Raw genomic sequence first — 72089 nt, 5'->3', positions numbered from 1 at the left:
ATCTGTAAAATTTGAATCATAATTGGATATCATCATAGAAATTATTATGACTGCAATTGAAATATCGTGTAGTAAGGCTTAGGGCCAAAAAAGACTGGCACAGAGTAACTGCTTACTGTACATAAACTAGCACTAACAATAATGAAGATGATAAGAATTTCCTTTATGATGTAACTTTTAACTTTGCATTGCAGTGTTCTGTGTATGTATCTTAATCTTTTGAAAATGAGAACCATAAAAGACAGTACTATTTTATTATATACCAAACACATAGAATAGAATATATTTATTTAACAATAATTAACAAAAAATATTTGTTAAATAAATGAACAAATATGTGCATAAATGAATGAAAATTTTCAGGGAACTTAGAGGTATGGCTGATTAAATTGTATAGTAACTTGCATACTTTGCCCTTTTTATTTCTAATAAAGCATGTAATTTGCCTATGATAGAGAATATTAGAAAATCATTTGCTTTGTTCAAAACACACCTCCCCCCCCACACACACATAGAAAACATATATATTGTTTGGAGGTTGAATGACCACCTCAAATTTGATGATTTACTGGAAGAACACAAAAAATTCTTCCTTCCTTCCTTCCTTCCTTCCTTCCTTCCTTCCTTCCTTCCTTCCTTCCTTCCTTCCTTCCTTCCTTCCTTTCTTCCTTGTTTTCTTAGAATTCCAAACAGCCTCCCTCCCACAGACCATGAGATCATGACCTGAACTGAAATCAAGAGTTGGATGCTTAACTGACTGAGCCACCCATGTGGCCCATGATTCTATATAAAAGTAAATTATACTCATAGCCAAGGTTTATTAAAGCCACAGATACACAACAAAAGCAACAAAACAAATGCAGATTCGATGGAGTCCAGAAAGAAGACACAGGTTTCCAACTTCCTTACCGAAGGCTACACAGAACTTTCTTTTTTTCTAGAAGCTTACTACAAGAATATGTGTGGAATGTCTCTGCCTATAGAAACTTAGTTAAGTCTAAGAATCTGGGGATTTATGAAGGGCAGGTCACATAGCCACATCATATTATACTCCCAGCCATAGCAACAGAAAGTCCCCCAACAACCAAATTACACATCATCAATCTTGAATTTTGTGCAAAGAAAGCCTGAGAAACTGGTACAGCATGGTACATTGTTCTAATTAAATAACAAAATCATCAATCACTAACATTAAGAACCTTCTAAGGGCCACATTCCCAGGTGTTGGCCAAGGGCCAGTCAAGATTCAAAGTTCTCTTGGAGATATGCAAGTAGTGAGCAGTCATACCTACTATTTAACTCTTTCCTAACATGTAAAGAAATAATCTTCATTGCAAGAGCAAAAGGCTTACTATAGAAAATTTGGAAATTATACAAATATTTTACATTTAAAAACACCCTAGTCACAAAACCCAAAGAATGGTTAGTATTTTAAATGTTATTTTTGCAGGCATATATTGCTAGTACAGTTTAATCATATTACCAGTTTTATTAGTATATGAATATGTTTTCCAATGACTGACAAAATAAAAATTTTATTCTTATTGCTTTATTCTTTGGTTTAAATATAATTGCTTAACTTTTTATGTTCAAATTATTACTTTCTTAGTTTTATAAAGGCTGTTGTATCTATGAAATTTTTTTCTATTTGTGGTAATTTCTTCAGCATACCTTCAGAGAAGAGAAAGTTGTTGGCAAAACTTCACACAAATCTGATAAAGTCTGACTTAGACTTTAGGGTTCTGGCTTGGCATAAAGGAATGCGCAAGTCCTGACTCTGTCCTAATAACAAGTAAAACTGTGGTCACAAGATCAGCAGCAATAATAATAAGTGTAAATTCTTGGATGTCACCCTAGAACAAATAAGCAGAAACTCGGGGGTGGAGCCAAGCAATCTGTGTTTTAACAAACCATCTTGGTGATTCCAACACTGGCCGAAGTAAGCAACTTGAGACAGCTCTGGGTTCTCAAATGAACTGCAGATTTTAGAAAAGAAATGAATAGAAAATCTAAAATAAATAATGATTTTTGTAATCATGGCTTAGGATTTCCAGATGGAAGAGAGGAAATGCAACAAAAGGAGAGAGATGAGAGTTGGTTCACATGAAGTTTTGCAAAGGCATTAGGAGCAGTGTTTAGGGCTCTTTTGCTATAGCACCTTGTTTGGAAGGAAGGAAGGGAGGGAGGAAGGAAGGGAGGAAGGAAAGAAAGAAAAGAGAGCAGGACCAGTATTTTATTCACTCTTGCAAGTAAAATACCAAGAGCTAGCTAGATTCTAGGGCTCAAACTGCATTATCAGATGTCTTTTGCTTTCTCTTGTTTATACTTTTCTCTCTTTTGTGTTGGCTTCAATCTCCAGCAGGTTCTTTCTAATGTGTAAAAATGGGCCTCGGTTTTTTTATGCTTTACGTCCTTAAAATTGATCACATCTATGTCAGTGCTCCCAGAGGTCTCCAATTGCTGCTGCACATGACTGGGTTCAACCCTGTAGTAACCACTGCTCTGGAGGATTGAAATTCAAGACTGATCTGAGTTATGTGTCCATTCTTGTATTGGGTGGGGTTGACCATTTGACATATTGCCTCCCCAGGGTGACCTGTTCTGGGACATAAGATAGCCCTGGGGAGATAATGAGCAAAATGCAGTGCTACAGATGGCTGCTTTATAAGAATTGAGCAGATATATTTGTCCCTTTGGAAATTTTGAGGTAAACTAGCATATGAGGCAAATAGACTCAGTCCTAATGCATTCTTGGCATGAAAATTAACTGGGTTTAGTCCCAAAAGCTTAAGCAATAATTTGGAAGCAGTCTGACTCAGCAGCTTTTATAACTTCCTAGGTGGCAGGGCAGGATTCTGAACTATTGGAGAGAATTCAAGTTAGATAAAGACTAAATAGTGTCCATTCAAATTAGTGACAAAAACCATTGGTGACCTTGGCAACAAACGCTACAATGGATTGACAGCAAGGGAGCCAGATGGCAGTGCTTTGAGAAGTGTGAATGATAAATGAGGCAACAGAGACAGGGGGAAGAAAATGCTTTTAAAATGTTACATAGTAAAGCAAAGTTAATGAAAATAGAAGTTTTCTCAACTTACAGAAAATATGATAACAGTCATTATCACTGTGTTGTAGAATTACAAGTAACTATAATTTTGTTCATATTTTTTATACATTCTAAATTTACTACATTGAACATGTATTACTTTATAGTGAGGAAAAAAATAAACAGACTTTTAAAAATAAGCATTTAGGCTAAAACCCTGAAAATGCTGTAAGGCAAAAAAAAATGCATCAAACTCAAAATCCAATTTCCGGCGCACAACCAGATAAGGTGAACATCTGGATTTCCTGAAGCAAATGGAGAGTTGTGTGCTTGGCCCTGTAGCTGCTCAGTAGATCCAATGAATTCACAGAAGAGTTCAGGTTTAGACCCCGGAGCTGTTATGGCAGACTGTACATCTAATTGACAGCTTTTCTGCTCAAAACATCAATAATCATTCATTGTGGGCTCTAGATCCTGAGCAAGACTCTGAGGGCTCATTTCAGCAAGTTATAGCTTTGCAGTAACCTTTGCAGATTTATATAAAGATCTTACAGTGTAAAGGACAAAGTGGGACAGTGTTAGGGGCATGTTCTTACTCACTAAAAACCTAGGTTAAAGCTCTGCCTTAAAAAATACACACAAGCACAGGTGCGCGCACACACACACAGCTATAAAACCAAAACTTTCTATCATTTTCCATGTGTTCTCAGCTAAAATTTACTGAGTCAGCTGCCTATGGAGCCATTAATTTTTAGTTTTCCATTGCATTAAAGTGTAACGCAATGACAAAAATGTAGAGAGCAAATTATTGATATAAAGATATATTGATAGACCTTAAGTTATTCTTGTTATTGTTCTAGTGAAAATAGTTTGAAGATTTACCTTTACTGCTAGATGATGGCTCATATTTGAGGAACTTAGCCCCTTTACTGGGAACAATATCTAGACCTGTATAGTCCCGTGTGATAACCGCCATCTACCTGTGGCTATTTAACTTTAAGTTGAGCTAGATTTCAGTAAAGAAAATTATTCAGCCATTCTAAATACATTATGTGTACTCAATAGCCAGATGTGGCTGGTGGCCACCATACATTTCCGTCATACAAACAGTTTCTTTGAATAAAACTGGCATAGATGTAGACTTCTTGGAAGTTAACGGGTGCCATTTACTCCAGAAGCTGGGTAAGAATGATCAGTTTTGTTTTAAATGATGGCTGTAGCAGAGATGACTAGGTTTCCTCAGATCATCAATATTCATTTATTAACTGATATTAATAATAATCAAGACTTCATTTCTCACCCTTGCTTGAAGTTGATAATACCAAGTGACTAAATTTCAACTGCAGATAAGCAGTCGTGCCTTTTAGTGGTCTGCAGGAACTTTCTGAAGGAGAAAGCTGACACTTGGTCTATACTACTTCATTGAGGACATGAGCTCCATCTTGGACTACTAAGGTGAAGGTCATAGCTAGAAATGATGAGGTGGAAATAAGATACCTGAGATCCTGATGGGCCAGCACTGCCGTATCAACCCAGGGTAGAGTAACTGGAAAAGAACTATAGCTGTACCATGTTTAACCACTGTATTTTAGGTCTTTATAACTCAGGCACAAACCAGAGAATAAAGAATTTTGTGTGGTAGGACACATGGGTTTCCATGATGGTAATCACCTCTGAATCATCGGAGGACCTGGCTTTTCCTGGCAAGTAGTTGTAAGAGATGGAAAACAGGTAACTGCTCTTTATATTGAGAGAGTTGTGCAGATACAGCCAACTCCTGATTCACATTTATTCTTTTGTCTTGTTGACTAATTGAATAATGATTTGGTTAAGAGAAAATGAGTACTTCTAGCTTTATCAGCCTGATTTCTTGTAGCTTCATCTAGCCATACGTGTACCTCTGCCTGATGATATGTAAGAAAAGTGTACTAGTCTTTTAAAAACATTCAGTGTTCCCATATAAAAAGGGAAAGAATCAGCTTGGGCATGTCCTTTGTCTTTTTCCCTTCACTCTTTTTCCTGATAGAATTTGAAAATGGTACCTAAAAGTGGAGCAACCCCCCTACAATACGAAAAAGAAAAATTTGATATTAAGAAGAGCAGAGAAGTTTTGTTTCATGATAGCAGTAAGTCACAAACTATTGAACACAATGAGAAAAATCAGATTTTATTTGGTTAAACCACTATAGAAGTATCTTGATACATGCAAATAAATAAAGTGCTAAATGTTACAAATGCTTTTATAGAAAAGGTTCTAGGTATGGATAGAGACTTTCACCTATAATGCAGGGCCATTTAACTCTTGATTTCTAGGATCGTATGTGAAGAGGGCAAGGACTCATGTAGAAGCAGTAGTGGAATACATCAAACCCATAACCTCATTTCTGGTTTCAACTTAGTAGAAGCTGTAATTCTATTACTGTTCTTCCATGTGGTTATAGTCAGAGTCTCAGCCAAATATCTCCAGTGGGCGATCCATTTCTGTGCTTCAGAGGCCTCCAGTCATCTCCTTATCCAGATCATGATTTAACATTTTGCTTACTTGTGCCCTTGAGCACCCCTGGAAGATTTCACTAGCCAGTGAATGAAATCAGAATTTCCTTTTGTTTCAAATAAAATCCCTCGTATTCATGAACCTCTGTAATGGCCATATCTGGAACAGGCTTATAATAATTTATTGGTTGGTTGAAGTTTCATTCTTTCTGCTGAAGAGAAATGGAAACTCGCTATGACATCTTGAAATTACATAGAAGGGGCTGGGAGTGTGGAAACATCTTTTATGTCATTAAGAGAAAACCAAGGGTGATTATTCTAACATATGAAATGAATTCATAATTATATTTAAAATTATTTATAAAATTATCTTACAAATTTACTTGACATTTGTAATTTAAAATGTTGGGCCGCCTGGGTGGCTCAGTCGGTTAAGCGGCCAACTTCGGCTCAGGTCATGATCTCGCGGTCCGTGAGTTCGAGCCCCACGTCGGGCTCTGTGCTGACAGCTCAGAGCCTGGAGCCTGTTTCAGATTCTGTGTCTCCCTCTCTCTGACCCTCCCCCGTTCATGCTCTGTCTCTGTCTCAAAAATAAATAAACGTTAAAAAAATGTCATATATTCTACCAATACTTCCCATATTACTTAAATTTCCCCTCTCACGTTCATAGATTCAGTTACTCAATATCATTTATCTAGTTAAGTACCTGTTGACAGCTGCTAAAATATATCCGCCCCCAAAGGAAGAATTAACTTCAGTCTCACTTTCTATAGGTTACCCAGATATGCTACAGATTTTTCAACAAGGCTTATCAAAAAGTAATCATTCAGTAAATTTGTGAGAATTTAATGTAGAGGAATAATACTTAGTCATAAAAAGCATAGCTCTAAACCAACATGTTTTATTCCAATTTATTTAATGTACAGATGTTCATCACATATTCAGGACATTGCCATAGCTGTTCTACTTAAAATGTCAATTCTAGGGGGCACCTGGGTGGTTCAGTTGGTTGAACATCTGACTCAGGATTTCAGTTCAGGTCATGATCTTGTGGTTTGTGGAATCGAGCCCCCTGTTAGGGCTCTCTCTCCCTTGCCCTCTGCCTCTTCCCTTGCGTGCGTACTCTCTCTCTCAAAATAAATAAATAAACTTAAAAACATAAAATGTCAGTTCTAGGATCCTGCTATAGACTATGATGAAGTAGCTAATCTCTGCTGAGACTAGTTATAAAAGGCAAAACAAAACAGTTGCTTATAGGTATCAGAGAGCAATTACCATAACCAGGACAAGAGAGACCCAAGTCCAGAAATACAGAAAAACATGATGATTTGAACCCTGTGTTCAAAACAGTTTTTCCTTCCAGCGAATTTTGTATTTGCATTATTTGGCACGGAGACCAAACCAAATTGGGTACTAGTTCTTGTGGCACAGTCCTTGGACTTAGATAAACAAAATCTAGAATACAGGGATACTAAGAAGTTAGAACATGAGGCATAAGTCTCTGAAGAATACAGAGCTGCAGAGGGGTAAGACTTTTATCCTGGTTGCAGTTTCCGCTTGATAAGATAATTTACACTAAACAACACTGCCCTTGGAAAGTTGGGAAACCTAAGGTAATACATGCTGCTTAAAGGATAAATTCTAAGCTTCATGAGTCTTGGGAGATATAAATGTAGGCTTGGGGATTTCTAAGAAGCCTAGAAAACAGTCTAGTCATCAGAATACTTTTGAGACCCTTGATGTCTTAGGCCCTTAGGATGCAAGCCAGTAATGTACCACTGTCCACTGGTTTTCATTATCTCCCTATAAACTTAAACCATTATGAGTGGAAGATAACACCATCCAGAGGTTCTGTACTTACCCATTCACAATTTGTGTAGTCAGTCAAAAATTATCAAACATGATTTGACACATGACCAGTGGACACAATTCTCAGGAAAAGAAAAGAGAGGGCAGAATTCCTTATATAGATTATCAAGATACTGATGTTATGAGATCCAGATTTTAAAAGTAAACACAAATTATTAAAAAAAATAAATATAAAATGATATTCATCAGAGGTATGGAATCAAATTTTTAAAGCTAATATAAATAGTAGTACGCAAAATATTATAATGCAATGTAGATTTTAAAATGTGGGTTGAGCTGCAAATAGGGCCTAGAAGAAAAGAGAGTGAATACATCAGAAAATACATAGTAAGAAAATATAAAGATGGAGGCAAACAGGGTGAGGGAAAAAGAAGAGAAACACAGAGCAGACATGAAAAAATATGTCAAAAACAGTGACATATTCTTACATGTGATAACTAGATTCCTAGAAGGAGAGGAAAGAGTAAGGGGCAGACACAGTATTAGAAACAATAAAAACAAAAAACTAAACACAGTGAAAAAAACCAACCTCCTGAAATAGATCACTCTACATTTTCCTGATTCTCTAAAAACTCACAGAGTATAAATATCAAGAAAGCCACATCTAGAAACATTGTTTTACTCACGGTTTCTACAACAAATTACCACAAACCAAGTGGCCTAAAATAACAGAAACCTTTTGTCTCACAGTTTAGGAGGCAAAAGTCAGAAGTCACTGTGCCAGCAGGGGTGTGCTCTTTCTGGAGGCTGTGGGAAGAGTCCATTTCTCACATCTTCCAGCTTTTGGTGGCTTTCCGGCATTTCTTGGCTTTCCTTGGCCTGTGGCTGTGTCAGTCCAGTCACTGCCTCCATATGCACATTGTCTTTTGTTCTGTGTGTCTCTGTTAAAACAGCCTCTGTCTCTCTCCTGTGATTGCGCTAGGGTCCACCTGGATAATCCAGGATAAACTCTTTTTCTCAAGATCCTTAACATAATCTCCTCACTTGCCAGAGAATATATTTACAGGTTCTGGAGACTCGAAAGTGAATTATATTTTGGATGGTTGGAGCATTTTTCAGCCTACCACACACATAGTAATACTACTACTGAAAGACTTAGGCAAAGAGAAAAATCAGTATCAGCCAGAGGAAGCAAGGCATGTTACCGTAAAAGGAGCAGTGGCAGGGGCACCTGGGTGGCTCAATTGGCTAAGCGGCTGACTTTGGCTCCGGTCATGATCTCACTGTTTGTAAATTCAAGCCCTGCGTTGGGCTCTGTGCTGACAGCTCAGAGCCTGGAGCCTGCTTCGAATTCTGTGTCTCCTTCTCTCTCCTCCCCTTGCCCCCCCCACCTCCGTCTCTCAAAAATAAATAAGTGTTAAAAAAATTTAAGGGGCACCTGGGTGGCTCAGTCGGTTGAGCGTCCAGCTTTGGCTCAGGTCATGATCTCACAGTTTGTGAGTTCGAGCCCCAAGTCAGGCTCTGTGCTGACAGCTGGGAGCCTGGAGCCTGCTTCGGATTCTGTGTCTCCCTCTCTCTCTGCCCCTTCCCCGCTCATGCTCTGTCTCTCTCTGTCAAAAATAAATAAACTTAAAAAAAAAAATTTAAGACAGAAAAAAATGGAGCAGCAGTAAGAGTAATATCCTACTTTTCAACATAAATGATCTGAGTAATAAGACAATAAAATGAAGTTTTTAGCCTACTTAAAAAACAAATACCAAACCAGAATTCTGTAACAAGTGAAAATATCCTTTATGAGTAACAGTAAAGAGTCATGGCTAGACAGTAAAATCTAAGATAGTCATCAGGAAATCAATCCTAAAGAAAATATTTTAAAAAAGTTCTTTAGGCCAAAGTAAAAGTGTATCACATAAAATTGCTGAGCAACAGGAGGTAGTGAAAAGCATAGGAAAGATAAGATATGTGGGTGCACTTAAATACAATTAACTGTTAAATCGTGATGCTGTGTTGGTGGATTAAAAAGTACGTTGTATTAAAGTATATGACAACGATAGCATTATTGGTGAGATGGGGGTAAATAAGTACATGGTATTATGGTTCCTGAGTTACTTGGCTGGAAGAGCCAGGGTTTGTATGAGAGGTGGTAAAAGAAGTAATTGAAGATTCAAGCCAGGGGTTCATCATATAATCCCTTCCATCATGGCTAAAAGTAATGTATAATCAACATGTTAACGGATAATATGTGACAGTAAAAGACAATTTCTTTTTTTTTTTAAAGAAGATTTTTTAATTCACAATCGTGATAAAAAGAAAGAAGTGAACAAATCTCAGAAAGGATAAAAGGGAATAAATACTTACGAGGTAGATTTAAACCCATGACTTACAGTAAATGAAAATGTATTAACTGCTCTCTAGTGTATTTTATTGTTCATTATTATTTACTTTTGATTTTGGCTCAGGTCATGAACACAAGGTTTGTGGGTTTGAGTCCCACATCGGGCTGTCTGCTGACAGCTCAGAGCCTGGAACCTGCTTCGGATTCTGTGTCTCCCTCTTTCTCTGCCCCTCCCCACTTGCTCTCTTTCTCTCTCAAAAATAAATAAATATTAAAATTAAAAAAAAAAACACAACAAAGGGAAAAAATAGGATAATGAAAAGCATTTCAGGATGGAAGGCATCGAACTTCTGGGAAACACCATATTCTCACAGTCTAAGCCAGGCCTCTAGCATCATAGTCAAGGGAAATTACTGAGTGCTGGAATATGAGAGCTTGCGTTCTTTGAGGTATGCCAGAAATTAAGTAATATTTAAAAGATCTGTAAACACATTAGTGATAAATACCAACATTTAAAATGTTCCTCCTTATGTAGAATAATGCTTATGAAGCATGTTTTAAGATGTCTGCTTAGTAATTCTTGTTTCAGGCCTATATATTTCTCTGGCACTTATCTAATCTGTCACTGTGGAACATTGTGACATTTAGTCTGCTCTCTTGATACATGGCCTATTTGATCTGGATTCTCAAGTGCCCTGCCCAAATGGAATTTAGATGGTGTTTTTAATCACCATCCAGTACTGACATTTTATTATGCGATTCCAGTGAACTCTTCCTCCTTCTTTCCGATGAGTGATATATGAGGTTTTCTTATGGCAGAGAATGAAAGACTCTTTATAAATTTCATCTTCAATAGAAGAGTCCTCTGTTAATACATATTTCATAGGCTGTCGCAGGCAGTCTACCTTTCCTTGGCGCTCTCTGCCATTTTCATGTTTGGAACTTACTTTGGTGATCTCCTGTTTCATGATGTCATAATCCAAAATCGGATATACTTGTATTGACTGTCAAACACGTCCTCTCTCTTCTCAAACTATGCCTGCTGGCAGTTTAATGCAATGTGTAGCTTTTTCAGAAAGCTCTTAACAAAGTAAAAATCAGAAAGGAGGAATGACGGAAAGCTGGCATCACATTAAAAAACAAAAACAAAAACATTCCCCCTACTTTGGAGTCTTATGATTATTGATGTGGAAAAGTATGTACTTTCCACATTGAATTTATTTGGTATGAAGAATCACTAATTTCTAAACCATTCACAGTAATTTGCCTATTATTTTATTAATGTCTATATTCATCAGCTATTTATTTTTAAAAATGTTCCCAGTTTTTTCATTAAGATATACCTTCTTGAATTAATTTTCTTTTCCATAGTGGAAATATAATTTTAGAACTAAGCTGTGATTCTCCATCTCTCTTTGAATTAAATATATAGGCTATTATCTACATTTATATAAATTAAAGTACCTTGAAAAATACCAAGGAATATTCAAGAGTTTATGAAGGTGGTCAACTGTTGCATTAAATTCTAATGTAAGTGCAATTCTCTATATAATCATTGAAAATCTGAGTGAAAAGTGAAAAAAAAGCAAATATAAATGGGAGTAGTTAAAACATTGTAGTATATACAGAAGTTAATATTTCATCTCAACTCAATAAATACTTCTTGTGTTCCTACCGATTTTAAAGCTACATGATAAGAGCGGAGTTTGAGATAGAGAAAAGCCTCTACCAAAAACATTGAACCCACTGCTTGCTTTCCATTTCAGTGACAAAAGGATTCAATCTCCAGAACATTTGTCAAAGAAAGCAGATTTTAAAAATTAAAACACAGGATTTTAGGATTGATAATTATCTTTTGTAAATTACTGTACACATTCAAGTCTTTCTGCCATTTTTAATTGGTTTGGTTGCATTTTCAGTATTTATAGCAGTTGACTTATATGTTATGAATAAAAACCTTTTGCCAGTATCTCTATTGCAAACACTTCCTCCATTGTTGTGTCTTGCCTTTACAGTCTTATAATGGTGTGTTTTAATGAACATTCTTGACATTAACGAAGTTCAGTTTATCAATATTCTCCTTTAAAGTTATTCCCTTCCTTAATGAAAATTTGACTATTCCAAGTTCATGAAGACATTTAAGTATATGATTCATCTGGAATTGGTTATTGCTGTTTTTAGAGAACATAAAAGTCATAATTTCTTTTTTTTTGTAATAAAGGTGTTTAATTCATCAATTGTTATTTATGAAAGAAAAAAAAATTCCCTCCATTTTTGGACTATCTTTTTAGGTCCAATGGTCAATTTCATTTAAACTTACATATTTATCACATTGCTTTAATTGTTGACACTTAATGAGAATTGTAATCATATGGTAGTATAAATCCCCAGGTTTGTTTTCTTCAATAGTATTTTCGCTATGGCCCTAAGTAGTTCCATATTCAGTTTAAGTCATACTGTTATCTTTCATACATCTTTAAAATCATTCTGTTAAATTCTTCCAAAATGCCTACTGGAATATTTGGGGGATTTAATTGATCCGATAGGTCGTTTCGTGGGAACAAATGTGCTCCCAGCACATTTCTAGGCAAACACCATCTCTTCACATCTAATCTTAGGCCTTATAAGAGGTGTTATATTCCAGAGAAAACACTAAATGCTGGTATATACGATGGGTCACTTCCTTTGGGACTATGCCAAAATTAAATAAAAATAGACACTGAAAACAAATTAATGATAACATCATTAAAAATGTTCCACTTATTTAGAATAATGCTTATAAGGACCTTTGACTTTTTATGATTTAAAAATTTTTAATCCATGATCATACTGTAGTTCTCCACTTTAAAACAGTTTCTGTCTTTGGGGAGCCTGGGTGGATCAGTCGGTTAAATGTTCGACTTTGGCTCAGGTCATAATCTCACGGTTTGTGAGTTCGAGTCCGCATCGGGCTCTGTGCTGGCAGCTCAGAGCCTGGAACCTGCTTTGGATTCTGTGTCTCCCTCTCTTTCTGCCCCACCCCCACTCACACTCTGTCTCTGTCTCTCTCAAAAATAACTAAACATTAAAAATTTTTTAAAAAAAGTAAGACAGTTTGTATCTTTCTTTTTCTGAGGGATAGCTAGCATTTACTAAAATGCATAAAATTAATCTCATGTGTACATTTCTGTACCCAGTAATCCTCACCAAATTAAGGAATAGAACATCCTTCCAGCATCCTTTAGATTCTCTTATGTACCTTATAGTCTCCGGCTTTTGCCTTAATAAGCCACTCTTCCGATTTCTATAAATATCAGTTAATTATGTGGCTTTGTGAAGATAATTGAATGGAGTTATACAGAATATACTACTTTGTGTTTGGCTTCTTTCACTTCAGCATACCTTTTTTGAAATTCATGGTTTTGTGTGAACTGATACACTAACATCAGTCAATATAATATACAATTAATGAATACGCTAAGTAACTAATATAGTGATATTAATATGATGTTAATTGCATGGATATGTCAAAGTTTATCCATTTGCCTGTGAGTGGACATTTTGGTTATTTTTCCATTTTGAATTATCTGGGTTGAAGTGTGGGTAAAATTACAAGACTGATTCATTTGATGCATAGATTATTTTAATTATTTTAAAAGCAATGTAATCTTCTGTGATATCTCTGTTCCTCCTGGTGATGCTAAGTAGTATTGTCTCAGCTTGTTTTACTTTATTTTAGTGCCTTACTGTTAACTCAAGTAAATTTGAGTGAGTATGTAATATTCTTGATTGTTTCCCCATTCTTTTGTTGTCCCCAAATGCAATGTGTTTTATAGTGAAGAAGAATTTGTGTAACATATGCAGAGACAAAGGGGGGTAATTATTTATGATTAGTGAATACCTATTATGAATTGTTACATAGGTCTGTCTTCTTGTTCTATATTTTACTTCCTGGGCTGGGAAAGGAAACAATTATGAGAATATTATACATTAAAAACTTTCAACCACATGTCTGTGTTCAGTATAATTACATGTTCTTCACATCTCTGCCTACAATGATAATATGGATGATTACCACTGCAGAATAGGGCATGTGCTCAGCATTTGCTTGATTTTCTCATCTTTCTTCAAAATGACTGGTTTTTAAAAATTGTTTTTAAAGTTTTTTTATTTTTGATAGAGTGAACAAGGGAGTGGCAGAGAGAAAGGGGGACAGAGAATCTGAAGCAGGCTCTGCCCTGAGGGCAGAGAGCCCAGTGGGGGTCTCAAGCTCATGAACCATGAGATCATGGCCTAAGCCAAAGTCAGACGCTTAACTGACTGAGCCACCCAGCTACCCCTTTCAATGTGACTGCTTTTAGATATGTTTTCCATTGAAACACATCACACACAGGTGATACAATGTCTTAACTAAATGTTACTAAAATATGGGATTATATGGTTAAAATATGATTATGCCATAGTTCATTTTGTGTCCATTTTTGATATAGTTTAGACTGTTAATTAAAATAAGTTGGATGTCTTACTTTTCTTTTTGTTAGAGATTTATATTATTGCCATCATCTGTATATGAATGGTAAAAATTTACCTGCAAAGCCTAGTGCCTTTTTGTGATAATTTTTAAAACCTTTATTGGAGGATGATTGTTAAGGAATAAAACATTTAAAGTGTACGCTTTGCTAGGTTTTGACATATATATATACACCAGTAAAACTGTCACGGCAGTAAGATACTAAGTATTTTCTCCTGTGCTCTTTTGTAGTCCCTTTTACCTTCTCCTCCCTGGCAAACTACCTCTACAACTGGAGTACTTTCTCCAGCTCTAGATTGAATTGCATTTTCTGGAACTTATGTAATTGGATGAAAACATATGTGCACTTTTCTCTGTGGCATACTTATTTTGAGACTTGATCATGTTATTGCATATTGTTGCAGGACTTATTCCTGACCAGCAGTCCTACAGCATGGATATAAAACAATATACTTGTTCATTCACCTATTGATGGCTATTTGTTGTTCCTGAATTTTGCTTTGCCAAGTTGAATTGGTATAAACATTAGTGTGCAAGTCTTTTTGTGAACATACACTCTCATTACTCTTGGCTAAACACCTAAAAGTGAAATAATTTGATAATGTGGGAAATGTATATTTCACCTTAGGAGAAACCGTCAAACTGGTTTTCTGAATTGACCATTCCCTTTTATAATTCCACCAGAAGGATTGTTCTTTATTGTCACCAACACTTGCTTTGATCAGCCTTTTTAATTTTAGACTTTCTTTTTTAAAAATATTTTTATGTTTATTTATTTTTGGGAGAGAGAGAGAGAGAGAGAGAGAATGCAAGCAGGAGAGGGGCAGAGAGAGAGGGAGACACTGAATTTGAAGCAGGCTCCAGGCTCTGAGCTGTCAGCAAAGAGCCCGACACAGGGCTCAAACCCACCAACTGTGAGATCATTACCAGAGCCGAAGTCAGATGCTTAACCGGCTGAGCCACCCACGCACCCCTTTAATTTTAGACTTTCTGAAGATATATGGTGATACTTCACTGTGTATTATATTTGCATTTCCCCAACTACTAATGTAGTTTAGCATCTTTCCAATTGCCTATTTGCTGTCTCTTTATCATCTTCGCTGAAGTGTAAGTTCAAACATTATGCTCATATTTAATTTTGTGTCTTCTAATTGAGATTTGATCCTTGCTTTTATATTCTGAATACTTTATTAGATATGCAGTTTTCAAATATATTCTCCAAGTCTAATTCCTACATTTTTATTCTTTTAACAATATCTTTCAATGAGTGAATGTTAATTTTGCTCAATTCTGAATTATGAATTTTTAAAATTTTATGGATTTGTACTTTGATATTTATTACTTCCTTTCTCTTTATATTTTGGAATAAATTTGCTCTATTTTCTGTTTTTTTTTTTTTTTTTTTGATTTTGTACAGAGATCATTGATCTGAGAAACTTTTTTGTCTTAATGTAGGGATTTGTTGTTCTACATTTCAACATATGTGCTGCTTTATTGGAATCCTTCAAACTTTGTTTTTCTTTATATTGTGTTTTCATTTTTATTCCGTTCAAAATACATTCTAATTTGTTTTTTTTGTTTTTTTTTTTTTTTTTTTTTTTTTTTTGATTCTTCTTTGACCAGTGAGTTACTTAAAGGCATGTTATTTAATTTCTCAATATTGGGACATTTTCTGTATATTGTCCTATTATTGATTCCTAATTTAATTGCATAGTGGTCAGAGAACATACATTATAATACTTGCATCATTTTATATTTAATGAGACATTTTGACTCCAGATATATTCTATCTTGGTAATTGTTCTGAATGTACTTGAAAATAGACTGAATTTTGTTTTGGATAAACTGTTCTAAACAATTTAATTAGGTCAAGCTGGTTAATAGTGTTGTTAAAGTCTTCTATATCCTTAGTGATTTTTCTGTGTACTTTTTCTATCAATTATTGGGGAGAGTAGCATTCAAATCTTGTGGATTTGTTTATTTCTTCTAGCAGCTATATCATTTTTCTTATAATTTGATATTCTATAGTTATGTTCATGAATGTCTAGGATTATTGAGTTGTCTTGAGAATATGACCACTTGGACGTTATGAAAAGATTCTCTTTATCTTTGTTAATAATTCCTTATCTGAAATATACTTTTTATGCTACGAATATAACCATTGCAGCTTTGACTTCATTAGTCAACATGGTCACATTTTCTCTTCCTTTTATTTTTAACCTAGTGAAGTCTCTCTATTTAAAATTGGTATTCTTTAGTTAGCATGCAGTCTAATCTTGAATTGTTATCCAATAAGACAATCCCTCCCTTTAATTGGGTATGTTAAGAATATTTATATTTAAGGACATTATTGATACCAATTGTGTCCCCTTTTCTCTTCATCTTCTTTCTTTTGGATTAATTTTTTTTTCTGAGTCCACCTTTTCTGATGTTTTAAGCCTGTTAGCAATAAATCTTTGTATTGTGTTGGTTGATTGAAGAATAGTCATCCATCCATACACATACATTCCTTTTAGGGTCCTTCACTGTATTTTGTTTTTCTCTATTTATTATGGACATATATCTATATCTATACATCTATATCTAAATATCTGTATCTGCATCTATTTATCTATCTTAGATGATGATAGACACTTTCCTATACTCAGAAAAATTATTTGTATTGTAACATGAAGATTTTTGCTGTGCATAAAATTTTAGTTTTTTTTTTTTTTTCTTTTACAAGCTTGTTTATTGTGTGAATATATTTTGGACCTATTTATATGCTATAATTTATTATGCTTCACTAAAAACTTGTTTATTCATTTTTTATTGATGGAAAATATACATTATATTAATAGATCATAGCTATCATTTCTTTTATTGTTGAGATTTTTTGTTTTACCAAAATTGTCATAATTAACAAAAAATATTTCTACAGTGTATATTCTAATATTTACCTCCTTATGAATACATGGTACACTCTTTCTAGGCTAAGTGGGCCCAAAGTGAAATTGCTACTCTTTTGATATGCTAAAATTTGGTTTTCCAAATCCATATACAATAATTTTTATCCAATTTACACTTCATTCAATAGTTTATTGAAGTTCCTATATTTATACATCTCTTGAATAATTGGTATTGTCAGACATAAATGTATTCTCTGGTTAATGTAAAATAGTATCACATAGTGTGTCTTAACTTGCAGTTCCTTTGATCATAGTTTTCGTTTTTTTCACTTTGGTTTTGATTTGTAGTTTTTACATACATTATAAATACTAATCTTTTCATATGTACCTGAACTTAAAATATTGTCAATTTTATGGGATAGCTCTCTTTGATTTTGTTGTCTGACATAATAGGCCTTTTATTTATTTTTTAAATGTAGTTAAATATTCTAACCCTTTCAAATGTAGACTGTACATTTTGTATTCAAAATAAGCTGCCATAAACTGGGGTCATCATGATATTCATGTATTTTCTTCCATACTTTAAAAAATGTTTGCTTTTTATATATAGATCCTTAATCCAATTGATGTGTGTTAATACAGAACTTTTTTAAGGCATACTCCTGATGGTAATACCAGGGTTTTCAATAATATGAAAGGAGGCTTTACGTTAATTCCTCAAGTTGGAGGAAAGCTTGGGAATTTCTACAAAAGTCATTTAGTTTCACCTTTTCTTAGGATATATTTCCTTCTAACTGAGTCCTAGATATAAATAGGTTTCTATGCTACTTTGTTAACACACTTGTTTTATTTAGTCATTTCGTTAAGGGTCCCTACTGTATTTCTCCAGTCAGAATGATCCTGTATAAATAAATATTTAATTCCTAGATACTGGAGGCAGTATTTGAAGCAACATGCATAGTGTCTGTGATTTCACTCATGAGTTTCTCCATGGACTTTATGGTCATTCTTTGAGTCTAAACCCCAGGAATTCTAGGTTCATTTATTTTGAGCTCAACAGTATGTTGAAAAGTATATTATTTAAGGTTTTTTGTGAAGCTGTATGTATAGGTTTGTATTTTCTCTCATAAGACATATTGATGGATATAATGCTTCCTTTAGCCCTGAATTGTTTTCAGTTTTCTAATATACATTATTTAAACTTTATTTTTATTATCGATTTCAAATTATATTGTACCACAATTAAAAATTGTCTTCTCTGTGGCGTTTATCCTTATGGATTTCTTAATGATTCCTTTGTGATCACTTTTGTGATAAATGTTTATGAATGTTACATGTGACCTCAAAAGGGAACATTAGTTTTAAGTTATTTGAGTTATTCAGTTGTTTATAGACTTATTAAAATATATGTGCTTGGCATGTCTATTTCTGTAAAAATTTGTGTACAAATGCTCTAATCTGATGATGATTTCCCATTTTTGTGAGGTTCATAATGTCTTTTGTGAATATAGTATATATATTATATATATATATGTATTTGCTTCATGTATTCCGAGTCAGGTTTGCAATATTTATACAATATAATTGATTGCTGTAATTTCTTAGTGGGTCGTTTCTTTTAATTCATTAACTTCATATTAATATCATTAATAATTAATTGACAATTATTTTGTTATTAAACTCCAATTAGTTGAAAAGTAAGTAATCGTTTAATCGTCAAAATGATTATGAAATCCATCTTATTAATTACTAAATTCCTTTAATCTCTGCTAATGGACTCCATATTAAAACACAGTGATCTAATATTTAGTGTTTCTATGTGGGATTTGTATTTTGCATGGTATCATTTTTCATTGCCCTTATGTTCAGCCTTTCCGTGGCATCCTGTTTCAGATGGGCATTCCAGCTACTGCTACACTTTAAAAAGATGCACAGTTGAACCTGAAGTTGGGTGACAGTTAGTACATCTGTTGACCCTATTTACATTAATACAAATTATTGATAGAGGTATGTTTACTATCCAGTTTTTAACATCCTGATTTCTCTGTGGTAGTTACTATTGACTGACTAAACCAAAACCCATACCTAACCCTCTTTTTCCCTTGAAAGCAATCAATTACTGTCATCTACTACTTTTTTAAACTGGTGGATGCACGCGGGCCCAGGCATCTGAGAAGGAGAAGCAAATGTAGCCATTGGCACCATTCCCCTTTGCTCTTAATCCTGTTAAGGGCAAAGAGCCAGAAGCTGTGCTGACCCTCTCACAGCCGCACTCTATGTGTGCTGATACACAGCTGCCTGCTGAGGGAGATGGGGGAGGGGGACGGTGCGGGGGGGGGGGGGGTGTCAACTACTGAATAGCTGAACCAGTGTGAGCACATTCTGTCCCCCGTCCTGCATTTTCATTTTCTTTCAACATCGTGTTTTAATCACCCTACACTCTTTAAATTTAAGCTTAATTAAAACTTGAATTATACTTTTACATTTAAGCCTAATAAAACTTAAATTACACTTTTTTCTGGGCTCTGTTCCTTCACAGTGTTTCCTTTCTTACTGACTAGTTGAAAACTAGTCCTTCACAGTGTTTCCTCTCTTACTGACTAGTTGACCAGCATCAACTTGTCCTGCAGGCCAGAAACCAGGGATCATTTGTGGTTACCCACTCTCACTCTCGCCCCATACATATTTGCTACGGACTTTAGTTCATTGTATATTCAATTCTTGAATTCACCTCTGCATTCTGCCCTTTGAAACTGTAAAAGTTTTCTGGTTTACCCTCCACCTTCCAGGCCCCTTTATATACATCTGATATTGCTATGAGGAAACTTGTTAAAATTCTACAGTAATTATGCCAGTCCTGTTATTAAAATTATTATGTGGGCCCCAAGATTTCAATATGATTTTCACACTCCTTGTCTTAAACACACAATTTCTCAATAGGCCATCTCTGTTGAACTCCTCCTTTGTAAGCCTACCTTCACTCCACATGCTGACCCCTCTTTAGTCAGTGGAGAATTAATTATCTTCTCTGAATGTTGAACAATTTAACACTGTTGCATCTAAATGTAGAATATTATTTCAAAAATAATACTATCTTTTCTTATACTCTTAAAAGGGAAGAAAACTAACTCAATCTTTCCCAAAACTCAGCATCATTGTAAATTTCTACAAGCCTTCCTAGAAACTCTCTTCATAGTTCTTAGATGCTCCTGTGCACACCTTAAACTAATTGAAACTGTTATCATTGGGTGATATTTCTGTCATTTATTCTGACTGGACATTTATCATAGTGCAGTCTTAAAATATTCTTTTAAATCATCTCTTGGCTACACCTTTGAAGAAACTACTCAGTACTCTGAATCTTCTGATCACCTTTTCAGATATTCTCAAGCCACTTTTTGAGAATCTTGTTGAAATGTTTTCATACTTCCTCAGTAAATCACCCCAACCAGATTATTACAAGTACAAGTTGTTCTTTCTCTTGGTTCAGTTTACAGCAAGCAAATACTCATATAGTATGATTTCATGACACATAAGCTGTTTGTCCACATCTGGGGTACTTCCTTGTTCATAGCTAGTTTTCGGGGTGTCAAGTTTGGGATTCACTATGAGTGAATCTCTTGGCTTCCTAATATCTGGAAGTTAAATGGCATTTTGAAAAAAAAAGAAATCTTACTTAAATATAACACAAATTGTGAACCATTTGAACTGTTTTTTTTCCTCTAATATGGTACTAAATGTATATTTGCATTTTAAGACATTCATAGCTTCTAGGCCTGTCTAAAAGCAAGTTGATGATTCCTCTATTCATGTGTAATAAGATAAGGGTTTGATTGAGCTCCATGCAAGTATGTGTGCTCCTTGTTGCCTTTCCATATTGCAGAGAGAAAATGCTAGCACCTTCAAAATGTAGACATTTTATCAATTGAAAAATAGAGTGTACTTTCAAAGTTATTCCCCTGTTGCTTCCAGATCGATTAATACATGTACAGTGCCTGGCATGTTGTAGAGGTGTCAGCCAGTATTCTGGAAGAAAAGGGAGGTAACTCAAAGTGGCAAGTTTTGAGAAGAGCTTAATAAAGGGAAACCAAAAGGGAAAGTATAGGACCTTGGGGTGCCATAATTACCCAGAGCCCTTAAAGTGCCGTGAGGCAGCAAGGTCACTGGAAACCAGGGCAAGTTAGCTGTAGGAGAGAACTGCCTTTTGAAAAGCTGAGGTTTCTTGTAGGGTCACAGCAGGCCTACAGCAACTACTAGAGCAGTGATCCAGGATAATGAATACTACTGACTTAACTTCCCCATGTCTATTAGATCTAGTGTTTCCAGTGTTCTGGCCCTCAGATGCAAGGGATCCCACCGAGTCTATACAGGTTAGCTTCCCAGAGCAGACAACAGATAACAAAATGGAGAATGAATTGAGTCACAAAGGGAAGACCTCCAGAACAGTCTACTTCATTACCCCCTCAGCATTCATCCTTACATTTTATTTTGGTGAAAATGTAATTTTTACAATGCAGGAGAACTTGAAGTTCCAGAAGCTACCACATCAGCATTTGCTGATGTCAACTCAGTTCAACTTCCCCCTGAAACTGAATGTATTAGACATCATTAGTGTTCTCCATATAAGGCAGTGAGGTTAAGGTGGTGTACTCATTAATATAGTACAGTCTTCGCTTCAGTGGATGAGAAGAACTGAATTTGTAATTATGTCTCTATATTACTAGTACTTCCTACTACTTCACTTTCCCTCAAGAAGCCACTCAGTTGAATGGCTACCTTAACCAATGGGGTGAACTTAACCTTCATATTTTGGAATAATTTTTTATTTGAGTTTACCTCAGTTTTCTATTAACCAGGATTATAAAGTGAGAAGGTAGTAATAGGGATCCTGAATAAATAACTAGAGTTCTGGGCACTGTCCTGCTGTCTTTCATAGTGTAGCAGAAACCAGTTTTCTTCTGGTGAATGAGATAAATCTCCCTGGTGAGCACATACTCTCTTTCCCTTTGTGTTCAGTCAACAACATGAGAATTCCAATCTGGACAGATGACAGTCATAGTTTTTGCAATTCAGTGGAATTTTAACTGTATTCCTCAGAGAAAACATGCCTTTATTAGGCTCAAAGATGTCCAAGTTAACCAAGTCAAAAATTGTGATTTTGAAAAAAACATTCTCCAAATAATTTTTAGGGATAATCATATAATTTGTCTCCCCTATGCCTTTGTTCCCAGTACTAGGCATTTTGCTTATGGAAGAGATGACATAGCAGATGCTGGTTTATGGCAGTTGCCTTATCCCATAGCCTGGCATCTCAATTTTTCATGTGATCCAATTTCTGATTTCCTCACCCTTCTAATAGCTAGTTTTTTGTTTTGTTTTTGTTTTTGTTTTTTTGTGATGGAACCTGTGAGAACCAGTTAATTCTGTGAGTGTGAATAGATTGCCACATTCATTTCTTGTAAAATGTGTGCAGTGGGTCAGAAGAAGTATTGTGTGTGAATCTACAGAGATAGATACAGCAATTGCTATGGAATCAAGTTCCCTCCCCATGCTCCTCAAAGGTGATTTGTGCAATCAGATTTCCACCAAGTGGTTAGCTATTTTTTCCAGGTAAGTGGGAATGCCTCAGGGATTCAGCATTGGCTCCTGCTATGAGCATGTTTCACATGCAGTAGTGGTACTGTCCATATTAGCGTTGATAAGAAGCTCATGTTGCTGAGCTCCTGCCTATCCACTCTCCTTGCTTCCGTTACACGTTTACAAGAGGACATTGGGTAAAGTAGCCTGGGGAAAGAAGCTGATATTTCTACTGCTGATCATTTTATATATATGATAACCACATGCTTTCTTTGCATTAGATGCTTTGGTAAACATTCATGTGCAACATAAATATCTTCACACTTCATGGCCATGCATCCATACATCATCATTCCCCTAGACTTTCTGCACCACATTCTAATATTCCAAATAGGGTTTCATTTGTTTCTTTGCCACTGGTCACCTAGTCAAAACTAAATATTTAGTCAAAACTAAATATTGTTCATGAATTGCAAAGATCTATCCATAAAGAATAATTTCCCTTCTCCGTTGTCTTTTAAGTTCCTCCTGAGTGGGGTCATAGGGAAGAAGTCATTCACTTTTGACTGATAGCGGCAGAATGTGCAGATATATTAATAAATCAGGTTCTCACTGTTTTCTGTTCCATTAATTTGAGCAGAGGCACAGGTATGAGATTGGCAGAAAGAAAAAAAGCAAAAAAGCAAAGCAAAAAAGCAAAGCAAAAGGAAAGCAAAAGCTAAAGGAGATCTAGTTCAGGAATCTGTGACATCTGCACAGCTAGGTTTTTGTTTTTTGTTTTTGTTTTTTTCTTCTCTGAGTTTTAGGAACTACTCAGGCCCATGATTTTGTCTCATTGTATTAGTTTCCTGTTTCTGCACTAACAAGTTGATCACAAACTTAGTGGCTTAAACAATACAAAATAATTTTCTTACAGTTCTAGATGTCACGATTCCAAAAATCAAGGGATTCAAAGAGCTGCATTTTTTGAAGGCTGTGGGGAGAGTCTGTTTCCTTAACTTTTCCAGCTTTTAGAGGACACCTGCATTCGTTGACTCATGGAACCGTCCTTCATCTTCAAAATCAGCAATGATCTCTAATTCTGTCATCTCATTTTTCTGACACTGAAACTCTTGCATTCCTTTTATTAGGACACTTATGATTACATTGGTGATCACAAGGGTCCTGCACAATCTGCAGGACAATGCTGCTCAATCCAGGATAAATTAAAAAAAATTTTTTTTAAACATTTATTTATTTTTGAGAGACAGAGAGAGAGAGCACAAGCAGGGGAGGAGCAGAGAGAGAGGGAGACACAGAATCTAAAGCAGGCTCCAGGCTTCGAGCTGTCCGCACAGAGCCCGAGGTGGGGCTCAAACTCACAGACCGCGAGATCATGATCTGAGCCAGTCGGCCACTCAACCAACTGAGCCACCCAGGCTCCCCAATCCAAGATAATTTTTCAGTCTCAAGATCCTTAATTCTATCATATGTACAAAGTCCTTTTGCCATGTAAGGTAACTTATTCACAGGCAGACTTCAGCATGAGCTGCACACAACATTTCAAATGGAGAATAATTTGTCAGTAGGAAAGGTCATGGCCTTTTCCCCAAATCCTGTGATTTAAGACTCCCAGTCCCTCACTGAGGTTTATCAAGGCTTCATGAAAATTATCCCTCTAACACTCTTTCAGTAACAATAGGTTTTTTGGATCATAAGGCTCAAGTGTCAATAGTTAGCATAGCAACCTGGATCTATTGGAGAGCCCTTCTTGCTCTGGGCCAGCTCAAAATTAGCCACCTTTCAAATTACCCAAGAAGTATGTTGGAATGGGATGGCCAAATGTGATATATATTGCCTTCATAATCCATAAACAAGATTCTATTTCTGTTTATTTATTGTATGTACTGTTCTTATTTTTTGATTGTGGTTGTTGAAAGATGCCACAATATTTCTTTCTTTCTGAAGCATTAGAAAACATGTGCCCCTCCCCCCCGACCACTTGACTCTAAGACATTTCAATCTTATAGATCCCTGAATATTGAGGGGTCTGTTTGTTACCCTTTGGCATCCTGTGTTTTACTAAGGATTTAGGGTGTTGGCTACTTCCTGTGTGTCTGTTTTGGAATGCTCATACAACCAGAAATGTAATGGACCAGTGTTGTATTCTGTACAGCATCAAGACAACACATGTCCTTAGTCTGGAATATTTTATGACAGGGAGATAGGAGTTGACATAGCCCTGAAAAAAACAGGAAGGGTATACTCTTGTATTTATCATATAACAGCAGACTGCTTATGTTTTCCTTTGCTGGCAGAGATAGGGGGAAAATGCATTTCTATTTCAATAGCTGTATACCAGGTGTCAGGGTCTGTGTTAATTTTCTCCAGGGGAGATACCATATCTGGAAATGCAGCTGTGCTTGGAATCACTACCTAATTATGTGGGTGATAATTGACTGTCATTCTCCTTGACACATCTGGCTTTACACTGTCCAAATAGGCATATTAAATGGGGATGTGGTAGGAATTAGCACTCTTGCATATTTCACGTTATTGATGGTGGCACTAATCTTTATAATTCCTCTAGGGGTGTGATATTTTTGTTTTGTTTTGTTTTCTAGTAAGTCAGGGTTGGGCAGGTGTGATTCCACTGGCTTCTACTTGGCCCTTCCTACAATAAGAGTCCTCCCTCTGTGGATTGAAGAACCAATGTGGGAATTGTGACAGTTATCTCTTATGTTTGCACCCTGTATATAGATTTTGGGTTGAGAGGAACAACTATAGAATGGATCTAAGATTGTACCGTAGGTTCCTTGGATCCAGACTCCATCTATCGCCTGACCTCTGTAAGTCCCCACTTCATTAGTTTCCAGAAACAGTTCAAAGCCAGGAGATAATAATCCCTAAAAGATTTGGTATTTATTTTCCTCTTGAGAAGGTTTGAAGAAAGATTAAAGTATATATAGCATATAGCAAGGTTCTTCCTCAAGTGGATTCTGGCTCCTGCTCAATCCAGATGCTGTAAGTCTTTAAAGTCCCTTCATTTCTTAAATGAGTGGAAAGGCCATGAATCTGCACTACATAATTCAGGCAAGCTTTCTCCCTCCCAGTTCTAAAACTTTTTCTTTTTATATATGTCACTGTATACTATATTATTTTGGTAATCTCATTCATTTCTAAAACCCCAGCAAATAAATTACCCAGCACTCTATATCCTTGAAGATCAAATAAATAAATAAGTGGCTTGTGGTGTAATTTTTTCCATCATGTCTCTAAGAGTTAAAGGCTACCACTTGGGCCTCTACTCACAATTTCATCATTCCTATTGAGATCAAGCAACCCAATTCCATTTTTGCATCTCCCACTGTTGTCTACATCTTACAGAATTCAGTATCCATAGGGACTTTCAAGAACTCTAATGGCCCCTCCTCAAAGCATTTCTCCATGCCTTGATAAAGAGTAGATTTATTTCAGATGATCTCTCCCACATCATATGAATGAAGGGTAGCTGAGTAGATCACATTCCCAACATTCTGTTTCCCTAAAACTTTGGGCCAGATGCATTAGAGAATAGAATGATATATTGTACTGTCAATCTCATTAACTGTAGGTGACTACTTAAAATTTTTTTGAAGTTTCTTCATTTTTGAGGGCGAGAGAGAGATGGAGTGTGAGCAGGGGAGGGGCAGAGAGAGAGAGAGGGAGACACAGAATCTGGAGCAGGCTCCAAGCTCTGAGCTGTCAGCACAGAGTCTGACACAAGGCTTGAACTCACCAACTGCGAGGTCATGAACTGAGCTGAAGTAGGATGTTTAACTGACTGAGCCACCCAAGCACCCCTATAGGTGAGTGTTGAAACCATGATTTATTTAGCAGATTTTTTTTTAATTTACATCCAAGTTAGTTAACATATAGTGTCATAATGATTTCAAGAATAGAATTTAATGATTCATCACTTAAGTATAACACCCAGTGCTCATCCCAACAAGTGTCTTCCTTAATGCCCCTTGCCCATTTAGCCCATCTTCCTCACGCAAAATCCCTCCAGCAACCCTCAGTTTGTTCTGTGTTTAGGAGTCTCTTGTGGTTTGTCTCCTTCTCTGTTTTTATATTATTTTTGCTTCCCTTCCTTTATGTTCATCTGTTTTGTATCTTAAATTCCACATGAGTGAAGTCATATGATATTTATGTTTCTCTGACTGACTTATTTTGCTTAGCTTAATACAATCTAGTTCCATCCCATTGTTACAAGTGGCAAGATTTCATTCTTTTTGATGGTTGAGTAATATTCCATTATATAATATATATATATATATATACACACACACACACACACACACACACACACACACACACACATATATACACACACATATGTATATGTATGTATACATATATATATATACACACCAGGGCTCTTTCCATACTTTGGCTATTGTCAATAAGGCTGCTATAAACATTGAGGTGCGTGTGCCCCTTCGAATCAGCACTCCTGTAGCCTTTGGATACCTAGTAGTGCAATTGCTGGGTCATAAGGTAGTTTTATTTTTAATTTTTTGAGGATCCTCCACACTGTTCTCCAGAGCGGCTGCACCAGTTTGCATCCCCACCAACACTTATTTACCAGGTTCTTAAAGTAACTTTCAGGCATTTGAGCCATTGCATTATACCATGACTTCTAGGTGAAAAACCCATAATTTTCCCAGTCAATCATTCTCTTTTATCTAAACCCCTTATGATTTTCTGTCAAATACCCCCTCTCCCACTGGAGCAATACTGTTTGTTGAAGTTTTGTAATTATGTGTATAGCTGTACCCTACCAAAAATCTTTTATTTTCAAGACATTTTTGTAACTAATATAGACTTAAAATTTTTTTTCATATTTATTTTTGTTTTGTTTTTTTTTTTAATTAAAATATCCATTCATTTATTCTATGCACATCTCTGAGCAAGGCATTGAATTGGTTGTTGGTACTCCACGTATGATTAATATATGGGTATTGCCCTCAGAGTATCATTCCTGCCAACGTTCTGCAAAAACTGGCCCTTTGTGGAGGTGAATAGTGGCCTTTCCAGTACATTTTCTTATCTCATATTTATTCTCAAGCAATTATAATTTTTTTACTGAGCATTACCAGCTTTTATTATTATTATTATTATTATTATTATTATTATTTTAATATATGAAATTTATTGTCAAATTGGTTTCCATACAACACCCAGTGTTCATCCCAAAAGATTCCCTATTCAATGCCCATCACCTACCCTCCCCTCCCCCCCACCCCCCATCAACCCTCAGTTTGTTCTCAGTTTTTAAGAGTCTCTTATGCTTTGGCTCTCTCCCACTCATATTTATTTATTTTTGAAGGAGAGAGAGAGAGAGAGAGAGAGCGAGAGCACGCCTGAGTGGGGAAGAGGCAGAGAGAGAGAGAGGGAAACACAGAATCTGAAGCAGATTCCAGCCTGTAAGCTGTCAGCACAGAGCCCAACACAGGGCTCAAACTCACAAGCCTTGAAATCATGACCTGAGATGAAGTTAGACGCTTAACTGAGTGAGTCACCCAGGTGCCCTTGTAATATAGCCTTCTATTTATTTTGTTTTGTTTGTTTGTTTTCGTGCTATCTTGACCCAGCTGGAGGCCCTGTTAGTTTTCCTTTTTGAGCAGTTAAGATTTAATTAACACAGCCACTTCCCTTACTGATTCTCATGCTGCAGGCCACTATGCACCCACCCTCATTACCCCAGGACCTGGTACTAGACAACTGGGGTTAGGCCTTATGCCCAGGAATCCACAACATTATTTAAATTAGCCAATCCATAGAGACCTAGGACCAAACCGAGCTAACCCCACCCTACTCACTCTATATAAACTGCCCCCTAAGCTCCAGATTTCTGTTCCCCTGTCGCAGGTTCAGCTCCCTATGTGGCCCTGCCTAGCTGTCTTCTCTCCTTGGAGCTAAATAACAGAATTTTGCCCCTTGTGTACTTTTGAGTGTTTGTGTGTTGTGTCACACCATCAAAACAATCTTTAAAGCTTATAAAATTTTTTTTTAATGTTTATTTATTTTTGAGACAGAGACAGAGCATGAATGGGGGAGGGTCTGAGAGAGGGAGACACAGAATCTGAAACAGGCTCCAGGCTCTGCGCTGTCAGCACAGAGCCCGATGCGGGGCTCGAACTCACGGACCGTGAGATCATGACCTGAGCCGAAGTCGGACGCTTAACCGACTGAGCCACCCAGGCGCCCCATATTTAAAGCTTATAGAACATTGATACTGTGAGCAGAATGGTGTGGCCATGACCACTGACTCGTCCATAACCTGTTGGAGGCTAGCTCTAATGTGTAAACTCCAGCAGCTAGACACTCACCCAGATGGGTCTGCCTTAACACAGGAGGAGTGATGAGCCGCTTGAACCACATTTTCCAGATTTTGCATTCCAGTGGGTTTTGGTCACAGCCTATATTTTCATAGCGGGCTCTTCCAGGATTCCTTATGTCTTTCACTTTGGTATTTCTTTCCTATTATTTGAGACAGAACCCTGGTTTATCCATTTGTTTCTGGCAGCCCCTTTAGAAGAAGGTGTTGGTTGGGCTACCCCATGGTAGTGAAATGGCACCCTGGTATCACTGGTGATGACACTTAGGTGGGGATAGCAGCTACTTTCTTCTTTGCTGCCACATAGCCAGCTGCTGTCACCAGCAAAATACAGGATCTCCAGATCCTCAGGAGTACTGTGAATTACACCCTTAAAGCCCAGTGGCCCAATGTTTAATCCAAAAGGGATCTCTGGAGCAAGGGAAATACCTCATTCTTGCATCTCGCATCCCAAACCCAACACCTGCCAAAGTTACCCAGTTGCATGACAATGCAAGGTCCCTAGCTAAGGTGCTTGAACTTCAGTGAGTGCTTCTCCAAATTAACATACCAAGGCACTGAGAATTCAGACCAGGGGGCTACCTGTGCTGTCCTAAAAGGAGAATGCTCTAGTTCTCTAAGTGCAAGTTTTAATGGAAGCTGTATTGGAAAGCTTTAGAATGAGAGAGACACCTGGACTCCTCCCTCCGTGCTCCTTTCCTATAACCACCTAGAAATTCTGCATAAGGAGTTATTAAAAAAACAAAACAAAACAAAACAAAAAAAAACAAAACCAAAAACAAAACAAGGAACAAAAAGCACATAAAAACCTAGATACAGGTGGGGGATATTTTAAAAATTAAAAATAAATTATAATTTGACCTAATTGGAAATCCACAATTTACTAAAATAATTTATGTAACATAAAGATAAAAAGGACACTGATTCGCTTTTGGACCTCTGCATCACAAGTTCTAAATTACATTTGGCATGTGCTAAAATTCACCAATTGATAAAACTTCATGGATTGATCAATACTGGGGTTCAAATTACAGGTATACTTGGGGATCCTACTGAATTTAAACATGATAACTAATAATTTGAGGATTAAATAATAATTAAATATGATAGAGAAAACTCAGTATACCTCACTTTATAGATTTGCCTAAATTTTCCAAAGTCATAATACCCATTGCCCTATAATATTCCATAATGGGTATAAAGAGTCTGGCACAATGAATACCAAACTGAAATTAAGTTGAGCCTTTGGCAGTTATAAATTGGCTTACCCAGATAAGACTCTGTGGACACCCCCATTTAAGTTGGTTAAGATGGTTCAATGTAAGTTAAAATAGGACCTCTAAGTATTAAAATGTATTAGTGTACATTTTAATTATGAATTATGAATTAATTCATTAATTATGAATTAATGAATAGGTGATTATCTTCACTGCTTCACCATTTGACAGTCTAATTTTGTCTATTCTTAAGCCTAAAACGATGAATGGTGTCTCACAGTCCCATAGTGCAAGCTTAATGCTGTGGTCCCATTCATTAAGGTCTCCAAACCCAATTCCCAGTATTACTGAAGTTACTAACTTCATCCAGTCAACAGCCAGTATTTTGTTAGTATAGATTTAGCTGATACATTCTGATTAGTTCTATTTTAACAGCCTCTCAGCTGCAGTTTGCCTTCACCTCCAAGAGGATACAGTATATAATTTTTAGGCTACCCATGGGTTACCTGAGCAGCCTTGCCATTGCACACAGTTTTTTCAGTGAAGATTTCGACTGCTTCCAACTTTTTCCAAGAGCACAGAGGTGACATTGCATTGATGACATCCTCTTCCCAAAAGTTTCATTTGACACTCATTAAGGATTCACATGTCCAGTATCTTTTAGTCATTTTTGAGTTCTGGATGCAACATATTCCTCACTTACAAATTTTACTTAATCTCACTCATGTTGCTACTTATAAATCCATTATAAACGGAGTTCTCTCCAACAAAGGCTGTAAAATCTGTGCACATCAAAATCAATAGGCATTCCCATTAGTTCCCCCAGAAACTCCCTGACTGTGGAGTCTTTAACAACCTCTTGCCACATTCCCTGGAATCTCTGGACCACCTGTGATGACCATAAATTGTTGATGGGTTTCTGACTCCAGAGATTACCTTTCTCAACCCAGTATTATATACCTTTAAGTGAAAATTGCTGGTCATGTACTAGGATCTTTTGAGAATAAAGACTCTTACAGATTCTTAAGCCAGTGTACCCAGCTTCCCACTGCGGTTAGTTCCATGGAATTAGAACCACATAAGCTCAGCAAGACTGCAGTGGCTTCTTTGATTCAGGGTGGAGCCAAACTTCAGCCCTTCTCATTTTCCACATGCAGGAGGGGATGGTCTCCCCTCTTCTCAGTCTTTGACAAGACACAAGACATTAAGTGCTGGAGGGGGTCATCCCTCCTCAAGACCCCTTAGCTACCAGGGGCATCTCTAGGGATTAACTGAGTCAGTAGGAGTGGGAATCCATAGAATATATGAATGGCATTGCCACCATCAGAAAATTGCTGGAGCTAAGTGAAATGCTTTCCATCCCTAATAATGATGTCCCAAATAAAAATGGGACCTAAGGTGAGCACAATCAGCCAAACTTCAGAGTGATATTTTAGTATTGGATGCCAGAAAATCACCCCATCTGCACATTTTTTTACAAAGTTTTGGGCCATTGCCTAAAAGTTGTCCCCTTTAGGATTAAAAACAACACACACACACACACACACACACACACACACACACACACACACACACAATGTCTGGGAATCTCTTGCTCCACAGATTTATGGAAATGATCAATCAAGTCGGCATATCTCTACATAGTCTAAGGTCACAATATAATGTCTCATAGGACACTCCTTGTCCCCTTGGAGTTTCAGACATTGCTAACAGAAACCAAGGAACACATGTCACTTCTCTGAATACACAATGCTATACTCTTTAAAAGGCATGCAAGAGAATGTTCATCTCTCCAGTAGGTACTAGACAGCCAGTTTAATAGAGACATTAGAGACTCCTATTTATACTCCAGTCTGACAAAGGGAATTCCTAAATGGGTCTCTATCTTGCCCAAGGCCTTAATCTCTCTTAATTCAAGGCCTCTTGGCTGACTTCTCTCTCACACCAACTATAAAAATACTTTCCCTTTGCTGTTTAAAAGGGGGACATGTCTCTCTGCCATGTGCATAGAGACTAATTATATATGAGGTTATTTAATAACATCTGTCTCTATACGTATGGATTTTTTCAACCTGCTTCTGTTCCACATTGGGCTGGAGGTCAAATCAAAGGTGCATTCTCTCCTGGGTCCTGTTATACATAGGCTGTCCCTCTAGTATTGAACCCATGTGAACCTAAGCTTCTACCACCTAAAAAAACCTCCTTAGTATTTAGGTTATAAGGAGTGGTTAGTTAGTCCAGTCTTTCCCTCAAATCCTCTACAGGAAAGTAGAGTGTAAACTACCAAAAGGGGGATTAAAAAAGCCTGCTTCATAAATAAAAATCACATTCAGAAATAATAAAATCAATACCATATCCCAAATTATAAAACCAGACAGCTCTTCCTTGGTAATAGTACATGTTGGAGAAAAATCAACATTAGGCGACAGACACCTGTCAGGTGCAGCTGCACACCCTTCTGTTTACTGTCAGTCTTGTTATTACTGGTCTTGGTGCTTTCATTGGTTTGGGATTCAGAGCTCCAAACCCTTCAAGTATTAGCCATTATTTCAACCAAATATGGCAAATGCTAAGACCCACTTGGGTCTTACCAAATTTTGTTAATACAAGCACTGTAGACCAAAAATCTTGCTAACTTCCCTTTCAGCCACCGAACTGACAAAAGAGGCTTAGAGCCCATGGTGATTGGTTCGGGTAGAGGGTCTACCTACAGAAAAGATCAAAGACCTACCAATATCTTGATTGTATCTTTGTGGGACCCTAAGCAGAGTACCCAGGTGAACCACTTGGGTCTTCTGAACTGTAAACTGTAAGATAATACGTTTGTGTTGTGTTTAGATGCCAGGTTCACATTGAATTGTTGTGAAAGCAACAGGCAATTGAAATTATACATGTAAGCATGTATAGGTCCACACACATATATGTATAATATATATATACACATATTTTGTAAATATGAAATGATGAAATGGAGAGAGAAAAATATTCAGAGATGGACATCATATTTTAAACATGCTTATAGACATTATTTAAGAAACACTCCAATTACTTAAGGTTCTCAGTTACCTACAACAGGTTTCACTCTGGTTAGATAAAAGCAGAAAAGAAACTTCTTAAAACTTAAAACCATTTTATTTTTTATTTATTTTTTTTAAATAATAACAATTGTATTTCTTTTTATTTTTTTTTAACGTTTATTTATTTTTGGGACAGAGAGAGACAGAGCATGAACGGGGGAGGGGCAGAGAGAGGGAGACACAGAATCGGAAACAGGCTCCAGGCTCCGAGCCATCAGCCCAGAGCCCGACGCGGGGCTCGAACTCACGGACCGCGAGATTGTGACCTGAGCTGAAGTCGGATGCTTAACCGACTGAGCCACCCAGGCGCCCCTTAAAACCATTTTAAATAATATTAGGAATTTCAGAGTCTCCAAGAAATCTAGAAGCCAGTATTATATACAGCACGATCAATGCATTGGGGCATCACTAACTACATTACCAATTTTGCTGCCATCCCCATCAATACTATAGCTTCTTCAGGTCATACTAATTACTTGCAGGGTTACTGGCTGAAAACCAGTATGGTGGCTTCAGATAGATGAACACAGCACCAAACACACTAAAACATGGTTTCTGTGTATGAACGGAATATTTGATTGGCAATGTCTGAGACCGAGCATCAAAGGAAACTATGAGAATCAGTTCTGGTGTACATCTTAGGAAAGCAGTAGTCATTATATGAGAAACAGTACAAATACATATAGGGCTTTGTAACTACAACAACAATTAGACACTCAAACTCTAATAGACTAAGAGTTGCTGTTAAATGTCACAAAAACATTTTTGGTGAAATGTTTTCCATAAAATTAATCTTAATAATGTTAAATAAATCTTTTTTTCCCTTATTTCCGGTAACTTTTTTTTCTTTTACAAAGATTTTATTAATGGTCTTTGCAGAGCAAAATCCAGACTCCACATCTAGCTGCTGAGGTGACCCTGTTATGCAATTGGTACTGGCTGTGTCCCAGTAGGCAGATCTGGCTTCCCACCCTTCTGTTCTGAGATGGGGGTGGTGGGAAGTATTTCATCTTTGATTTCCACAATGCTCACATGATCTGTCAGGGACTTCTTAGGGCCAGTCTTACCACTTGTGTCCCAGGGAAGCATGATCTTCACTTTGATGCCCAGGACACCCTGTCTGAGCACTATCAGTGTAGTAGTTAACGGAGCCCCCACTGTGAATCATCAGGCCATCCACAAACTTCTTGGGTTTAGCTTTCTGTCCTCAGAGTTTCCCGGACACCAGCACCTCACAGCCTTTGGCCCCACTCTCCTTGATGACCCACAGCACGGGCCACAGCAGCCCTTCCACACGGTGAGGCCTCCTAGGGGTTTGTAACGCAGAGACTCTGCCTGGGTCAGCACATGACCTCTTGGGGCCACCTTTCAGCATAAAGCTCTACACTGCATAAAAACTCTACAGGGAAACCAAACCTCTGCTGAACCACAGCAGTCAATTCTTGAATCCATAGGTCCTTCTCCCCAAGAACATCCTGCGTCCTGTTGGCCAAGATAATGATTTCTGTCCTGGTTGATGTAACTCGGACCCCAACCCAGGAGTCGCCATCTTCAGCCAGCTCTGAGTGAGAAACTCATTCCGTTCAGCTTTGAAGATGCCATCACCGACAGACTTCCTCTCGGAAATCTGCACCGCATGTATCAAGGAGCCCCACCCCCTTTATAATAAGACATTCCAAAATATTCTAACCTAAATGGAATTAGTAGGAATATACAAGATAACATTTGTGTAAAAATACTTTCCAACCAGTAAAATCTCGATGATACATAATGTGGGATTTTCAGCATGGTCCTAAATTAGATGGTGAAGTTAGCTTTATATACATTATAGTAGCTAATAATTATAATATTCAATAACACTATAAATTTGTGGCATTCAGACTCTCAGTTTGTATATTTAGAGAGGTAAATATAAGTAGCCAAATGTTTTGGATCTCAGTACAGGGGAAAAAAATCAACTCCATACCTGTAAGACATTAGTTTGAAAAGATTTTTCTCCCTTTAAGATTCTTAGCACATCTCATTTTCATAACAAGAACTGAGTTATGATTTTTTCACATTTTGTATCATAGCATAATTCAGTGCAGGGTTTTCGGAACCATAATTCCTAACCGTGTACTTTGCTTACAGATTCACTTGAGAAATCTCATTCTTTTTACACATCCTGCATTGAAACAGGCAGTTTGCTCCTACCTCGAAATAATGTATTGATACTAATAATGAAAACATCTAAAAAGGAAATCATTCCAAAGTAATATTTCTTGGGAGATGAGTTGAGTTATTAGCAGTTTGTTAGCAGGGACTAAAATTCTTCATCTTTTACCCTTTCTGGGATTAGAGCAGTGATAACATTTCTTTTGTGGTTCAAGGGTAAAACCATATTTTAAAAAGTACGGAGTCAAATGAGTCTTAACCTAAGTGATTCTTTGAACTTACAGCATGGGGGTTTGACTTGTAAAGAGATGGGATAGAATCTGTAAAAATGAAAGAAAACCTTCTTCAGATTCCTTCTCAAGGAAAATTCTGTGTATTGTGGATAAACTGTCTGATAACTATCTTTGCACCTAGTGAGAAGCAGAAACAAATTTACACTGAAAATTAAATAAGGCAGCAGGGTGTGTGTGTAAACGTTTGTAGTACAAAACCTCATGAAAATGACATATGTAAGGAATATAGTGGTATTACAAGTAACTGGATTGTCTCGATTGGGGCACTTGATAAATGTAATATCGCCAATTCTTGTATATTTATATTGTATAACCTTCTATGTGACACACTAAACTTCCCTTGGGTATAACCATCCTATGCTAAACATGGGCCCGTGTACAGTACAGTAACATAGATTCATGATCTTACGTAGGTTTGGGAAAGCAGAGGCAATGCCTATTGTAGTTTCAAATGACTCCTGTGTGAAAATATTTTTACTCAAAAGTTTATTCAAAGACACAGTAAGCTGAGAGCAACATTCCTTTTTTTAAATTTTTTTTTTTTTTTTTTTTAGTGTTTATTTTTGAGACAGAGACAGCATGAGCGGGGGAGGGGCACAGAGAGAGGGAGACACAGAATCTGAAGCCTGCTCCGGACTCTCAGCTTTCAGCACAGAGCCCGACGTGGGGCTTGAACTCACGAACTGCAACATCATAACCTGAGCGAACTCAGATGCTTAACCGGATGAGCCACCCAGGCGCCCCTAGCAACATTTCTTTTTTAAGATTTAAGTTTATAAGTTTCACAGATCTGGGAGCTTGTTAATAATATCCAGCCCAGGATTTACAGTTTCAGTTAAATGTTGAGGTAGACAGAATTCCACAGTGGTCTCCTGTGACGCACACTTTTATATAATCCTTCCCCGTGAGGGTGGGCAGAACTTGTGAATATTACAAAGTATCACTCCTATGATTAGGTTGCTAATCAGCTAACTTTTTGGTAATCAAATAGAAGATTAATCTGGGTGGGACTGACCTAATCCTTTGACATCTTAGATTAAGCGTCCTGAGAGAGTCTCCTGTTAAACTTGAGGCGGGACACAAATGGCCAGGTTGTGAACTACATGTAGAATTACACCCATAGGGCCTTGCTTCTGCAGCCACAGGGTAAGTGGTTCCTGCCAACACTATGGGAGCTTGCAAGAGTACTGAGCCTGAGATGAGACAATAGTTCCAGTTGGTTCCTTGATTTTAACTTGCTCAGAGCCTGAACTGAGGACCTTGCTAACTCATGCCTGGCCTCCTGATCCATGGAAACTATGAGATAATATCTGATTTTCTCAACTGCTAAATGTGTGGTAATTTGTCACACAACAGTAGAGAAATATCACAATAGTGTCTTAGAAAATGTCTTACAATAACTAGTATTCTAAAAAATAATTGGTAATTGCAACAACTCAATTTCTCTGCAGAGTATGGATGAAAACTGTGAATATCCATAGGGCTAACATAACTGAGCAAAGAGAAGATAATAGAAGACAATAGGGAATTGTAGGACGTGTGCAGAATTGAGGGGTGAACTCTATTCAGCAACTGGCAATGACGTTAAATGTGGCCAAATCTTACGTTTCTTTAAAAACAACCAAAAAACTCTAGGTTTTTCTGTGTGTGTGTTCATAACATGAAATCAGTTGGCAATAACATGCTCCATCCTCTGCAAAAAGGAAAAAAAAAAGAAAAAGAAAAAAAATATCCGTGTGAACCAAAAAAAGAAGTCAACAGGACAGTGTTTTGTAACCTGTGGCATAAAGTTTAAGAATAAATACATTTGCTTAAGTTCTCCTTTTTAAGATAATCTTTGTGATTACATATTTGTCCATATGGAAACCCTTGTTCTTTTTGTCTCATTCACTCATTTCCCCCCACCCTGCATTCATTTATTTACAAAAGAAATACTCACTGAGCATCTGTTATGGGACAGACACTATTCAATGCATAATGTACAAAGAATACAAAAATATCCCAGCCCACATGAGGTTTATTTCTCCCAATACCATACATGGAAAAGATAATTAAAATATATACAATGTGAATGTTGATAAGACCGGTAAGGGGAGAAAAAGTAAAGAAATTACAGAGAGAATGCAAGATTAGAAATGGGTGGTGGGGTGGAGAAAGACTGTTTCATGTGCATGTACTTTATTCCAGGTGGTTTCCTATGTGCTAGAACAACAGAGTAAAGAGCATACAGTGCTCTTTCTCAAAGAGCTTATTATTTGGTGAAATTGATGTACAGGTAATCAGACTATGTTCTAATAAGTATTTGTGATGCGTGACAGGACACAGCAAAGGAGAGGGTATTAAGCAAACATGCAGGAATGCCAAAAGTGGACTCTGAGAGTTCCTAAAATGTGTGTAAGCTTTCAAATGTTTGCTAGGAATTTTAATTAAATAACCTCTAAGTATCTTTTGACCCTCTGAGCCTCTGTGATTTAAATTCAAGGAAAATATTTTCAAATTCTGTATGAGAATGCAACCTGTCAAACTTGAGATCTCCATAACATCCCAGGAATCTTTTGGAAAGTAGTTTTCCCCATAAACTTTCATATGAAGTCATGCCTAGAAAGACATTTGATATGTGGAAAACATGGAGAGAGTTTGGTTCTGAACTTTGCAACATTTCCAGAGGCACAACAACCCTAAAATTTCAGTTTTCAGAGTCACTAGAAGACAAAGGTGACCTTAGATGTTTCAGATACGTTTTCCTGATGTAAGGAGTCTTTAAGCTGTGGTAGGGAGGAGATGGAAAGGATCTGGACTTGGTGGAGTAAATTATCACTGCAGGGAGGACAAGATCACCCCAGAGAGGAAACTGCTGTATCCAGGATGGCAGTAGAACAGGTTTTAAGTACTAGTGAAATTCAATAAAGAAGGCACAAAGTTTGCCAGAGTGACTTAAACATGTCAGTTTACAGAGAGTTCTACTAAAATTAAGTTTACAAGAATAAATTCATTGTTTTTCTCCTTGGAAATCAAGGGCTGTGTATCTTGATGACAGTGACCCGTGAAGCCGTCTAAGAAGGAAAAAGGGAAGCCTGGGAGCCGCCCAAGCTCTTTTGCCCCAGGTTGGCTTCTCAGTATCAGTGGAGGGACACAAAGTGGCTGCTTTCTCCACTGTAGCAAGAGAAGCCCAGCCATGGAACGGCAAAGCTTGAAAGCATTCTTTCCTACCTCCACGCATTCCTGAGAAACCTCTCGAAAGAGTTCAAGAAAATACAGTTAATTCAAATCCGACTAACAAAAATGGAACATACTTTCAGCAGAGATAGAATTACATGGACAATTACATTAGAATTTGGGGAGAAAAAATGCAAAGTGTTTGTCCCCCTATACACTGCTTTCAAACTTTTAAGGATTCTCTTTCAAAGATGGTCCTTGCTGGAAACCAGAGTGGATATTTTCAACCACAGTGTTTAGCAGTAAATGAATTACAAATTAGGTGACTTTGGTAATCACAAAATTCTTTTTTAGAGATAGTTTATAGTAAATTGTGACCATGTTAAAAGTTTTCATGTGTTTGTTTCCTGATTTAGCAGTATTGTGTACACTTTCAAAACCACTTTCTGTATCTTCTACAAATATATGAAAGGTTTCCTGACTCCAAAACAAAGAGGAAATCACTAGTCTGTTAAAAGAAAAAACAGAAGGTTGAATTAAATTGCTTTTCTAGGTGGGGATAGGAAGATGGAGGCATAGGAGGACACTGGGCTCACCTCGCGTCCTGACACTGATTACTTAGATTCCACCTACACCTGCCTAACTAACCCAGAAAACCACCAGAAGACTAGCAGAACGGAGTCTCCGGAGCCAAGCACAGACGAGAGGCCCACGGAAGAGGGTAGGAAGGGCGGCGAGGCAGTGCGGGATCCACAGACTGGTGGGAGGGAGCTGGGGTGGAGGGGCAACCTGCCGGCCAAGCACAGCCCCCGAGTCTGGCTGGCAAAAGGGGAGGGGCCGGACGGAGTGTGTTCCCACAGCAAGCGGGACTTAACATCTGGAAGGTTCTAAGTTAACAGCTCTGCTCGGGAAGCGGGAAGGCTGGAGGACAAAGGGAGGGAGAGTTGCTGAGCCCCGGGAGTACAGAGCTCAGTTTGGCGGGGAACAAAGGCGCTCGCCAGCGCCATCTCCCTCGCCCATCCCCCAGCCAAAACCCCAAAGGGAACCAGTTCCTGCCAGGGAACTTGCTTGCTCCCTGCAAACACCCAACACTGTGCTTCTGCGGAGCCACCCCTCCAACAGCGGGTCTGACTCCCTCCCGCTGCCACAGGGCCCCTCCTGAAGTGGATCACCTAAGGAGAAGCGAACTAAGCCTGCCCTTCCTGCCCCCATGCACCTTGCCTACCCACCCCAGCTAATACGCCAGATCCCCAGCACCACAAGCCTGGCAGTGTGCAAGTAGCCCAGACGGGCCACGCCACCCCACAGTGAATCCCGCCCCTAGGAGAGGGGAAGAGAAGGCACACACCAGTCTGACTGTGGCCCCAGAGCTGGGCTGGGGGCAGACATCAGGTCGGACTGTGGCCCCACCCACCAACTCCAGTTATACACCACAGCACAGGGAAAGTGCCCTGCAGGTCCACACCACTCCAGGGACTATCCAAAATGACCAAACGGAAGAATTCCCCTCAGAAGAATCTCCAGGAAATAACAACAGCTAATGAACTGATCAAAAAGGATTTAAATAATATAACAGAAAGTGAATTTAGAATAATAGTCATAAAATTAATCGCTGGGCTTGAAAACAGTATAGAGGACAGCAGAGAATCTACTGCCACAGAGATCAAGGGACTAAGGCACAGTCAGGAGGAGCTGAAAAACGCTTTAAACGAAATGCAAAACAAAATGGAAACGACGACAGCTCGGATTGAAGAGGCAGAGGAGAGAATAGGTGAACTAGAAGATAAAGTTATGGAAAAAGAGGAAGCTGAGAAAAAGAGAGATAAAAAAATCCAGAAGTATGAGGGGAGAATTAGAGAAGTAAGTGATACACTAAAAAGAAATAATATACGCATAATTGGTATCCCAGAGGAGGAAGAGAGAGGGAAAGGTGCTGAAGGGGTACTTGAAGAAATAATAGCTGAGAACTTCCCTGAACTGGGGAAGGAAAAAGGCATTGAAATCCAAGAGGCACAGAGAACTCCCTTCAGACGTAACTTGAATCGATCTTCTGCACGACATATCATAGTGAAACTGGCAAAATACAAGGATAAAGAGAAAATTCTGAAAGCAGCAAGGGATAAATGTGCCCTAACATATAAAGGGAGATCTATAAGACTCGTGACTGATCTCTCTTTTGAAACTTGGCAGGCCAGAAAGGATTGGCACGAGATCTACAATGTGCTGAACAGAAAAAATATGCAGCTGAGAATCCTTTATCCAGCAAGTCTGTCATTTAGAATAGAAGGAGAGATAAAGGTCTTCCCAAACAAACAAAAACTGAAGGAATTCGTCACCACTAAACCAGCCCTACAAGAGATCCTAAGGGGGATCCTGTGAGACAAAGTACCAGAGACATCACTACAAGCATAAATCATACAGACATCACAATGACTCTAAACCCGTATCTTTCTATAATAACACTGAATGTAAATGGATTAAATGCGCCAACCAAAAGACATAGGGTATCAGAATGGATAGAAAAACAAGACCCATCTATTTGCTGTCTACAAGAGACTCATTTTAGATCTGAGGACACCTTTAGATTGAGAGTGAGGGGATGGAGAACTATTTATCATGCTACTGGAAGCCAAAAGAAAGCTGGAGTAGCCATACTTATATCAGACAAACTAGACTTTAAATTAAAGGCTGTAACAAGAGATGAAGAAGGGCATTATACAATAATTACAGGGTCTATCCACCAGGAAGAGCTAACAATTATAAATGTCTATGTGCCGAATACCGGAGCCCCCAAATATATAAAACAATTACTCACAAACATAAGCAACCTTATTGATAAGAATGTGGTAATTGCAGGGGACTTTAACACTCCCCTTACAGAAATGGATAGATCATCTAGACACACAGTCAATAAAGAAACAAGGGCCCTGAATGATACATTGGATCAGATGGACTTGACAGATATATTTAGAACTCTGCATCCCAAAGCAACAGAATATACTTTCTTCTCGAGTGCACATGGAACATTCTCCAAGATAGATCATATACTGGGTCACAAAACAGCCCTTCATAAGTATACAAGAATTGAAATTATACCATGCATACTTTCAGACCACAATGCTATGAAGCTTGAAATCAACCACAGGAAAAAGTCTGGAAAACCTCCAAAAGCATGGAGGTTAAAGACCACCCTACTAACGAATGAGTGGGTCAACCAGGCAATTAGGGAAGAAATTAAAAAATATATGGAAACAAACGAAAATGAAAAGACAACAATCCAAACGCTTTGGGATGCAGCAAAGGCAGTCCTGCGAGGAAAATACATCGGAATCCAGGCCTATCTCAAGAAACAAGAAACATCCCAAATACAAAATCTAACAGCACACCTAAAGGAAATAGAAGTAGAACAGCAAAGGCAGCCTAAACCCAGCAGAAGAAGAGAAATAATAAAGATCAGAGCAGAAATAAACAATATAGAATCTAAAAAAACTGTAGAGCAGATCAACGAAACCAAGAGTTGGTTTTTGAAAAAATAACCAAAATTGACAAACCTGTAGCCAGGCTTCTCAAAAAGAAAAGGGAAATGACCCAAATAGATAAAATCATGAATGAAAATGGAATGATTACAACCAATCCCTCAGAGATACAAACGATTATCAGGGAATACTATGAAAAATTATATGCCAACAAATTGGACAACCTGGAAGAAATGGACAAATTCCTAAACACCCACACTTTTCCAAAACTCAATCAGGAGGAAATAGAAACCTTGAACAGACCTATAACCAGCGAAGAAATTGAATCGGTTATAAAAAATCTCCCAAAAAATAAGAGTCCAGGACCAGATGGCTTCCCAGGGGAGTTCTACCAGACGTTTAAAGCAGAGATAATACCTATCCTTCTCAAGCTATTCCAAGAAATAGAAAGGGAAGGAGAACTTCCAGACTCATTCTATGAAGCCAGTATTACTTTGATTCCTAAACCAGACAGAGACCCAGTAAAAAAAAGAGAACTACAGGCCAATATCCCTGATGAATATGGATGCAAAAATTCTCAATAAGATACTAGCAAATCGAATTCAACAGCATATAAAAAGAATTATTCACCATGATCAAGTGGGATTCATTCCTGGGATGCAGGGCTGGTTCAACATTCGCAAATCGATCAACGTGATACATCACATTAATAAAAGAAAAGATAAGAACCATATGATCCTGTCAATCGATGTAGAAAAGGCCTTTGACAAAATCCAGCACCCTTTCTTAATAAAAACCCTTGAGAAAGTCGGGATAGAAGGAACATACTTAAACATCATAAAAGCCATTTATGAAAATCCCACAGCTAACATCATCCTCAATGTGGAAAAACTGAGAGCTTTTCCCCTGAGATCAGGAACACGACAGGGATGTCCACTCTCACCGCTGTTGTTTAACATAGTGTTGGAAGTTCTAGCATCAGCAATCAGACAACAAAAGGAAATCAAAGGCATCAAAATTGGCAAAGATGAAGTCAAGCTTTCACTTTTTGCAGATGACATGATATTATACATGGAAAATCCGATAGACTCCACCAAAGGTCTGCTAGAACTGATACATGAATTCAGCAAAGTTGCAGGATACAAAATCAATGTACAGAAATCAGTTGCATTCTTATACACTAATAATGTAGCAACAGAAAGACAAATAAAGAAACTGATCCCATTCACAATTGCACCAAGAGGCATAAAATACCTAGGGATAAATCTAACCAAAGATGTAAAAGATCTGTATGCTGAAAACTATAGAAAGCTTATGAAGGTAATTGAAGAAGATATAAAGAAATGGAAAGACATTCCCTGCTCATGGATTGGAAGAATAAATATTGTCAAAATGTCAATACTACCCAAAGCTATCTACACATTCAATGCAATCCCAATCAAAATTGCACCAGCATTCTTCTCAAAACTAGAACAAGCAATCCTAAAATTCATATGGAACCACAAAAGGCCCCGAATAGCCAAAGTAATTTTGAAGAAGAAGACCAAAGCAGGAGGCATCACAATCCCAGACTTTAGCCTCTACTACAAAGCTGTCATCATCAAGACAGCATGGTATTGGCACAAAACAGACACATAGCCCAATGGAATAGAACAGAAACCCCAGAACTAGACCCACAAACGTATGGCCAACTCATCTTTGACAAAGCAGGAAAGAACATCCAATGGAAAAAAGACAGTCTCTTTAACAAATGGTGCTGGGAGAACTGGACAGCAACATGCAGAAGGTTGAAACTAGACCACTTTCTCACACCATTCACAAAAATAAACTCAAAATGGATAAAGGACCTGAATGTGAGACCGGAAACCATCAAAACCCTAGAGGAGAAAGCAGGAAAAGACCTCTCTGACCTCAGCCGTAGCAATCTCTTACTCGACACATCCCCAAAGGCAAGGGAATTAAAAGGAAAAATGAATTACTGGGACCTCATGAAGATAAAAAGCTTCTGCACTGCAAAGGAAACAACCAACAAAACTAAAAGGCAACCAACGGAATGGGAAAAGATACTTGCAAATGACATATCGGACAAAGGGCTAGTATCCAAAATCTATAAAGAGCTCACCAAACTCCACACCCGAAAAACAAATAACCCAGTGAAGAAATGGGCAGAAAACATGAATAGACACTTCTCTAAAGAAAACATCCAGATGGCCAACAGGCACATGAAAAGATGTTCAACGTCGCTCCTCATCAGGGAAATACAAATCAAAACCACACTCAGATATCACCTCACGCCAGTCAGAGTGGCCAAAATGAACAAATCAGGAGACTATAGATGCTGGCGAGGATGTGGAGAAACGGGAACCCTCTTGCACTGTTGGTGGGAGTGCAAATTGGTGCAGCCACTCTGGAAAGCAGTGTGGAGGTTCCTCAGAAAATTAAAAATAGACCTACCCTATGACCCAGCAATAGCACTGCTAGGAATTTACCCAAGGGACACAGGAGTACTGATGCATAGGGGCTACTTGTACCCCAATGTTTATAGCAGCACTCTCAACAATAGCCAAATTATGGAAAGAGCCTAAATATCCATCAATTGATGCATGAATAAAGAAATTGTGGTTTATATACACAATGGAGTACTACATGGCAATGAGAAAGAACGAAATATGGCCCTTTGTAGCAACGTGGATGGAACTGGAGAGTGTGATGCTAAGTGAAATAAGCCATAAAGAGAAAGACTGATACCATATGTTTTCACTCTTATGTGGATCCTGAGAAACTTAACAGAAACCCATGGGGGAGGGGAAGGAAAAAAAAAAAAAAGAGGTTAGAGTGGGAGAGAGCCAAAGCATAAGAGACTCTTAAAAAGTGAGAACAAACTGAGGGTTGGTGAGGGGTGGGAGGAGGGGTGGGTGGGTGACAGGTATTGAGGAGGGCACCTTTTGGGATGAGCACTGGGTGTTGTATGGAAACCAGTTTGACAATAAATTTCATATATTGAAAAAAAAATTAAAATAAAATTAAAAAAAAATGCTTTTCTGAAGGACAGCACAAAGTAATTACGTAGTAAGGGGTTAAGATCTGGAGCAAATTTAGCAGGGTATAGTAGTTAAATGTTGCCCTCTCAAACCTAAAATATTTGGGGATTAAGATAAAAGTAAGCCATTCATTATCAATAATGGGTCATTTTTTAGAAATATATTAATGCTTTTTTTAAGCTATTACTTGTGTGCAACTGTTAAATTTTTTCTCTGTTGAAAAATCAGTGCCAAGGACGGTCAGTAGAAATAGGCTATCTCCTTTTTCTCTTTCTGTAATTTTCCACAGTGAAACTTTGAATACTGTTGCAACTCTCTTTTCCCTGGAGTTGGGTATGCAATACACATAATCAAATAGTACAGTTGGATTGACTTCACCAGTTAACTTGGTAAAATTGCCAGTTGATCTTGGTCATTGAATTGACTAATTAGTCAGCCAGTATCTTCTTACAAGTTGAAATTTTTTACTGTGAAGAGATCAAAACTGTCTTTCCTTCATGTGATCCCAGTTCCTATTAGTAAAATGCATTCAATTCATATCCCTTCTCTTTATCAGGCGTATGTCCACCTTTCTAATCTTTCCTCCCAGGAATAGGACCCTCATGGTGGTAAAGACTGTGGTCCAAATGATTTTTTTTCTCTGTCTTTGTTGAATTTGCTGCACGGTGGATAATCAGAACTGCATCCTTGTGATTTTGCACAGAGGAGTCTCATTGTATGACCATTATTCCCATGTCATTTGGATATCATGTCAACACTCACTGTAGAAGTCCACCTGCTTCTCTTTTTCCTTCAAACATGAGGTATTGTGTATTATGTGGCTTCCTTGGGTGACCTCACATTATCGAGCAACCACTAATTCTCTTAGCACAGTTGTCTTTCGTGTGACATAGCCCCTTGAACACCAAATGGAGGCCAAGGAAGATCAAAGTATCAGTTGGTACTTACAAGTTTGTTTTCATCTTTAACTTTGTCTTTGCTGTTACTCCATCACTGCTGGATGCATGGAGTCCCAGCTTTTATGTTCCTGTACTTTTCCCTCACCTATCTGGATGTCTTTGAGTACTTTAATCACCTTGTTTTATTTCCAAAGTCTCTCCATGCTGATATAGCATTTCCTCTTTTGCTTTGCTTTTGGAAATGTCCTGTGCATTCGTCTCCCTTTTCTGCTGCCCTGTGTTTTAGTGCACACAGAGATCAACTAATCCAGACCTGATGGTGAAAAGATTGCAAAGAAAAAAAAAAACTAATTTTCTAACACATCCAGGTTCACTATTTGAACAAGATTCCCCAAGTCAGCTTCAAATTGTCACTTGAAATTAACCCACCTCAAGATTATTATACTCTAATAATCCATTATTCTTTTCTTATTGCAGTAGTTTGCACTGCTCAACTCCTGAATTAATGGTAAGGGATTGAAATGGAGCAGAAACACACAAAATAGAAGACAAATTCAAAATGCCTTTATAATCCATTGTGTAGTCATGGAATAATAGTTATTAGCCATGTTTTCTCTTAAATTCGATTTACTTCTCTTGAGTCATTCATCTTAATCAACACAGTTTAAATAATTACCAGATAATATCTGAGCAGCCTCAATAACTCAGGATTTAGAAAGGCAATACAGAATTTATTAAGAATGACAATTATGATTAGGTAATAAATGACATACAATTTACTAATGACTAACAAAGACCCACATTAATAAATGTCAAGTTAAAATTTTATATGTGCGGCTATGCTAATAACATTAAAATCCTTAAACACTATAAGATTGCTGAAAGTCTTTGGTAAGGGTGGATATAAATATTGGTTTAGTGAGGATCCTTTCCTTTTGTTGTTCTGAGTTGCAGTATTTATCAATCTTTTGAACCCCTTGTGTTCAAATCTCATATATTGATTAATATTTGTTATTTCTTTGTATTAACACTTTGACTAACAATTATATAGCATACTAATCTATCCTCATTTAGACAGAGTTCATACTCTAAGTAAACTATGTTCAATTGCTAATTTTCTAGAATGAAAAGTGTTCTTTTCCTTCTAGTTAATATGTAATTCTTTTCATTCAATGCAGAATAAAAATGAAATTGGATGACTTTAAATAAGTCCAAAACCTGAAAATTACTAACCACAGCTGCCTTTTACTGTAGGTTATGTGTCCACTCTGCTCATATACAATTGTTCAAATAAACCACAGTGACTAACTGGTGTAGCCTGGATCTCTGTCTTTTTATGTATCTCTGGCCTATTCTTTAAAAGGAATCCCACTGCAGACAATCTTTTGGGCCTTACAAGCTTGCAGTAAAGCAGTATTTAATATTCCTTCTGACTTCAGAAGCTGAGTTAAATTGTTTAGATTGTTTGCCTGCATTCTGACATAAATGCCTACTTTAACTTGGCAAATATCTAACGTTTGGCATACTGTCATTATTATACTTGTTGGTCTAAAGAAGTAATTTGAGTGACAGTTAATATTTGAAGCTTTCAATTAATCAGATATATATTGCATACTAGATGGAACTATAATTCAGGTTTGTATTCATTCAACTCTTTTGGTGCCATACACAATGCACGGAATGGAATTCAAATATTTTCTTTGAATTTATATTTAAACTCACAAAGAATATAGTATGTAGTTACCAATTTCAGAAAAAAAATGACAAGTTTGTGTTTGAGATTATCTTTTTTTGTTTGAAATTCAAAAATTTATTTTTATTTAAATTATTTCCATGTTTTTCAAATGACAGAAGATACAGCAGATGTAAAACAAAGAAGCAGTAATAATTAAAACATATATGTGCTAACATGCATTTATATATCAGTTTTTAAAACTAAATTATGATAGTGTCACATCTAAAACTGAATACCTGGCAGTTTCTGGAACACTTATTTAAATAGTAGCTGTCTGCTGAATATTCTGTGCTAAATAAATGTTCCACAAGTAAAAATAGTCCCAAATCATCTTTTTGTTGGTCATTAATTATCATTAACACATTTATTTATTAGGGGGACAGGATCACGTAAAACAACTTAGAAGTATTCCAAAGCTAGTGATAGCTAGTAATGACTCAATATTAACATCGTACCCTGAAAATTATTCATTCAACTTATATTTGACTAGAGGAACAGTTTTAAAATGTGATTCTTATTTTCAAGAGTGCATTTAAATTAATCCAAGATGTTGTGGCAATGGAAATTCCTAAGGAGTTGAGAAATTATTGGAAGTGCACCTGACAGTGTGAATTGCCTTGAAGACCAATTTATGTACAAAGACTTTCAAAGATTCATCAGATTTATATCTATCTATCCAACTAAGCTTCACATAATTTTTTATTATAGGATTACTTTAAATCAAATCTTCAAACTGCATAGTTTGTGAGATCCACATATAAAAATTCAAAGAGATTATTTTCTAAATTTTATTCTCTATTATGCAGCAGTTTACTGGTTACCTTGAAATGACAGAAATTCTGCAGCAAAATGATTCTTGCATAAACTGGAATGCTAAAACATTTTGGGGAATAAAAGAATTCCTATAAATGTTTAAATAAAAATTTTATTGTTACAGAACATTTTGCCCATATTAACATCTGTTCCTGTTTGGGGAGATTTTCTTCTTGGCAAGGTAGGACTGTATCTATCCAATGGTTCTCAACCAGTCCCAGAGTGTGTGGAGAGCTGCTCAAAGAGCTCATCACTCTGCACCTGTTCAGGCTGCACAGCCCAATTTTGAACTGCAGAGTGAAAGCAGAAAAACACACACAAGGTGCTGTAACTCTGCAAAAAAGAATCATATTATGTGTCCCTTGTTGTCAGAATTCATGAATGCCCCACATAATGTGATAGTAAAAAGAAAAATCTTTGGATTTATCATTACTGTCTTTAAACCTTTAGGACCATATAGTGCTGTTAGAATCTTCTAAAGTGAACCTTCAAGTGTAGTTACTTATTAACCGAAGCTAAATGCTTCATACACCATATTTTCTACTTATTCAAATCAGTCATGTTATGACAGACTAGCCCATCTATCTGCAGGAGAGTGCTGGTTGCTACCACTAACTCAACAACTTCTTGTAAGTCACTTAACTTTAGATTCCTGATCAGTTTTGTTTCCATCGTTAATACTGAGGCCTTCTGGCATCAAGGACAGAATTTGAATCAGAATTCAGGAGTCCAGAGGGACCTTATTTATTAGTAACTCTGTCCTGGGAGACAGCACATAAAAGGCTAATTGGGCTCAAAGTCTGAGGAAACAAAGTTCCACTCTTATAAAGTGCAGATTTACACAATTCCATGGATTCTCAAAGGATGCCTTGGACCTAAAAAAGTCTCTGTACCTAAAACATTCTCCTTTTCCATATCACTCTTCTTATTCACATAGTATGAAGAAGCCACTGTTTTATTTATTTTCTTGAAAATATTTTATTTTGAAAAAGTATAAAGATTCAGGAGAAAAAACAGAGTTTGTTTTATTTGAGAAAGAGTTTGGCTCCTACGACCCTATTTAAACTGCCAATCTTTGGGAAATAAACAGCAGTTGCAAATAATACAGTGAATTCAGATATTCACAAACAGGGCCAATAAAATACAAATTTAAAAAATGAAATCACTCATTAGGTTTCTCTAGGTTCCAAAATATCTTAGAGTATCTTTAATTCTATTTAAGCAGAAAACTGATGTAACCTGTAGGAAGAGCAAGCAAGAGTTACAGAAATCTGAATATTCCTGCTGCCAAGATTTACTTTTAATAAAATTAGCTGAAGGCTAAGTTTTAAGAAATTCCCATTACACAACCTTGAAACTTGGAAATCGATGATGGTGTTGGTTTTGAGCCCATGTGTCTCTCAGAAATGAAGTGATTTGTTACTTGGGATAGCTAATCTTCTGCCAATAAAAGCAGTCCTGGTGTTGGTGATGGGGGTCTAGGTACCACTAAAAAATATATATCATTGGGAGATCATGTCTTTCAGTAGATGGAAAATATAAATCATGCTACGAGAGAAGCTTTATAGTTCTTGTACCCAGCCCAAAACATTGTGACTGTGCATTACCCCTTCTAATCTATACTTCTCAGTATTTTGGGTTGTCACTATTACTATTGAATAAATGAATTAATGCTAGACAACACATATTTTAATGAGCATATATAGTAACAAAAAATAATTGCATAAAATATGTTTAATTGTAGTTGATTTTTTTAACAAATAAAATACTTATAAATTATATTTCTTATATTACATTTGGGTCAAGGAGTTGGTTTAACCTATAACTATAAAAGTATTTCTTGTGATCTCCATGCCCTTGGTCTCTAGCGTTCACTCAAATCTTGTTTACATTGTACTGTGAGCTGAGGGCAATTTTGTGCAAATATGAAATTAGCATTATATTCTTTTTCCACATACCCCAAATTTTTCAATAGATAATTATTGCAAAAAAGACCTCCAATTACTATATTCCAATTACTATATGAAATGCATTGGTATTCCTTTTTAAAAAAAAATTATCCTTAAGTATCTCTACACTCAACTGAGTCACTCATGTGTCCACATCAGTATAAGTTTTTTAATGAGTACTAAAAGGGTCCGTTTATGTATGAATTTATTGGAAGAAGAATAAGAGAAATTTCTGGCGTGTTAGGTTAAAATGGGATTGAGTAGAGAACATGTCATCTGTCTCAGATTGTAGACATGGATGAAACTGTGTCCATCTCATAATTTTAAGGGATGTTCCATTTCCCTGAGAAAAAATTCCAAGCAGCACTGTTTAATGGATAAGAGACCTTTGCCAACACTTGTGTCATAGAGCATCAAATGGCCTCACAGAGGAACAAGGAAAATCATCAAAGATACCCAGGAAAGGTGATAACAATCACCGAACTTAATGGTGCACAGTGGCAAAAGATGGGGCAGAGGTGTTAAATAGCATTAGAGGAAAGAAACCAAATCAAAAAACCAGGTAGCTGAGTAGACTTTTTATAAGCTAGCACTAAGGCACACTTTAATCCAAAATTTCACAATTCATTTGGAGTCCTGCTTCCTTTTCATTCTTTGTTTCTCTGAGTTTTGGGTCCAGTCTGAGGCTGTACTCCATATGGTAGCAAAAATGGTGGTGTGAAGTTTAGTCCTTAAAACACCCATGTCATTGTGTCCTTAGGACAATTCCTACCTTCTCAGAAAATGGTTGAAATTTACTATGATTCAACTAGATAAGGTCAGATGCCTAGTCCAGAATAATGCAGTGTTCTCAAAAAAATGGACAATTCTGATCAGCTTAACCTAAGTAAAGTCCTTCACTCCTTGAACTAGGTGTGGAGTAGCTTTTCTGGAAGATGTTTAGTTCCTAAAGTGGGTTTGTCAGGGGGTCGCCAAGGAGGCAAAGAGGGTTCATTATTGTTAAGAGGGCAACCATCAGTTATCTACTATATTATCTTGTATGTGTTGTAAAAATGAAGTGAAATAATGCATGTAGAGTCATTTTCACAATGTGTGGTCACTATTAACCAATTATTTTTCAGTGACAATGATGTGATATTCTTAGGATATGAATATATAATATAGAAATGCATTTAGGCAACTAAACCTACTTCTAGGTAACTTGGGAGTTGAATATTGGCATCTGATTCTGACCTCCTTCCTAACTTAACATAAAAAACACCGATTTTATGTGAAAATAAGGGCTATGATACATATCTGTGCTGGAAGTTAGAAAATGTTAGTATACATGTCAACAACTTAGAAAACTATCTGCCAAGGAAAATTATCTGAAAGAAGAGCCAAACTGATCTGCAGTTATTCTCAAATGCCTTCTAAGAAGTACACAGAAATAACAAGATTCTACACTAACCCTTTTCCAAAGTGAGAAAGTAATAGAAGCCATTGGGCGCTATTAAGTTATGGAGTACACATGTACAGAGCACTGAAATCGATGTCATAGCGAACAAGGATATTGTGTCTCGTCTTTACCACACAAAGGGGGTAAATAAAATAGTACCAGTTGTTAACAGCTACACAAAACTTTAAATAGTTCTTCATCATAAAAACAATCATTCTACCTTGGACATCCCTGGAAAGACTTCTCTCCTTATCCCTCTTATCTGGTCCCCTCAATGGGCAAAATTAAACTACTCTATATTTTAATATTTTCTGTATTCCTTACCTAGTCCTGAATGATTTGTACAGCAGTCAAATCACTGATAAACTTCATTTCAATTTTATTTTGTTTTCAACATTTATTTATTTTTGAGAGACAAAGTATGAGCAGGGAAGGGGCAGAGAGAGAGGGCGACACAGAATTCAAAGCAGGTTCCAGGCTCTGAGCTGTCAGCACAGAGCCGGATGCGGGTCCCTAACCCACAAACTGTAAGATCATGACCTGAGCCGAAATGGGACGCTTATCTGACTGAGCCACCCAGGTGCCCCATTTTAATTTTAAATACTGATCAAGCAGAGGATTTTCTCTGAAAGGATAAATAAAATAAAGAATCAGACACATGAAAACATTGTTTCAAAAAAAAAAACAAACAAACAAAAAAACCCAAAACCCAAAAACCAGAAACCTCCGAAGTAAATCAATAGTTGAATTAATGCAAAAATTAAGATGTTTAGGAAAGTTTTATAATTTTTATTATCAAAAATTTAAGGTGTGCCTGGGTGGCTCAATCAGTTACGTGTCCAACTTCGGTTCAGGTTGTGATCTCACAGTTCGTGGGTTCCAGCCCCACATCAGGCTCTGTGCTGTCAGCAGAGAGCCCACTTCAGATTCTCTCTCCTGCTGTCTTTCTGCCCATCCCCTACTCACATTCTCTCTATCAAAAATAAATCTTTAAAAAATTAAAACAACTTCTCATAAAATCAGAGAATATCATAGGAATTTGAAAATATGATCAATGTATTAAACAAATTGGCATGGTGAATACTTAGTGTAATAATGAAAGCAAAGAATTGAAGTTGCAAATTATTGTTAAGAATTTTTGTTGAAAGAAGTGGTATTTTAAAATGAACGAAATAAGACAAAGAATGGTACAGCAAAGCTAAATTTTGTATAATAGTAGTTTAGAAGGAAGTAGATTACAAGAATCGAAAAAAACTATAAAAGGAGCATTTATGATGTGGAAGCAAATAAACTGAACTTGTAATTTCAAATAAAATAAAAATCCCACAAAAAGTAGGGCGAATGGGACTCCAAAATTTTGAAAATCTGGTTGTAATGTTTAAATTTCAAAGACAAAGAAAAATACAGTTTGATATGGAAGAGGAAATGGTTCATAAAGAGGAAAAAACATATGAATATGTGAGCAAACGGAGGATCAGACTGTCAAATCAGAGTCATACAAATCAGTTCTTACCCAGGATTATACTTTACTAATAACATGAAAGGCAAACAAAGAGGCTCACATACAGCTGGGAGATGTTTTTTAATGTTTATTTATTTATTTTGAGAAAGAGTGGCAAAGAGAGACAGTGGGGGAGGGACAGAGAGAGAGGAAGAGAGAGAATCCCAAGCAGGCTTTGCACTGTCAGCCCAGAGCCTGATGCAGGGCTCGATCTCACAAACTGTGAGATGATGACCTGAGCCAAAACCTGGCTCAACCGACTGAGCCACCCAGGTGCTCTGAATGTTTCCATTTTATACCAAGATGGCTTATGATTTTATATAGAGCCGCCTGGGTGGCTCAGTCGTTTGAGTGTCCGACTTCGGCTCAGGTCATGATCTCACAGTTTGTGAGTTTGAGTCCCGCGTTGGGCTCTGTGCTGACAGCTCAGAGCCTGGAGCCTGCTTCGAATTCTGTGTCTCCCTCTCCCCCATTCATACTCTGTCTCTCTCTTTCTCTCTCAAAAATAAACATAAAAAAATTTAAAGATTTTATATAATATTTTCAGAAAATCATGTATACCTAAATCCTTGGATTTTAGCTGTGTTTACTATAAGGAATCCTAGGCCAAGGATATTTGGCTAAGAGTTTTGATAAATAAGGACTCTTCTACTTTCAAGACAATATTAAGAGTCTCTTTAGGATGACTTTCAGTTTGCAATTTGCAAGGAAATTAGACCAGGTCACCTGTCTCTTTCCCTAGGAGCATTTCCCCAGTATTCAGGTCAGCGATGAATCATGGTCTAACTGCTTTAACTCTTTTTTTCCCATTTGTATTCCTTTCAGTTTAATATCCCCTTGCTATATATATTTTTAAGTTTTTAAAAAATATTTGTCTTACAAAATTTTCTCCAAAATCTTTTTACAAAGTAATATGCAAAAGGACCACTGGGATTTGAATTTTCCAGTGAGAAATGGCAGTCCCCCCTACAGCCAGGGTAATGTGACTCCATACCTTCTACCTTCCCTCTAATTCAGACTTTCCAGCTCAGCAGATGTACAATTTGCTACAAAGCTAATAATAACATTACATTCACTAGAAATTGCTCTTGGCCCCTACTCCCAGTCATCTAACTTTATTTTGACAAATAGAGAATCCTAGAACTGTCATAATAGAGGGATTCACAATTAGCCTTAATGAGGCCAGATGAGGTAAACTTATGACCCAGCCTAAAGTGTCTCTGGAATATACACTGTCAAAAATAAAGTTACTGATATGATGTTTCAGGGCTTCAATTTACTTGGAATGCTTATTTAATCTCAGGCGTGGGAACACTAGATTAGGAAAACAAAAGAAAAAACGTGTTGAAGAGGTAAAAAGTTACACAGTTAGGCAATTGCATTCTCCACCAACCAGATTTTAGAAATCTTACTTCCTTTCATAATTCAATTTGAAGGCCCACTAATTTAACTAAAATATTCCAGGTTTTTATAAATTTATGTATATAACTGAAGTACAGTTGACACACCATGTTATGATAGTTTCAGATATACAATATAGTGATTCAACAGGTCTGTATACATTATGCTATGCTCAGGCAACACTATTTTAATACTGTTGACTGTGTTTCCTATTCTGCACCTTATATCCTTGTGACTTACTCATTCCTTAACTGGAAACCTATACTTCCCACTCCCTTTCACCCATTTTGCCTATCCCTTATCCCCTTCCCAATGGCTACCATCTGTTTTTCTTTGTATTTATGGGTTTGTTTCCACTTTCCTTTTTGTTTTTACAACTTTTTAAAGTAACAAGTATTTGCATTTTTCATTCTGTTTTCAATGAGGTCACTGTTCTAGGGACAGTAAGATAGTTGTGAATTATTCACCTTGATTGATGTATGTTGATCAAAAGAAATTCATCCAGGTAGGCCAAATTGATAGAGTTTGCTAAAGACCTTAAATTGCATTCTTCAAGGCTGGTTTTGTTACAGCATAGGGGTAGTGTAGAACTAGGCGTCATTCTGGTTAATACCTACATGAGGCTAGAAGAGAAGTCTCATGCAATCCACTTGACATCTATGCCCTGGAGAATTTTGCTTACAGCTGTTTTAAAGTGATGCCTTTCCTGTGTAGATGGGGCACAGTTCTTTGGCACAGTGACCCTGTAGTTTGATTTTGTCCTTAGGTTTCTGTCATCTCAGTCCATCAGACACAAAGTCTAATTACTGACACAACTAGAACCAGGCAACCATCTTTGGGATATAACCAAGGCATCTGATTTAGCCTTATAATCGTTTTTGAGTCTTCAACTATGTTTTGGTTTTTGGTTTTTGGTATTCTTTTTTTTTTTTTTTTTTGGTGGTCATCTACATAAACTACTTCTTCAGATTTCCACAAAAATTACATTCATTCTGAGCCTATTTGTCTAATTATACATAAGTGCTATTGGCTATATACTAAGATTCTGTGCATATTATTATAATGCATTGAGAATGGGAGACACATATAAATATATAGAGATCAATAGTTGAATTAATGCAAAAGTTAAGATGTTTAGGAAAGTTTTGAAATTTTTATTATGAAAAATTATGTATATATACATATATTCCATCATCAAGCTGATTTCCAAACATGAAGTGTCCCTTAATCCAGAAAGTCTCATCAGTGAGTCAGGTGGCCAGCTTTGCCTTGGCGGAGATAGAATCTGGGGCTCTGACAGACAGTCATGGGAGCAAAAGATCTTTGGAACCTTCTCTCCTTCACTTCTTGGGCAGTGAATCAGCCTCCTCCTGAACACAGTAAACTCCCCTTGAATTCTGTTCCCTTCACTGTGTTCTTTGACATAATCCAGTTTACGAGTGGGCTTTACCCCACTGCTCCCTCTTGTTTACTACTAGAAGGCTGTTTTCCCCAAAGTATTGAATGTAGCTTATGATTTCCACTTTTATTTCACTCTCAGTAGGAGGCAAGATATTAGCTTTTCATTCAGGCCTTTTCAGGTTCTATGGCTTTAATTGAAGCAATAAATTTAGCACCTTATTTGAGAATTATCTGTTATAAATCAGTATCCTCATAATTGGATTTGAGTTCGTTCAGACTAGGATATAGAAAGTGAATTTGCTAAGGTGTTTGAGGAGTTTGGAGCATGGCTGGGGCTGCTCCCTTCACCAATCAAACTTTGATAATAAGCTGTCAAACTTTTAATAGAAAAACTATATATATTTACTTTTTTCACTCCATTTTTAAAAACTAAATAAACAAAACCACCCAGCCGATCAGGCTGTCATTTCCTCACAGGCCTTTTCAAGTCTCCCCTTCAGCCTCCCTTTCTTTTGTAAGGTGTGGAATTTCCCCCCTAATTATGTAGTTCTTTTACCTTTAATACCTTCTCCTGAATATTCCCCTTCCTTCCCAAGTGCAAGTTTATACAAGGCACCCAAGATCAAGAGCCCACCCTATCACCACATCTAGAAACATCCTTGTCAATGGCATTACATTCATTTGTTTTGAAGTGCCAGGGTGGGTCAGTTGGTTGAGCATCTGATTCTTGATTTCAGCTCAGGTCATGATCCCAGGGTCGTGGGATAGTGGGATAGAGCCCTGCGTCAACCACTCAACCACTGTGCTGGGCTCTGTGCCAAGCATGGAGCCTGCTTAAGATTCTCTCTCTCCCTCTCTCTCTCTCTCTCTCTCTCTCTCCCTCTCTCCCTCTCTCCCTCTCTCCCTCTCTCCCTCTCTCTGTCTGCTCCCATCTTCCCCACTCTATCACTCTCTAAAATAAATAAATACATAAATACATAAATTAATTAATTAATTAAGTTTGTCTCTGTGGCTATCATAAAGACAGTAGGAAGTCACTTATATGGTTAACATTTTGACTACTCAGGAAGGATTCCATTTGTATGTTGGGAAGGGTAGGACCGTTACCCTTCTCAGGGTAGATGTGCCCAATAGCATTTATCTACTGCTGCAGATTAGATGGAATATGCCTGGAAACTCCTGTCCACAAATATGTGCAATCTATTGAGTATCTGTATCAACTCACATAAATCCCTTTCACTCAGTAGAATAAAAAATTAGTGATGTGCCTTCTGAATATTAATTCTAAGAATATGTGCCTATATAACTCACTAGGTTTCTGTTGATATTGTTTCATAAAACAATCCAGCTATTTAAAAGAATACACTCTTTGGCCTCCAGATATCTGTATATTCTTACAGATAATAGAAGACCTTAATTGAGTTACCTTGTAAGTGAATATCACATTTCTTCACTGCCATAAGGCTTCTTAAGCCAAAGGCTTAAGACAGCTTTTCAGAGACAGGTAAACTAGCCATACATACAGAGTTTTCTCTTCGTTTCATTTATTCTTTCAAATTTTTAGACTGAACAAAGGCTGTTAGCAATGACCAAGGAAGAGAAATTCTGCTATCTTTCTTTCAGTCTTATACTAATAATTATTTAACTACTGGATCTCTTTTCTCCAAATTCCACTGGTAAGACTCCCCACAATTTACCCCATCATTTCCCTCATACAAAGGATGGGTATGTAATAATTCTGTCATCAGAGTCTCATTATGTTTTTTTTTCCTCACCTTTTCTTCTAAAAAGTACCCTATTATGATTTATGAGCCTGTAAAGCAATCCTATTCATAATGCCAATGAAAGCTAACACAAAAATTGAATTGTCAGATCTGACTCACACAAATCAGAGACATTACCCAGCATTAAATGTTACTAATAATATGAAATACACAATCATGCAAGAAGAAAAGGCAAAGATGGGAGAAATCTGCACATTCTGCATAGTTCCTTGGTACTTGTTTCACATTGGACACATTCCCTCTGGCCCAATGGGATAGATGAGGTCACTAAGTGTAGTTTCTGGGTCACTTCACCCAAAAGTAAGAGCTTAGGTTTTGAAGCATCTTTGTTTTATATTCAGATGATTCTAGGGATTGTGTGACATTTTCCAGGGAATCATGATTCATAAATCTGTAGATTTGAGATTTGTTTACTATAAAAAATCCTAAAGCATGATAATTCCTCTAAGACTAATCCATAGATACTACTCTTATAGTAAATATCAGAAGTTTATTTACCAAAAGATCAAAATGTAAGAATACTTGCAGCGAGATAAAACCAAGCCATCAACCAACCTCCTTTTTCCCAGGACAACTTTCCCCAACAAACTTTCCTTATAATTTGGGGAGGAATGGATTCCAGGCCAGCTGCTTAAGTTCTTCTACAACGCAGAATGAGTTTGGGTGAGTCTATAACTCTAAAATCTAAAAGTTGGGGCGCCTGGGTGGCTCAGTCGGTTAAGCGTCCGACTTCAGCTCAGGTCACGATCTCGCGGTCCGTGACTTTAAGCCCTGCATCGGGCTCTGGGCTGATGGCTCAGAGCCTGGAGCCTGCTTCCGATTCTGTGTTTCCCTCTCTCTCTGCCCCTCCCCCATTCATGCTCTGTCTCTCTCTGTCTCAAAAAATAAATAAACGTTAAAAAAAATTAAAATCTAAAAGTTAACAGGGAACAATGTCAGAAACTTGACGGAAAATGAGTTTGATCTAAGACTCCTAAATCTAATGATATGTGTTAAATGTATAAGAAAAATAATGTATATGCAGCTCTAACTAATTAAAGAAAATACTTCACATAAAAGTCTTATTTTTTTTGAAAATCTGATTTTTTAACAAAAATATTCACCCAGAATTTTAAAGAAACATTATGCATATGTCTCCATTTTCTACTTAAACTCTTACATATATATATTTTTAATTTGATTCCTTTTGAGTTTATTTTGGTGTATGCCGGTTGTATCGATCCAATTTTAACTTTTTCCACATAACTTCCTGCTTCCCAGATATCTTTTATGAAGTCGTCTTAATTCCAGGATTCCAGATACTCTTTTAAAAATATAAGTCCCCATAATAGGTTGATTCTATTTCTGGATCCCTATTCTAGTTCATTGGTCTTAATGTTCATCAGGAACCAATACCAAAACATTCTTGTTACGATGGGGCATGTTAGTTTTCTGGGGCTGCTATAACATAATATCACAAACTGGATGGGTGAAATAAACAGAAATAAATATGTCACAATTTTGAGGCTGGAAAGTCCAAGATCAAGGTGCTGGCTGATTCAGTTCCTGCTGAGAGCTCTCTTTATGGCTTATAGGTAGCCACCTCCTTGCTATGTTCTCACAGACTCCTTTCTCTGTTCATTCAGGAGAGACAGACTAGCAGATAGACAGGGAACATGCAGGAGAAAGGGAGTTTTCTGGTATTTCTTCTTATAAGGACACTACTCCTGTCAGATAAAGGCCTTATCCATATGATCTCATTTAAACTTAATTACTTTCATAAATTCTCTATCTTTAATATAGTCATACAGGGCGTTAGGACTCCAAGATATGATTATGTGGGAACACAAACATTTTGTATATAACATGGGGTTTTATCATATGTATATATTTTATTATCTAGTGGAATCTCTCCCAGCTCCTTACTATAGCGTATCATTTTTAGGATTGTTCTTACTATTTATTCTTATGTCTTTTCTTATATGAATACTATAATCAATTTCTCTCATCCACACACACAAACGCAAGACTATGTAATATGAAGTAAGTTTAACATAATAAGATATTTCACATATGTGTATATATTGTTATTTACATTTATATATGTGTGTGTTTGTATACCTGTAATGGGGGGAAAAAAGACACACTTGTTTTCCAGGAAATTTGAACATTTACAAAAGCTACATTAACCTATATTAAATCATTTTTTAAAAGTCACAATATACCATAAAGTAAATCTGATTAAATGCAGTATATGATCAAAATAGAAAAAAAAAAGTGTACATTTATTTGGAAGAATAATGGATTTCCCAATTAGACACTTTAGGTCAAAAGCAAAATGAAAATAGATGGAAAATGATTTTTAAATGTTAATGAATATAATATATACTGGAATTTGAGACACAGTAAAGTTAGAGAGTGAAAGAGGACTTCATTTACCTCCATTTTGACCTCAGTGTGTACTTTCTAATTGATTAAGTTCTTCTTTCTAGCTTATCTCTTACCTCAAGCAAAAGACCCTGAAAGCAAAGTATCCCCAGGCGGAAACTGAAACTACCCCCTCCACCAATAATCACTACCCCGATTCAGCAAGACCCCATGTGATTGACCCAAAGACAATGATCAACCTGACCTTTGCTGCCCACCTAAATGTACCCACTGACCTTTGTCCTACATTTTTCTCATATAAACCTAGAGGTATTTTCAGCATTTTGGAGACAGTCTGTGAAACACTAATCCACTGTCTTCCTAGTGTTGGCCTTATTGAAATAAATTCCTTTATTGCTTCATCACTGTTAATTTCTCTGCGTTTGGATTTTGACAGTGGTGGGTGGCTAAAACTGGTCTCTAGGGGACTCCTGAGCCAGGTGATTTTCCACTCCTGCACCCTGGTTACAAGAATAGTGTTAAATATTTATATAAACAAACCATAAGCCCCAAATGGTGTCACCTAAGGCCGTATGCCCATAAACCAAGACTTAAACCTAACCTAACTGCAGTTTCAACTCTCTAAAGTATGAATCCTTTAACCAATCACCATTGACATTTCCTAGTCAGCACTAGGAAATTTATTGATAGACCCTTTCTCTTCCCTGTAAGATGGTGATGTTGATAAATAAATAAATAAATAAATAAATAAATAAATAAATAAATAAAAGATTCTTCATTAATATTTTCTCTTTTTTTCACTCACTCGTTACTTTTAAAAACCTTTCCTTTTCTGTAGTACTTTGGATTTCCCCTATACTTGCTAGATGGGATGCTGCCTAATTCATAAATCAATTAATAAAGCCATTTAGGGGCACCTGGGTGGCTCAGTCAGTTAAGTGTCCAACTTCGGCTCAGGTCATGATCTCATGTTTTGTGGGTTTGAGCCCCACATTGGACTGTGGTGACAGCTCGGAGCTTGGAACCTGCTTCAGATTCTGTGTCTCCTTTTCTCTCTGCCCCTCTCCCACTTGTGCTTTCTCTCTGTCTCTGTCTCTTGGTCTCTCTCTCTCTCAAAAATAAAGAAACATTAAAAAAACAAAAAATAAAGCCACTTAGATCTTTAAAATTTACTCTGTTGAATTTTTATTACTTAACAATATAAACATAATGAAAAAAATAGAAAGTAAATGAGTTAAGAAAGAACTTCAAAAAATATGTAAAACTTCAACAAAGCAAACCAAAAGAAAGCAGAAATAGGAAATAATATAAAAATTAAAAAAAATCAACAATCCAAAACCATCCATAAAATGGAGGTGCTAAATGAATAAAATAATATGTACCCCCAAGTAAAATTCAGAAACCACTCAATAGCCTAAAGAAGGAAAAATAAGAATTATAAATATAAGAAATCATACTACCGTGCTATAAAACTAGAAATCAACCACAAGAAATAAACCTAGAAAGAGCACAAATACATGGAGGTCAAATAACATGCTACTTACTAAACAATGAGTGGGTCAACCAAGAAATCAAAGAAGAAATCAGCAAACACATGGAGACAAATGAAAACACAATGGTTAAATCTTTGGGATGCAGCAAAAGGTTTATGGCAACACAAACCTACCTAAAGAATCAAGAAAAATCTCAAACAACCTAACCTTACACCTAAAAGAGCTGGAAAAAAGATAAACAAAACTCAAAGCCAGTAGAAGGAAGGAAATAATAAGGATTTGAGCAGAAATAAGTAAGATGGAAACTAAAAACAAACAAACAAAAACAAAACAAAACAAAAAACCCAAACAGATCAAATGAAATCAGGAATTGGTTCTTTGAAAAGATCAATAAAATTGGTAAACCTTTATACAGACTCACATATTCATACAAAATAAATAAATAAATAAATAAATAAATAAATAAATAAATAAATAAATAAAGTGAAGAGAGAGGTGTGGGAAAAGGAAGACTCAAACAAAATGAAATGAAAGAAAAATAACAACTGACACCACAGATACAAAAGATTATGAGAATATTTTGAAAAACTGTGTGCCAACAAATTGGACAACGTAGAAGAAATGGATAAATTCCAGGAACTATATAACCTCCCAAAATTGAGTCAGGAAGAAATAGAAAATTTGAACTGACTGATTACCAGCAATGAAGCTGAATCAGTAATCAAAAAAAAAAAAAAAAAAAAAATCCCCAGAAACAAGTGTTGGGACTCTATGGCTTCACAGGTGAATTCTGTCAGACATTTAAAATAGAGTTAATACCTCTTCTTCTCAAAATGTTCCAAAATGTAGGAAAAGAATGAAAACTCCCAAATTCATTCTATAAGGCCAGCATTACCGTGGTACCAAAACCAAATAAAGACACCACTAAAAAAGAGAACTATAGGCCAATATCCCTGATGTACATAGTACAAAAATCCTCAACAAAGTACTAGCAAACTAAATCCAACAATACTTAAAAAAAAAAAGAAAAGAAAAGAAAAAAACATTCACCATGATCAAGTGGGATTTATTCCTGGGATGCAAGGGTAGGGTATTTGCAAATCAAGCAATGTGATACATCATATCAATAAGAGAAAGTATAAAAACCATATGATCATTTCTATAGATGCAGAAAAAGCATTTGGCAGAGTACAACATCCATTCATGATAAAAACCCCCAACAAAGTAACTTTAGAGGGAACATACCTCAACATAATAAATGCCATAAAGGAAAACCCACAGCTAACATCATACTCAGTGGTGAAAAACTGAGAGTTTTCCTCTAAGGTCAGAAGCAAGACAAGGATGCCCAGTCTTACCACTTTTATTCAACATAATACTCAATTCCTAGCCGCAGCAATCAGACAAAAGAATAAAAAACACCCAAATTGGTAAGGAAGAATTAAAACTTTCACTATTTGTAAATGACATGATACTATATGCAGAAAACCCTAAAGACTACACCAAAAACAAACTACAACTGATAAATGAATTCTGTAAGGTTGCAAAATACAAAATCAACATACAGAAATAAATTGCATTCCTATATGTTAATAATGAAGCAGCAGAAAGAGAAGTTAAAACAATCTCATTTACAATTGCATCAAAAATAAAAAAAAAAAATGCCTAAGAATAAACTTAACCAAAGAAGTGAAACACCTATACTCTGAACATTATAAAACATTGATGAAATAAATTGAAAACAATACAAACAAATGGAAAAATATTCCATGCTCATGGATTAGAAGAAAAAAATATTGCTAAAATGTCCATGCTACCCAAAACAGTCTACAGATTTCATGCAATCCCTATCAAAATATGAATAACATTTTTTCACAGAACTAGAACTATCAATTCTAAAATTTGTATGGAACCACAAAAGACCCTAAAAGCAATCTTGAAAATGAAGGCCAAAACTGGAGGTATCACAATTCCAGATTTCAGGATATTCTACAAAGCTGTAGCAATCCAAGATAAATAGTACTGGCACAAAAATAGACACATAGATCAATGGAACGGAATAGAAAGCCCAGAAATAAACCTACCATTATATGGTCAATTAATCTCAGACAAAAGAGGGCAAGAATACACAATGGGGAAAAGTCTTCAACAACTGTTGTTGGGAAAACTGGACAGCTACATGCAAAAGAATGAAATGGGACACTTTCTTACACCCATACATAAGGGTAAACTCAAAATATATTAAAGACCTAAATGTGAGATCTGAAATCATAAAAAATCCTGGAAGATGGCCTAGGCAGTAATTTCTCTGCATTGTCCATAACAACACTTTTCTAGATATATCTCCTGGGGCAAGGGAAACAAAAGCAAAAATAGACTATTGAGAATACTCAAAATAAAAATCTTCTGCACGGCAAAAGAAACAATCAGCAAAACTAAAAGACAACCTATTGTATGGGAGAAGATACTCGCAAATACATATCCAATAAACAGTTAGTATCCAAAATTTATAAAGAACTTACACAACTTAATAACAAAAAAAATAGTCCAATTAAAAAAAGGGCAGAAGGCATGAACAGACATTTGTACAAAGAAAACATACAGATGGCCAACAAGTACGTAATAAGATGTTGAACATTACTCATCATCAGGGAAATGCAGGTCAAAACCGTGATGAGATATTACGTCATACCTGGCAGAATGGCTAAAATCAAAACACAAAGAACAAGTTTTGGTGAGGATGTGGAGAAAAAGGAACGCTCATGTACTGTTTGTGGGAATACAAATTGGTGCAGCCATTGTGGAAGACAGTATTTCAGTATTAAAATAGTATGAAAACAATATAAAAAATTAAAAATAGAACTACCATATGATCAAATAATTCTATTTCTGGGTATTTACCCAAAGTGTATGGAAACACTAATATAAAAGATGCATGCACCCATATATTATTGCAGCATTTACAATAGCTAAAATATGGAACATTACTCAGCCATAAAAACAAAGTCTTGCCATTTGTAAAAACATGGATGGATCTAGAGACTATAATGCTAAGTGAAATAAATCAGGGAAAGACAAATATCATATAATTTCACTCATATGCAGAATTTAAGAAACAAACAAATGAGTAACAGAAAGTGGGGCTGTCTCTCTGGTTTTAGGGGGCAGGATGGTCCTGCCCAGTTCTACAAAGTTGGGATTACTTTTGCAAGAACTGAAGGGACAGGGCCACCCACAGAGTCATGGAGATGACTCTGTTACTGCAGTAGGACTAGAGGGCAGAATATTGAACTAAAGAAGATTATTTGCAAGCCATAAACTCATGAAATTTGCCTTACTAGGACTTGGACTTGCTTGCTATCCATCACCTCTTCCTCTTTGAATGGGAAGATCTATCTTATGCCTGTCCATCATTGTATTTTGGAAGCATGTAACCTGTTTAGTTTTGTAACCAAACCAAATGTGAGTTTGCTCCTTGGTGAGTCACAGATAGAAATTACACCAAGTGGAATTGTCATGCGAAGGAAACTTTTAAATAAGGAGATCACAGGGAATAACCTCCAAAGCTGTGACTCTCAGAGTAAGTGTGGATGGCTCCTTTCATTTAGAGTTAGGATAAATATTTAGATAAGGGAGGCTTGTTATCATATGTAGAGATGGGAGTAAGATTGCACCTTGGGGATACATGCCTATACATACATTGTGTGTTATGTAAATGAGCCTTATGCTTCTCCTTGGCTGAAGACTTTAGTATTATAATGAGGTAAAGGTAACTAACTGTTGGTCACTCTGTGGGTCACTCCATGGTCCATCTACACAAGTCTGAATCAAGGGTTGAGTTCAAACTGGTCTGGGTGGTGTGGCCAGTGGAACTCTTTGTCATGGCAGTCATTACTGCTTGATGGATAGGGAAAGACACCAGAGTCCTCTCCATGTTCATGCACCTAGGAAAGGTCATAAGAAGACACAGTGAGAAGGAGGCCATCTGCCACCAAGGAAGAGAGCTCTCACTAGAAACCAAATTGGTTGGTACCTTGATCTTGGACTTCCTAATAGTCTCCAGGACTTTGAATAAGTTTCTATTGTTTAAGCCAACTAGTTTTTGATATTTATTATGAAAGCCCAAGTAGACTAAGACAATAGGTTTCATAGTCCCAAGAATCTTCTCCTCTGGTATCTGAGAAACCTGTGACTAGGTGTATTAATACAGCAATGGTGAAGAGTAGAACTATTCAAGAAAAGCAGTCACTGCAGGGAAATTTGGGGCAGCCCTGGATACTGCTGGGAATTGTTACTTACATTACTAGCTAACATTTACAAGAGCTGTCACTGTTCGTTTCACAAGCTGCCAGGAACTTCTGTCTCTAGGAGGGTTTGACAGCTGATGGAGACACTGGTGTTAGGGCCTTGCCTTTGAGGGTGCATCAGGAAGTGTTTCTGTCAAGAGTGACTGTATCTGCCAAGAGGCACTGCAGTCAAGTAAAGCCCTTAGGACAAAGCAGATCCTGTTCTTTCACTTTTAGAGAGAAAGTGACTGGTGGTGAAGGTGTTAAAAACCTTTTACATGATAAAAAGCTGAAGGACTAGAGAATGTTTAACTTAGAAAAGTTAACATTCTGGTGATGTGAGAAGTCCATTCAAATATCTGAAACCATCCATCATGGAGTAGTGTTCTATAGTTTAAGAGATAAGATTGGAATGTATGGGTGGAAGCTTCAGGAAGTCAAATACGGGCTTAGTATAAAAACTTATTGTTTCTTTACTTGTAGAACTGTCCAAAGATGTAATTGAACTACAGTGACTTGTTTTTTTAACTTGTGAATTAGAAAAAAAATGGTAGATTTCCAGAAGAGTTGCAAAAATACACGAGTTCCACATATTCTTCGCCATTAACATTAACAACTTCTGTAACCATAGTATAATGATCTGAACTAGGACTAAAACTAATAACAAGAACAACAATGATAATATTGATAGAATATTATGAACTAAACTATAGACTTTATCTGGATTTCACTTGCTTTTTCCACTGAAGGCTTTTTTTTTCTTTTTCAGGATCTAATTTCAGATCTCACATTACATTTTGTTTTCACGACTCAATGACTTGTAATATCTAATGAGGCCTTGTTGTATTATTACTGAAGTGATGAATTAATGCCTATATTAATTAATATAATGCCTATATTGTTAGCTGCATTTATTATAATAATTTTATATTAATTAATTGTGACTGTTTTGTAGTAAGGCAAGTTCAAATTTATATGGATACATCAGTTTGGAATTTTGACTGAATGGCACAGTAAAATTATTACAAATGATACTGGCAAGAATGTACTTATGTAGAGTTCTCCAAGATGCTCTTTGATAACACTGTAGTGATTAAAATACATAGTAAGAATATGAAAGTACTGATGCACAAAATTATGCAGGAGTCTAAGTACAAACTTCTGGATATTGGATTTAAATATTAATTTCATGTATCTTAATGGTTATAAAATATTTCACCACTTCTACTTAAACAGCTGGTCAGGCTCACTGTATCTTATTTATGTATTTAAGTGTGATATAAATAGGTGGAGAAAGTTGATAATATGATAAGCTGAATATATTAAAAAAATTCTTTATCCATTAGTGGTTATTCTAAAACTTTTCTGCCTGAGAACTTGTGTTGTTGAGACTATAGACCCAAACCTCATTGCCTTTGAATCCGTAACCTTGTTAGGTGGATGAAACTATATGGGCAGCCTAACAATATGTATTTTTTAAATATTTATTTGCTTTCTTGGTTTGGCTAAAAAGAAATCGGGGCTCAGGAAGAATATTAAGATGAAATCATTATTAAACAGTATGGCATACACCTAAAAAATACGAAATTTGTACAGTATCCCTCCAAAGTGTTAATGCCTGTTTGAATTGAGAATGCTAGGTTTGGATTTTTTTTTAATATAAATTATTGTCAAGGTAGCTAATATACAGTATATACAGTTTGCTCTTGGCTTCGGGGGTAGATTTCCATGATTAATTGCTTACATACATCACCCCATGCTCATCCCAACAAGTGCCTTCCTCAGTGCCCATCACCCATTTCCCCCTCTTCCCCCCCACCCCCCATCAATCCTCAGTTTGTTCTCTGTGTTTAAGAGTCTCTTGTGGTTTGCCTCACTCTCTGTTTGAAACTATTTTTCCCTCCCTCATGGTCTTCTGTTAAGTTTCTAAATTCTTCATTTGAGTGAAAACATAGGATATCTGTCTTTCTCTGACTGACTTATTTCACTTAGGATAATACCCTCCTCACTCTCTTTTACCTAAAAGTATGTTGAATGGTGCAGTGCTTTTATGACCAAGAAGCAAACTAGTTATGTAGGATGGAAATTTTGAACAATTCAGAGTAGTTACTTTTCCCATTATATATATGTATATATTATAATATAATAATTATATATATAATATACAAATAAAAGATTTATATATATAGAGAGAGAGAGTATTTAGGAAAGTCTGTTCTCTTCCTAAAGTTTCTTGTCTTTTTTTAAATTTACATATTCTGGATCAACATATGTCTGTAAGGTATTTCGTTGGTGACAGTTTCATCAATCAAAGCAAAAGAACCTCAATATGATGCTGAAACTCAGAGTCAGAGCCATGTACTCACCTGTTCCTGTCCATGTAAAAAGCTGTCTTCCAGGGATTATACTTTGATGAGTCTTTGTTTTGTCTAATTAACTTCTCTTATAATTGTGACATTGGAGGAGAATTAGCTAAAAGTTGTTGAGTTAAAAGATTCTGATAATAATGTAGTTTTATCTCATTGAGATATGTATAACTTTTAAAACACAGTCTGACTGTTGGGTTTTACCAAATGAATCTTACTCAAAAGGGAGATATAGTTGACCCATACATGACACTCTACTGACTGGGTCTTACATGAATATGTTCCTGTGGAAGTTAAGCTTCCAGTTTTGTTATGTGAGAATCTTGGGAGAATTAGAATAAAAATCCATGTTCTGAGATTTCTTTGTCATGTAATATGACCTTATTATGAGAGAATTTACTTAATTGCTATAAAAAATGTTCATATAAACCTGTTCTCTAGAGGGACATTAAGGAGTAAGATGAACTCTTTGCATCCTTTCGTACAAACCCCCCCGATTTTGAGAGTTATGGTGTTTTCATGATCAGTAATAGAAATCGTTCTTATGACAGATCCATTTACCTACTTTCTCATTACCTATTGCTCCTACTGTGTAATTTACTCCTTATATATCATGCTTTACTTCTTACCAAAAGCTCTTATTTGCTTCTATTTTGTTGGCAGTGGAATTGGAGTTAAGTGCTTTTTCCCCAAAATTGGCCCTCTGAAACCACTCCTTAAAATCTTCCACATGCTTTTTTTTTTTTTAATATGAAATTTATTGTCAAATTGGTTTCCATAGAACACCCAGTGCTCATCCCAACAGGTGCCCTCCTCAATGCCCATCACCCACTTTTCCTTCCATCCCACCCCCCTGAAATCTTCCACATTCTTGGGGCACCTAGGTGGCTCAGTCGGTTCAGTGTCCAACTTCGGCTCAGGTCATGATCTCATGGTTTGTGGATTTGAGCCCCTCGTCGGACTCCATGCTGACAGCTCAGAACCTGGAGCCTGCTTTGGATTCTGTGTCTCCCTCTCTGCCCCTCCCCTACTTGTGCTCTGTCTCTCTGTCTCTCAAATAAATAAGAATTAAATTTTTTTTTTTTTAGAAAAAGTCTTCCACATTCTTCTTTTGTATGTCTTCTGCGCATATTCTGAGCCTGCTTTTGTCCTTCAATAAAATATCTGGATAATCCTGATTATAGAGCTCTCTATGATTAGTGCTGGAATATAATACTATCTTCCTCTCTGATTTTATTTATTAAGACACTATTTTTATCCAGTAAGAAACTAGGAGATGTTTTATCAGTCAGTTCCATGAATGTATCCTCTCTCCATTCCACTGTCCTTGTTCTTCTCTATACTTCCATAATTTTGCTATGCTCTTTGCAATACCTCTTGTATTGGAGCTCCACAAATAACCCTCATTTTGAAGATTTGTTAGTAGGACTCGCAAGACTCTGTATATAATTATACTAACTACTAAGGTTCATCACAGTGACATAGTAGGAGTGTATAGTCAGATGATAATGGAAAAAGGCATGGTTGAATTCTAGAGGAATTTGTGTTCAGGCTGTTTTATGCTCTCACCCTCCTATGAGTGCTCACAGAGAGTATTATTCTTCAAGCAATGAAAATGCGCCAACATGTATGCGATGTTTCTAAAGGGAAGCCCACTAGAGACTCAAGGTTTATTATTGGTAGGTAGTCACATAGGCACCTTCTACCTAAAATTTATCAAAATTCCAGACTTCCAGATTAAAAGCAAGTATTGAGTATAAATCTTTTGCACAGTCTAGGCATGATGAAACATTATCATTTATTTAACCCTCTCAAAATCCCAGTTCTGAGCGTTTGATCCAAAGAACAACCTTCCAAGCAATCTCAAACCTAGTATGTTTACTCTCTTCTGTGTACTCTCCAACTTATTTTCTATTATAATTGTTTTGTCGAATCCATTTTCTACAAGGCAGAAAAATGGTTTCCTAGCCATGAATTAAATTATGGTCTTAAATCCTTGAAGTCATTCCAAAGATCCCTTGTAGGGATGTTTTGTAGATAAGATCAGATGTAGGAAATCAGTTTGGTAGCATCCTTCTCAGGGAATTATTTTGATGTATCCAGGTATTTTTTGCCACTTACACTATGATCATTTTTCAGCTCATACATCCTCTACCATTGTTGGAGGTGTTTTAAAAAAATATGTCCATACCTGTGTGTGTGTGTGTGTGTGTGTGTGTGTGTGTGTGTGTGTATTTTTCCGTTTAGTACAGAGTTGACAGACATTCCGTAAAGAGTCAGATAACCAATATTTTAAGCATGGCAGGCAATGCAGTCTGTGACAATCATTCAACTTTGTCATTTTAGCAGGAAAGCAACCATAGACAACAGGTAAAGGACTGGGAATGTGTGTTCCAATAAAACTTTATTTACAAAAGCAGTTGATGAGTTAGATTTAGACCACTGGCAAAGTTTACTGACCCCCAATTTAATGCAGATGAACTTAATCACTTACATTACTAAACCACAATCTCTACACATATATACTATTTTCAGAATTATTCCAGACTCAGATGTGTTTTATTTTAAGGAGTTATAACTAGAAAGGAAAGAAGGTGGTAGGATATAAGAGGTATTTTTATACAAACCTCCTCTGTCACACTAAATTTTTGTGTTACAGTTTGAGGGAAAACTTTTTGCTATGTGGATAGAGATGTTTGGTTTAAATGCTCACTTCCCTCTCATCTTATAGGAGTGGAGTAATAGATATTTGGGCTTAATGAGATTTTTGTTATTACATGAATGGCACAGTTTGAACAAAGTAAGTGTAAGAGAACCCAGATAGTTGTCTATTACCAAAGAAAGACACAGGACATTCAAGAATAAGGCTCCAGAGAAATTGTTCTCACTGCCACTTGAGCTATCAGTGGTTTTTCCATTTTGGCTGCACATTATAATTGTTCCAGAAATTATGAAAATTTTTAATTAATTCATCTAGAAATAAAAGATGATATTCACCAAAGATAATATCTTAGCATCTTTTAAGGTACTATCAAGATGCAAAATTAGAATTGGTAAATTGTGATGTACAATGACATATTTCTACAATTCATACATAAGATAGCTAACTATATATAAAACAATACAAATTAATCACCACACCAGAAAATTAAGAGAAATACAGATTTCTGGTTCACATTTAATAGAGTGATGTGAAATAGAAAGATTCTGAGATAGAGATATG

The 72089-nt window shown here is 36.7% G+C and overlaps 1 pseudogene; it reads right to left on the bottom strand.

The window, feature by feature from the left end:
* Nucleotides 1–34234: 34234 nt before the first annotated feature.
* On the bottom strand, nt 34235–35476 carry LOC102957852 (annotated as a pseudogene).
* Between the last annotated feature and the right edge of the window lie 36613 nt (nt 35477–72089).

This window comes from Panthera tigris, chromosome A1, assembly GCF_018350195.1.
Source record: "Panthera tigris isolate Pti1 chromosome A1, P.tigris_Pti1_mat1.1, whole genome shotgun sequence".
Classification (NCBI taxonomy): domain Eukaryota; kingdom Metazoa; phylum Chordata; class Mammalia; order Carnivora; family Felidae; genus Panthera; species Panthera tigris.
The sequence above is the reverse complement of the archived record's forward strand: the minus strand, read 5'-3'. Positions and strand labels throughout refer to the sequence as shown.